Below are 72089 nucleotides of genomic sequence, written 5' to 3'. Positions count from 1 at the left end.
AAGCTTCCTGTGCGGTATATTACATCTCTAATACTTTTTTTGCATTCAATTTGCATACAATCATGCAATAAATCGCATGCCCCTTGCGACCTGAAATCCGGTGATGTAGTGAGGGCTGGGCTATCTGGAGGTATATAAAGTGACAGATAGCACATACAGTACAATGCGATAAATATTATGTGAAGCACATAATATCTTGTGATGCAAGATTAGACCATGCATAGGCTTACCTGAATTGGCTGCTCTGTCTAATAGGCGTAGAAAATTGTAAAAATTAGACAAGATCCCCCACCCGACATAATAATTTTCTGACCACTGATGGAGTTGAGGCCATTCTATAAAAGGGAAATTTATTTAGAAATCAATGTTTTAGATGAGAAATGTAAAATATTGAGGTTAATATATACGGCAATGAAAAGTTACAGTAGTGTCAATTATTCACATTACACCTCATAGTAGAGCCAATTTTAAACATTGGACCAGGTAGATACTGCATACCCCAAAACATTGTGCCACACACTGTGGTACCAATTACACATGCCACACACCATAATGCCCATTACACATTGTCACACACTGTAATACCCATTCCACATTGCCACATGCCATAGTGCCCATAACATAAATAGCTGCATAGCATGATGCCCATTACACATTATGCCACACATGTAATGCACATTACACATTATGCCACACAGGTAATGCCCGTTTCACATTCATTATGCCACACACTGTAATGCCTATTACAAGCCACTGGTAATGTCTCTTTCACATTACCCACATTAATGCCACTGACAGAATTCACATATTAGTGCAGGAGAGAAAATGTGTAGGAGAGGCTCAGTACCACGGCCCTGTGTGGTATGCACTCAGATCCTAGGCTAATGAGCAGCTCATACCAGCGCTGAGGGACATTTGAAATACAGTATGATGCAGACTCATGAGCCAATTGGAGCTCACAGTCCGACAGCCAGTCGCTAACTGGCTGCTGAGTATTCATAGCCTGGCAGGCAGGTACAATATAGCAAAAGTACATTGGTGCTGGTGTGAGCTGCTCAGCAGCCTGCGGACTAAGCAGGCACCACCCACAGTCATGTTGGTGGTGAGTGGCCATGTTCTGCGCCACCCCAGGATCCAGCTCTCTAGGTTACAGCTTGATCAGCTTATTAGTCTATCAGTCCCTGGCCCCCTCCCTGTAGCTTTATTATTATCCCCAGCCCCCTACCTGTTGTTTTATTATTTGGAAGCCTTGGCAGCTACCCCCAAGTAGATATTTCAGTTATTCAACCATTTATTAAAATTTTTGCAGGCCCCAATCCCAGCCACTTATGTTAACATAGCAATTCAAAGGGAAAAAGGCAAAGTTTGGTGCTGGATCAGATGTAGAAAACAATAATTCTTAAATTAGAAAGTTCAAAATGTATTGTTCTAAAAAAAAAATACAAAGTCTAAAACCACAAACAAATGTAAAATGCACACTTCATAAAACACACAAATAGGTAGACCTGATGGTGATCATTTATGTTGTATGGCCAATGTGCTCAATGTGCTAATTGTGCTTTGTAATCCACATGCGGTGTAAAAGAAAGGCAAGGTCACCTTTTTCTATAAATATTAACAGTAACAGATCTCTAATGTGCAAGGAGGAAAGATTGTACCTCTGCATCTGAATTCCAATAGACGGAAATCCTCTCCTGCCGAGCACCACATGCTGGCGCCTGCACACTGGCACGCTGTGCACTGGGAAGGAAGCCAGAGGTGTCCACCGCTAACGGAGTGCAAACTTTCTCCATCTCTTGGCTTCAATGTCTCATCCACTGCAAGTATAGTGCCACTCAATGAGAAAACCGCCGTCAACATCTGTTGGTGTAAAATTGATGACAAAAGAACACTATACCTCTCCTATTCACGTTGGTAAAGGGAATAGGGGGAAATTAAATTGAAGTCCCAATAGGGGGACCAAAATTGAAGCCGATTAAAGGCTCAGTCACTGCAGCAAAGACACATGAAATGACCACATCCACCTAGGAAGCCTGCCAACGCATTTCAGTCCACTAGGGATCTTTGTCTTGGCGCAGGTGGAGGTGGTCAAGTGGTCATTACTTATAGCACAGGTTCCCACTCTGACATGATTGCTACACATTGCATGGTATCATTAAAGGACCCCTGTATAATTGTCTAAGAGGCATCAAATACAATTGTAATAAAATCATCCAATAAAATGCAGTACTAAAACAAGTACAGAAAGTACGCTTTTATTTATATAGCACACTTTCTCCAACGGGACTCAAGGCGCAACTATCATCATCATTTGAACCATTTTAGCTCGAAGTCAACATTTAAACCTAAGGGAGTCAGAGCTTTCAGCTCATAAATCCAGAGCATCTCAGCTTGCGCAAAAGCAACCTAGCTGTTTCTCTTGCGCCAGTTCCCCTTCACTACTTCAATAATTTTGAAGCTGACCAGATCTTGGCTAGATCAATTGTCTATTAGCTTAAAAATGGAGGATATACAATGGTTTATTACACCATTTTTAACAGTTTTTAAATGCTCTCCCATTCTTACTTTGAAGGCTCTGGAAGTTTTTCCCAAATAGTGTTTGTTGCATTTGCACTGAAACATGTATAAATACAATTTTTAGTATTACAAGTTGCAAATTGTTTCATTTTATACTCCTTTTTGGTAACACATGATGAACGATTCTATTTTGTTCCCTTCAGTACTTATACAATTACTAAGGCAATGCATGGCTTACATATAAAAAAGCCAGTTAATTTTACTTTAGTATAAACTTGAGCCTTAGGAGGTATTGCACTCCTCACCAAGTACTGACTAAAGTTAGGAGCTTTCTTGTAAATCACTACTGTTTTTTCTGGTAGTATTTGTTTCAAAACAGGGTCAGATAACAATACATTCCCGTGCTTTCTCAGAATGGATTCTATGCCCTTATATTTACTGTTGTACTTAGTCACAAATGAGCATGCATAGTGTTTTTTTTATTATTATTCTAGTTAGTCCTATGTGAGTGTGTCTTTCCCTTTTATTTAGGGAAGATTGTAAATCTTTATCACTATACCCTTTGCTCAGAAATGTATTTTTACTTCCTATTTTTACTTCCTCATCTTTGCAGTTTTTCTTGATTCTCTGAAACTGGCTAGATGGTACTGAACCAAGCCAGCTGGATGATGACAACTGTCTACTCAATTTTAGTGTGAATGTTGTTTCCTTCTATATACTGTACACTCTTAATTCTAGGAAATTAACTGAAGATCCAATGATGTACACTGAGTACACTGTGAGTACAATACCAAAATCATTATGGTCTTTACAAAAGTTCCATAGGCTTTCCTCACCACCCCTTCAGACCAAGATCACGTCTTCAATGTAGCAATGATAGGACATGAGACCTGCACTGAGCTGACCCCATACATTGGATTCTACCCAGTAGGCCATAAATATGTTTGCAAAGCTCGGTGTGAATCTTATGCCCATCGTGGTCCTGAAGCGCTGGAGGAACCATGCCACACTTAAAGACTAAAAAAAAACCATAAACCATAGCTTGTGGTGCAGATGGCAACAAGCCCCATTTATACCTTTGGACCTGGTGCATGGCATTAGCTGCACAGGCAATAGTTCCACCCCTGGAAACACGTCATGCAACTACAGTATGTACTTACACAAGCACAATATGAGAAGCTGACACAAAATAAAATAAATAATAATACATCCTCCTCCGAATGTGCCCTTCTATGTACAGTATTTGATGATAACATTTTCCACAATTTATGACATTTATACACAATTTGGGAATTTTCTTCCATCAGATGATCATGATGATTTGTCCAGAATGTAAAATTCAACCCAATATACAGGTATCTGATATTTAAATAATCCATGAACTGTTTATTTAAATGAACCATTGGTACTTCTTTACTTTCACGGCGCCACTAGAAATCGCGGGCATCGCGGCCATTGAATGCACTAAAAATCGGGTGCGACGCGACCGACGCGATGCCCGCGATTTCCCATAGGGAACAATGTTAAATTTCTCAATTGACCCGATTTTACTGTTCAATGCCTCAATTGACACGATTTTTCCATAGGAAACAATGTTAAATGGCCCACAGAGGCCAAATAGGCACCCTGAAGTGTGAAATGGCCCCCACAATTGTTAACGCCACCCCACGATCAACGTGAACCCGAAGCGTGGTGAGCGCAGCGAGCCCGCGAGGGGCGGCGGTACGCGTCCTACGACCATTTCATACCCCCACTATCCACGTCGGCGTGGAGTTGAGAATAGAATAGTGTGGCGAGCGCAGCGAGCCACCGAGCCCGAAGCGTGGCGAGCGGACGCGGATACCTTCACAGGTAAACGCGTCCCTTCGCGGGCTTCACAGGTATCCTCGTCCCCTCGCGGGGCTCGCTGCGCTCGCCACGCTTCGGGCTCGGTGGCTCGCTGCGCTCGCCACACTATTCTATTCTCAACTCCACGCCGACGTGGATAGTGGGGGTATGAAAAGGTCGTAGGACGCGTACCGCTGCCCCTCGCGGGCTTGCTGCGCTCGCCAAGCTTCGGGTTCACGTTGATCGTGGGGTGGCGTTAACAATTGTGGGGGCCATTTCACACTTCAGGGTGGCTATTTGGCCTCTGTGGGCCATTTAACATTGATTCCTATGGAAAAATCGTGTCAATTGAGGCATTGAACAGAAAAATCGTGTCAATTGAGGCATTGAACAGAAAAATCGGGTCAATTGAGAAATTTAACATTGGTCCCTATGGGAAATCGCGGGCATCGCGTTGGTCGCGTCGCACCCGATTTTTTTGTGCATTCAATGCCCGCGATGACCGCGATGTCCTATCTAGTGGCGCCGTGAAAGTAAAGAAGTACCGAACCATTTTGTGAGATCTATGCTTTTGTCAATTAACTTCTAGAACCATGAGCACACAACCATGTCATATTTTACAATATACCATTTACATTTTTTACCTTTACGAATAAGCATATTTTTTTGGGATGTATGTTTTACCATCTGAATTTCTGGAATTGTACTTATTCTGTAGCTTGAATATATATTATAATCGTTATAGAGGTACAATTCTATTACATTTTAAAGATTGATCTTTGGCAGTTTCCGCTCACGGTATATAGTGGGTAGCCTCAGAAAAGTAACTGAAACTTAATCAATGAAATGCCACAAGGGATAAGCTTCCTGATTGATCAATATTAAATAACATGGATACACTGTCAAATCCTGTAGGTCAGAGGTCAATGAATGCTATACAATAAACCACCAGAGGTCTGTGTTTTTTTATATAGAATATTATTTTATGATTCTCTTACTAAAATAAAAAGTTTTGGCAGCCTCGGTGAGAAGGAGCAGAATTACCTCGCAAAAAGAATAATTTAAACCTGAATGTTATTTATTATGTATTATTCAATGTATAAAATTAAAGCAAAATAGATTACCGTACATTAATTTTTACATGCAAAATATGCTTTAAGGTACCCATAGACGGTCCGTTCCCGGACCGTCCGTTTTGTACTATGCGATGCGCGCTCCCGCGCATCACATAGTACGGTACAAAAAGTATGTGCTGCACATACTTTTTGTACTAGCTAAACATCGTATCGGATCGAATTGCATGCACTAGGCATGCGATCCGATACGATGCATGCTAATTAAGACCCAAACGGATCCGTTTAACGGACCGTGTATGGGCACCATTACTTTCATTCCATCTCAAAGTCAGAAGCAGCAACAAATAAAAGGTGGTTTCAATGGATCAATGTAAAAAATATTTTAGGTAAAAAACAACAACAAATCAGTTTTAAATTTCTGCATGGATAAAATAATAAATGACTAAAGATAAATTATTGATTTTATTTTATCCTAAATAAAATTGTACTTTTGATTTTATTTAATATCTGTTACTTGGTACAATTTTTTTTATTGGCTTACCTGCCAGTTTGCTAGGGAGATAGATCTAGTTTAAAGAGGCAGTAGCACCGCTTTCTGTATCTAGTGCTGCATGCTAGGCTGTATCCATCTGACAAAATTAATCTGGCTTCAAAGTTAATTTATTGTATATATGTGTAGAGATTATACTTCATGCTGTTTTAACTATAAATAAACCATATTAAATAATGTTGAATTTTTGTTATCTACTATGTTACTGATGTTTTATCTTTCTTCTCTACTCTGCTAGTGATTTGCACATTGCAAACACTGTAACACTGCTAATAAATAAATAAATTAAATTATTTTAATGTACAGTAATGCGTTGACATGTTTTAAGTGTAGTTTGTAGGTATTTGGTGGACAATTTTAATGTTTATCGAGCATCAGGTGTACATGGCCAAAAAGATGAATAACACAATATTACGGCTTCCTTCTACCTCTCGTCGTGTCTCTAAGAATGTGTGATATATTTAGACACACAGGGCGAAATGTAATAGGGTGTGATTTTTGGACGAGTTCCAAACTCGCCAGAAATCGCACCTTTAAAAATCGCGTTTTTTGCCGCGAATTCGCATATGTAATGAGATGCGAATTAGCGGCAAAAAATGCGATTTGACGCGATTTCGGGCGATTTTTAGTCATGAAAATGTGCGCATTTTCAGTCATGAAAATGTGCGCATTTTCATAAATGTGATTTTGTGCAAAAAAAAAAAAGTTTAAAAAAAAACAGCGTGGGGTCCCCCCTCCTAAGCATAACCAGCCCCGGGCTCATTGAGCCGGACCTGGTTCCAAAAATACGGGGGGACAAAAAGCATAGGGGTCCCCCGTATTTCTGAAACCAGCCCCGGACTCTTGGACCGGTCCTGGTTCCAAAAATACGGGGGACAAAAAAACTGGGGGTCCCCTGTATTTTCAAACCAGCACCGGGCTCCAACAGCCCACGGTGTCATGCCACAGCCGGGGGACACTTTTTATACAAGGTCCCCCGGCCAAAACATGAGCACCGTGGCTGGTCAGCCTTGGACGGGGTACCTGGAGGAGTGGGGACCCCCCCAATAAAGGGGTCCCCCCCCAGGCTTCACCCGTCCAGGGCTGAAGCCCGGGGCTGTCACCAGCGTCCGTGGCCAGTGGACGCCGGCCTGATAGGGTTAAATCGATCATACATATCATTACATTGCTTTATACCGGAGAACTACAAGTGCCAGCAGACCTCCCCCGCATGCTGGGACTTGGAGAACCACAAGTCCCAGCATGCGGGGCATTAATGGGCCCGCTGGGACTTGTAGTCCACCTGTAAAAAGAATGTTTATAAAAAACACACACAGAGAGAAGTAAAAGTTTATTACACACACACACCTCACTTTTACACCAGCGTTACTTACCATTCCTGGATCCAGCGCTGGTCTGGCTGCTTTACAGCCGGCTCCCCCCGCACTGACAGGCAGCGGGGAGAACCGGCTTTCTCCGTTGCCTCTAACAGCTTCTGTAGCGCTGTTCCAGCGCTACAGAGGCTGAGAGCGCGATTGGCCGATACGTCTCCATGGAGACGCATAGCTCAGTCCTGATTGGCTGAGCTATGCGTCTCCATGGAGACGCATAGCTCAGCCAATCGCGCTCTCAGCCTCTGTAGCACTCGGACAGTGCTACAGAAGCTGTTAGAGGCAACGGAGAAAGCCGGTTTTCCCCGCTGCCTGTCAGTGCGGGGGGAGCCGGCTGTGAAGCAGCCAGACCAGCGCTGGATCCAGGAATGGTAAGTAACGCTGGTGTAAAAGTGAGGTGTGTGTGTGTAATAAACTTTTACTTCTCTCTGTGTGTGTTTTTTATAAACATTCTTTTAACAGGTGGACTACAAGTCCCAGCGGGCCCATTAATGCCCTGCATGCTGGGACTTGTGGTTCTCCAAGTCCCAGCATGCGGGGGAGGTCTGCTGGCACTTGTAGTTCTCTGGTATAAAGCAATGTAATGATATGTATGATCGATTTAACCCTATCAGGCCGGCGTCCACTGGCCACGGACGCCGGTGACAGCCCCGGGCTTCAGCCCTGGACGGGTGAAGCCTGGGGGGGGGGGACCCCTTTATTGGGGGGGTCCCCACTCCTCCAGGTACCCCGTCCAAGGCTGACCAGCAACGGTGCTCATGTTTTGGCCGGGGGACCTTGTATAAAAAGTGTCCCCCGGCTGTGGCATGACACCGTGGGCTGTTGGAGCCCTGTGCTGGTTTCAAAATACGGGGGACCCCCAGTTTTTTTGTCCCTCGTATTTTTGGAACCAGGACCGGTCCAAGAGTCCGGGGCTGGTTTCAGAAATACGGGGGACCCCTATGCTTTTTGTCCCCCCGTATTTTTGGAACCAGGTCCGGCTCAATGAGCCCGGGGCTGGTTATGCTTAGGAGGGGGGACCCTACGCCGTTTTTTTTTATAAAAACACTTTTACACATTTTTATTAACAGGACCATGCACAGATCTCAATGATCTGTGCATGGTTCTGTCAAATTCGCCTGTCAGAACCTGGTCTATTTTTTTTGCGATTTTTGGTAACATTTACCAAAAATCACACCCTATTACATTTGCGAGTTGTATACTTTATAATGGGAAAACATCTGGATGCGAATTGAAATGTGACTAAAAATCGCACTTCTAAAAGTGCGATTTCGCGGTAAAAAGTGCGATTTTTTTACCGCGATTTTCAACCTATTAAATGTGCGATTTTCGGAAAATGTGCGATTTCGGCCGTTTTTGACCCAAAATCGCACATGTCCAAAAATCACACCCTATTACATTTCGCCCACAACTTTTCTTCAAGTAGAAAAAGGAGAAAGAAGGCGAAAATCGGGCGCACAAGAAAAAACCTATATCTCCATACACATATTATATAGCTTCCCTTCTGGACTTGTAACTTGGTGGGACTGCTATGCTATTACTGGTGCCTGTCCTTGTGTTTCCCTCCTATATCCCTATAGATTGTAACTAACCTCCAAGTCTGTCTGTTGTTACCCAGTTTGTTTTAACACTGTCTACTATTGTAAAGCGCAACGGAATCTGCTGCGCTATATAAGAAGCTGTAAATAATAAATAAATAAAAAACTGTTTAAATAAATTAATAATAATTTAATACATATGAAAGTGTCACTTGCTGCTCTCAATGAGGAACTCTGCGTCACTCAAGAGATTACCAGAAATATATATAGGGTTAACAAAAGTGTTAAAAAAGTGCACATATGACACTTGAGAATTATTCACAATTACATACAATTAATTTTTATTAATACAATTAATTAATTGATAAGCAGCAGTCATAAAAAGAAAAAAATTAAAACAATAATTATAACATATAAAAAAATAAAGGGCAGTAGACCTTTAAAAGTTTATAAGAACCTCTTTAACCAGTCCTTATATTAAATAAGTACTGTATATACTTGGGAGGTAAATTGGTATGACTTTGATGTAAATTGCGCAACTATGCTCAGTCCAGATGAAATATATGGTCCGGCTACCAGCAAAATTAGTTTTGCGCTAATTCCAACTAGAGGATAGTCTGTTGAAAGGATCTTTATAAATTACCTTTTAGAGTATGTCTCCACCAAAGTTCTTAGGTCGTAAAAGATCATGCATGGGTAAGGGCGCTTGTTTTCACCGCAGATAACAAGATGATAGCGGCTGTATGGATTACGGCTGCTTTGTCCTAAACCAGACCACAGTGCGAGACCTGCTCACTGACCACTGTGTCTGGGAGCTGTCCGCTCACTCTCAGATGGGGGCAGACACTCACAATAGGACCATTAATGCCGCTGCTTTCCAGTTGTCCATGTCTCTGTATAGAGTACTGCACAGGAGTCTGGCCGGATTTACTGATTTGCTCTTGGAAGTCGCACCAATATTGAGGTCTGTAACTGTTCCTTAACAGGCTATTTACGCCTGTTAAGGATCAGTAAAATTCCGGCTTCCTCAGGAGGAAGCCGGAATTTTACTGATCCGGGGAGACGCGCTGAGCATCACACTGGACCCTTTCGCTCACTGGTGGCTATCCTTGATCCCTGAAAATAATAGAGCACCACCGCCAAATTCTAGATTTAAAGTTTCAAACAGAGCTGCTGGGACACCAAGACAGGTCCCTAAGAGACTTTCCAGTTCAAAGAGTGGTTGCCATCAGGATTCTACCAAGCTCTTTGCATACAAGAGCCCATCATTGCTACAATCATCTACTCATCTACAACTAGAGGGTACACACCTACAATCCCTCATCCAATTTCATCAGTGGAGCAATTTCCCGATCGGTAATATAAGTTCCTATCATGGCCAGACTCCTGTGCAGTACTCTATACACCAGATCGCATTCCTTGCAATGCGATTGGTGCGATCAAAATGATTTTTTAATTGTTCAGGCACCCTGATGGGTGATTACTATGTTATATGCACCACCATTGTTAATGCCACCCCCACTATGAATGCCAACCTGAAGCGTGGTGAGCGCAGCGAGCCCGCGAGGGGTGGCGGTACGCGTCCTTCGACCTTTTCATACCCCCACTATCCACGTCGGCGTGGAGTTGATTTTATATGGTGTGGCGAGCGCAGCAAGCCCCCGAGCCCGAAGCATGGCGAGCACAGAGAGCTCCGCGAGGGGAAGCGGATTACTTCACATGTATTCCGCGTCCCCCCGCTGCGCTCGCCACACTATATAAAATCAACTCCACACCGACGTGGATAGTGGGGGTATGAAAAGGTCGGACGACGCGTACTGCCGCCGCTCGCCACACTTCAGGTTGGCTTTGCTAGTGGGGGTGGCGTTAACAATGGGGGTGCATTTAACATAGTAATCACCCATCAGGGTGCCTGTACAATTACAAATCGCATCGCATGCCATTGTAACGGCATGCGATGCGACGTGATATTAAAATTGTACAGTGCGGCTCTTCGGTTTTCAAAATCAGGTCCCATCGCACACCTTAATTAGTGGTATGCGATGGCATAAGATGGGCGCCGTGCTAGGAAACAAGTACCAATTATATTGTCAGCACAAATGCGGGTCAAATTGCAGCAGGTGCAAAATATGTTTTAATTATGTTACAACTTCTTGATTGGCGGTCAGTCTTTTAAAAGTAGCCTCTTACCACTAGCAAGGTATCTTCTGAGGAAACCGCTAGATTTAAACATCAGAGAAACGGGTAAAGAGCCTTGTTAAGGAGCAGTTACAGACTTCAATATTGGTGCAAATTCCAAGCGCAAATCAGTAAAACTGTCCGGACTCTTGTGCAGTACTCTATACATGGACAACTGGAAAGCAGCAGCATTAATGGTCCTATTGTGAGTGTCCGCCCCCAGCTGAGAGTGTGCGGACAGCTCCCAGACAGGTCAGTGAGCGGGTCTCACACTGTGTTCTGGTTTAGGTCAATGCATGAGGACTCCATACAGCAGCTGTCATCTTGTTATCTGCGGTAAAAACAAGTGTCCTTACCCATGCATGATCTTTTATTACCTAAGAACTTTGGAGGAGACATACTCTTAAAGGTAATTAATAAAGATCCTTTCAACAGACTATCATCTAGTTGGAATTAGCACATCACTAATTTTGCCGGTAGCCGGACCATATATTTAATCTGGACTGAGCATAGTTGCGCAATTAACGTCATATCAATTTACCTCCCAAGTATATATTTATTTAATATAAGGACTGGTTTAAGAGGTTCCTATAAACTGCTAAAGGTCTACTGCCGTTATCTTTTTTATATGTTGTTGTTGTTATTATTATTGTTTAAATTTTAGATTTTTATGACTGCTGCTTATTAATTAATTAATTGTATTAATAAAAATTAATTGTATGTAATTGTGAATTCTCAAGTGTCATATGTGCGCTCTCTTAACACTTGTGTTAACTCTATATTTATGGATATTTCAATATAATTGCAGGGTAGGCTATTAGCCAATCATGTCATGCTTACATTTTATCCTAGGAGACCTTCCAACTAGGTACGCTGTGCTGCTACCAAGACAATCACAATATGATCATATTTTAATATCTGCAGATTTGAGTTGTGGATGATTGATTCCTTTATATTTAAATTAAGTTAATGAATAGTGTTTATCTAGCGCCTGCATTTTCCAAAAACATGTGCAGTTCCTCTTCCCTGCTTGGGTTGTCGCTCTTTGCTGAGGTATTTCTAGCAAAGTGTGGTTTGTATTTCTGCACTGATATGTAGATCAGACAATATGCTAGAATTACCACAAACAGAGAGGAGTGACACCCCAGGCATGGAAAGATACAGGGTGCTAGAATGAATTCAACATTAGATATGTAGCTCAGGTTATAGCAAATAGGTAAGAATATCAGAAACAATATAAGAATAGATTGAAACCGAGCTAGTCTGAAATTTAAATGTGCTTAAACTATTCTAAATCTCTGGCATTGGTCTGCCAATGTCTGACCTTTTAGATAAACTGTAAAATAAATTAAGCAATTCTAATTTATACTATACTAATTTTGCAGATAAATGGAACTTAAAAGGTATAGCTGTATAACTTTAGATTGTTAAATTGACAGATCCCATCAAACATAACTAGTTATCACAGGTCACACACATCAAAACATATTTTTATAAACACTCACAGCTGTGCATCATTTCAGGGATTATCCAGAGAGTATGTTTTCTCTTTGCCGCTTTAATCCTCTCACATATGTCTCCATGGTTTCCAATTTGTCTAACCCTGGGATATTTTGGAGATAACACTTTCTTTGGAGATCTGAAATCTAATATGTGCATGCAGAGCATTCCTAATATGCTTTCAAAGCATTCAAACATCATAATATAGTCCTCTCTACTTAGATATTATACTTCTCATTATAACTTAGTTCTGATAAAAAAATAAAACTATTGCAGAAAATTGTCTTAGAGTGTCTTAAAGTCAGGAAACTTGTAAAAACAATAGTAACTAGAGATGGGCAAGTTCTGATTTACTCTGATTTCAAAGCAGGATCTTATTGGCTATCCCAAATCACATGACGGTTGTTGACAGGTGATAACCAATAAGATCCTGCTTTGAAATCAGAGTAAATCAAAGGCTGCACATCTCTAATAGTAACAATATTTTTTGTTGTTGGAGAAATTGTTTTCTTTGCACAATACTTGTATGTTGAAAGAGAACAGGAATATTCTGTAATGCAAATATGGACAAGGAGAAAATTTCTAATGGAGGCTCAAGATTTTATCATATAGCAGCACTTTAGTTTTCTGTCTTTCTCCAAGAGATCTGTGGATATTTCTGTCTGGGGATTTGTTAGTGTAGGACATGAGCATAGACCTAGTACAGTATATAAATCTCCTTTACAGTGGCATAACTAGATACATGTGGGCCCCATAGCAAAAGTTTGTAAGGGCCCCTATTCATCAACAAATGCTGGAAAATATATATAGCACATGATACTTTGACAGGCAAAGTGGGCCCCTCTCAGCTCTGGGCCCCATAGCAGCTGCACCCTTGCTCCTTTACTTTTTCAAGCTTTAGTACTGTGTGCAGTTTTTCTAATTGTGTCATAATGTGACCTGACAAAATTACTGTATCAAAGATACATTTAAATGTATTTATTATTTATTACCGGTTATCTATATAATGCACACATACTATGCAGCACATTACAGAGAATAGTTGAACATTCCCTTCAGTCCATGCCTCAGTGGAGCTTACACTCTATATTCCTTAACACATATACATGCACATACATTAATTCTAGGGTTAATTATTGCCAAATAATCTACCAACATATTTTTGGATTGTGGGAGGAAACCGGAGTACCCGGATGAAATCAACGCAAGCACGGGGACAATATACAAAATATATACAGTTAGAGCCATTGTGGGATTTTAACCCATGACCTCAGTGCTGTGAGGCAGTAATGCTAACCATAACACCGTCTGTGGTGCCTAGATACATGACTAACCACATACTGTAAATTGGAAACCTTAGTTTTCAAAGTAGTATCAACTCCCAAGACACCTAAATGTATCACATATAATTCTGCAATGTGTTCTAGCTATAACTGCACCTATTTTCTTTCAAAGCAAAATGCTAGCACTAAAGGATAAATAACTCTTAATTTATTTGAGAATATGATCTCAGGTTGAAGGAAGCAGAGTCAAAAACAAGAAAGAAGGCATTCCATGCATAACAAATAATTAAAATCACCCAGCCAATAGAAATAATATGAACTACTTTATAATCTAGAGCTCATAAATTCCTAATAATGAGGTATGTTTTTAAGTAACACATTTCACAGAGTTCTTAAGAAAAAAATCACTTGGTCACACATATAAACTGTATATTATGCAAAAAGCACTCAACGTTGGGCTGATCAAAGCTTCTACACATCCAACATACTGCCAGGGATTTCATAATACTAAGATATTCATTATAAAAGGCAAAATAAGCTTTTATCTTGCAATACTGTACATCAGTTCCCTAACATGCTTCTCTTCTACTCAAGTATATTCTTTAGAAATTTACTATATGGGGTCAATAGGGATAGTGAGCTTAAATACTGGCATCATCAAATCAAAGGGATGACTCTAAAATAACATAAAATACAAAACAACAGAACAATTCAGGTGCTACATGGTAACATATTCCTTTAGGTTGAAAGAAGACTTACATCTATCAAGTTCAACCATTTACAGGATCTGTTAGAGGGTGTTGTCTAGATGTTAAGTCCCCGTTTAAATTTTTTGAATTCAAATTTGCTAAATGATGTTTTTCAGTTGGACTATGGATGTTTTTATACAATCAATGCTTGTACAACTTTAATTTAAATGTATTTATTGTGTCTGCCAACACCACTTATTCTTAAAGACAGTACAATACTTTCATAAAAAAATACTTATACAGCCCGAGTACATGCTCATATGTCCTGGTCTCTGAACTCAAAGTAAACAGGGTGTCTAACTGTTTGCTATATTGTCCCCTGATACATTTGTACATGTTAAGGGTGTCCCCCCTTAAACAATCGCTTTTACAGCGTAAACATTTTTTAATTTGGCTAATCTGTCCTCATAGCTTTATTCAACCCTTTTATTAGCTTGGTTGTCCATCTCTAGACTTTTTCCAGTTCTGTAGTGCCCTTTTTGTAGTGAAGAGCCCATAATTGTATTCCAAATTCTAGATGAGGTCTAACCATTTCCTTGTACTGTGGCATCATTATTTTGGTGTCCCTAGCTTCCATGCCCCTTTTTTTTTTTTTTTTACTTTTTATTGAAAGTTTTCATATACACAGACATACATATAAAGCGAAAAAAGAACGGATAAGCAATTGCTTTGCACATTGTATAAGGAAGTTGAACATTGCTTTTTCTTTTGCAATAGGTCAGTTTTACAATGTCAGAAGTTAACAGCCAGATGTTGCTTAAGCAATAACATGATATAATGCAATATAGACGAAAAACAGACACATCAGGGGTGGGGGGGGGGGGGGGTGGGGGGGGGGGTTGAGATTAGCATATAAGTGGATAATTTGATAACTTAAAATGGGTATTGCCGACTTCGAATCGGATCAGGTACCAAGCAAGGAACAAATCTAGGAGCTCTCTTTGACAATCATCCCAACAATAGAGTATCTATGTCTTTTAGGAAGGCATTAGCTAATTTGCTGTTTGAGTAGTTCCTTTGGGAGGTACAATATGTACGGAGTCAAACAGAAAGAGTAGTAATTGAGAAGAGTTCACTAGTTCGAAGCCAGGTCTGGTGACAAGCCTTTCAAATGGGGACCTGCTCTTTCCCACTCTCCCTTATTAAAGAATCCCTGTATGATGATACGTGATTCTTCGTCCATAGAATTTATGAAAGCGTCCCATTTGTCATGGAAGGATTTTGCGGACACCCCTGCATTTATCATGAGGGTTTTCACATCAAAATATAGTAACTGCAATAGTTTGCCTATCAGTTCTCGTAATGTGGGCGCTGATTTTTTAGTCCAATGTATTAGTATGTTTTTTTTTGCTAAAGTTAGCGTGATCACTAGAAAGGGGACCCGAAGTGGTGTGTGAGGAGCGAGGCTCCAAGAGCTAAAATCAAGGAGCAGGCATGCCTCTGGTGTTGGCAGGGCTGATATTCCCAGAACCCTGTTGACATAGGCTGTCACCTTTGCCCAATACCGACGGATTTTAGAGCACTCCCAGAAACAGTGAAAGTATTTTGCATTTGCCATTTTGCATTTAGTGCAGTCACCGGATTCCGCATTCCCCGGAATTATGTATCTACGCTGGGCGGGGGTAATAAATGATCTATGCAATGTCTTTAGGTGTGTTTCTTGTAAGTAGGCAGAGGATAAGTAACGATTACATTTACCATAGTGAATTATTGTGGAAGCGGACAATCTACCCTGGTCTGTAATATCTGAGCTCCATTTTGCTATTAAGTCCTGTGTGAGGGGTCTGGATTTATTTTTTGCCTCTACTAGACAGGGATATAAGTGTTTTATTCTATATTCTACGGTATCCCACGTCCGAAGTATGGCAGAGATAAGGTGTGTCTCCTTTCCCAGCAGTGGGCCCCTGTCCAAGGACCACACATAGTGTCTCACCTGAAGATAGAGATAAAAGGTGTTATTTGGTAGTTTCAATTTCTCCTGAAGGTCAGCAAAAGAGGCAACGTGTCCTCCTGGATCGAACACCCTGCTTGCAAGGTCCACGCCAGCCTTAAGCCAGATCTTGAAAACAGGATTGGTCAGGGATGGGCTGAAACCGGGGTTTCCCCACAGAGGTAGGTAGGGCGAAGTGTGATATTCACGGTTAAGAAGTTTGTTAGTCCCCACCCAATTCTTGTATGTGTCTTTAAATAAGACATTTGCGAGTATCCCTGAGGGAATATCAGTAGGTTTCATATGCAGTAGTGCCGCAGGTGAGAAAGGATGTAGGACTGCCCGGTCTAGTGCTGCGTCAGTATATGTAGACCTCCCCAGCAACCAGTCCCCTGCGTATCTGAAGAAAATAGACTTGGAGTATAGCTCAAAGTCGGGTATTCCTAATCCACCTTGGGGCCGAGGGTTTGTTAATTTTGCAATCGAGATCCTGGCCCGACGCCCTTTCCACAAAAATTTAGAAATTGCCGATGTTATCTTTTTAATGTCGGTTTTCTATGCCCCTTAAACTAGTATCTTGTTGGCCTTATTAGCTGCTAAATGACACTGAGCACTGCACCCCGGTTTGTTGTCAATTTGGACTTCTTTCTTTTTTAAATCAAATTTCCCCAATGCTACCCCATTAAGATTGTATGTAGTACATTGGTTATGTCTCCCAAGATGCATTACCTTGAATTTTATCAACATTGTACCTCATTTTCCCATCCACTCCTCTAGCCTATTTAAATCCCTCTGTAGCATGGAGACCATCCATTCCTGTTCTAATCACCCTGCACAGTTTGTGTCATCAGCAAAAGATTGATACTGTTATTCCCTCCTCTACAGTATATTATTAATAAATATGTCAAATACAAGCTGCCCTAGCACCAATCCCTGTGGTACACCACTTGGGACAGGTATCCATCCTGAAAATGCACCATATTAGGTTATTCTGGTTCAGTCTAGTCCAGTGATTTTCATCCATTGCCATAAACTCTTACTGTTTGCATCCAACCACTACTCACCTTCCTAGTACTCAAGTTCCTATAGCCACACCTTTGGGTCCTTGATTCCACCTCACTACCTGAGGTTCTCCCATTGATGTGATTTAAACATATTATGAATCCTAATTTCGCTTACAAGAAAGCTCCTGATTCACAAATAACCCAAGTTCAACTGGTAAACGTGACATATCCTTGGTAATGCTATTTCTGTTAATGTTGGTTAAGGGGACTAGGGGCCTTATTCTAGTTCACTCTTTCTTACAAAATCCTTCTTAGATGGACAAAACCATGTGCACTGCAGGTGGGGCAGATGTTACTTCTGCAGAGAGAATTAGATTTGGGTGGGGTTTTACTTCAAAATTAGATCTATATTGCAGTGTAAAAACACAGAAACATAATAACTCACCCAAATCTAATTCTCTATGCACATTTTACATCTGCCCCCCTGCAGTGCACATGGTTTTGTCCATCTAAGAAGGATTTTGTCAGAAAGAGTGAACTAGAATAAGACCCTATGTTCTCTTTTATTAATCTTTGTATTTATGTATTTATAAAACTTTTGACTTGTTTTGCTTTCAGTGGTATTAACTTTTTATTTTCCCTTTTAGCTGCTTTAATTTTCCATTTACCAACTTTATTTCATTCTTTGTACTTAGTGAACGCTTCGTCATCCCCATTAGCATTGTATATTTTTAATTGCTCTCCTCTTATTGCTTCTTGGTTCCCTAACTTTTTATTCAACCATGATGGGTTTGTTCTGTTGATGTTACCCTTATTTCCATTTGGGATACATTTATTTGATAATGTATACAGCAACTTTTTGAAAGTTTCCCACATTTCTCCCAGTAAATAGAGCATCCCACTTCATTAATTTAAAAGAGTCCCTAAAGAATTCAAATTTAGCCTTAATGAAATTAAGTATTTTAGATTGTCCTTTATATTGTTTACAGAAGCTAGTTTTCAGTGAAACCATGTTGTATTCCCGCAGCCAGCATAGTCAGCGTCCCTGTCGGAATCAGTGTTGTCAGCCTAGTCAGTATGTTTGCGGCTAGCCGGAGCTTACGTAGTTAGCGTAGTCAGTCAGCATTACGCAGTTAGCGTGTAGTCAGCGTAGTAAGTACATTTGCAGCTAGCTAGAACTTACATAGTTAGCTTGGTCAGTCAGTGTTATGCAGTTAGTGTAGTCAGTCAGCATTGTGTCACCACTTATTACATTGTGTCAGTTATGGCTGCCGAACCATTAACCATTTTCAACCTGCTGCAAATGGAGGAGGAGTTGTTGGCGTTTTTCCAACGGCACCACTTGCTGCCAGAGACACAGACCTGTGGCAACGGGCATCCTATTAGGCTCAATGCGGTGCTGCCACATAAGAAGCTGTGGTAAGGTCAGTCTCTGGGCTGCACAATGGTTTCACGGATGTCACCTGACCTTTCTGACCCTTCTGCTGTACTTATTTTCATGGGAGGAGGAGCTGACAAGCATTTAGTTTTGTCAGCGCCACCTCAAGATTTCGAACAAAACTGCCGTTATATATAGCTATCTGATGCGGGAGGCGTTTGCCCTCGATCTGATGTCCCAGTCCCAATGCTGGATTGGCGGACCTGGCAAAATTGTTGAGGTGGACGAAAGTCTGTTTGTCCAGCGTAAGAGCCACGTTCAATGCGTTCTACCACAGCAGTGGCTCTTCGGTGGGATAGCGCGTGACACCGGTGAATGCTTCATCACACCAGTGGCCAGTCGTGACACCAGGGCACTAATTTTTGCCATCGAAGCACACATAGAGCCAGGTACCACCATCTACTCAGACTGTTGGCATGCATACAAAATGCAACGATGCGATTCAATATTCCATATTTTCATATATTTCAGTAAAAGTTACAGTTCTTAGTTAACACATGTCGTCTTTACTGTCTCAGATGTATGATATGGCTGGTGTGAATGTCTTCCTAAAACACCCCCACTATCATGGTGATCGGCGGCGGAACGCGTCCTCCGACCTTTTCATACCCCCACTATCCACATAGGGGTGGAGTTGATTTTATATAGTGTGGCGAGCGCAGCGAGCCACCGAGTCCGAAGCGTGGTGAGCGGACGCGCATTACTTAACATGTACTCCGTGTCCCCTCACGGGGCTCCCTGTGCTCGCCACGCTTCGGGCTTGGTGGCTTGCTGCGCTCGACACACTATTTAAAGTCAACTCCACTCTGACGTGGATAGTGGGGGTATGAAAAGGTTGTAGGACACGTTCCGCTGCGCTCACCGCATTCAGGGGTGGCGTGGATACTGGGGGTGACGCAATGGCATAGTAAGCACCCATCACATGGCATGGGTGCTTATACAATGAAATATTGCATTGCATCGCATTTGGTGCCATGCGATCCTATGCGATATTTATTGTATAATCTCTCCTGTGCACTTAATATGGCCATCGCATTGCACGCATCGTACAGTACTATACATGGTACGCGATACGATTTTCCTACGCAGAATAGTCCGGTAAGCTATTTGTTTAGTGGTTGCCATGCTAGGAAACATGTACCCAATTATCTCTACCTGTGGATATTTCATAATTTGTCAGTGAGTAAAGAGTGCACCTGAGCACCTGCTAGGTGGTCTGGAAAATATGAACTGTTGGTTGTTCTTGAGGACTGGAGTTGGCTTCCCCTGATGTAGACAAACAAAAAATTACCTATAAGTGCATCAATCAAAATGGTACTGTAACTCATTTGCAATGTAGAAGCAGGGAGTTCAGTAAAGAGTATCCAAGAATGTTTAAAGAGGAGGTAAACATAACTCACAACAGTTTGTTACATACATTGAACCATAGATTGCTGGTAGAATTACTGTATGATATAAAAAATGTTACAATACTTGAGACAGAATGTTTTATAACACTTCCATTGTTTTGATATTTTTTATTGAGATTACAATAAGCAAAATATGCCTCATTTAAATAGAATTTATATAATATACAGTATGCAATGCAGTAATCATGACTAATTAAACATGCAACAACTGGTAACTTGTCACCACTATTGAAAAGAACATAGTAATTGCTAACAATTTAATCCTTGGGGTCGTGGTTCCGGCGGCCATCTAGAAGCAGCTATTTGCACCAGCTCCTCGCTTATACTATCCTGATTTAACATCCTGAGGGCGCGCACTTGGCTTAAACTCCCTGCAGGAGTGGGGGAAGTTGTCTGGAATGGGAGTTCCGGCATTGGGGGACTTGGAGGAGAGGCTCTGCTGGTTACGGACGGAGGCCCTGGACTGCATATGCGCCATCTTGTGGCCTAGGGAATCCGTTTGACGATAGGTGCCGGGCTGCTATGCTCCGGCCCTGATATTCTCCATGCAGCGAGTTGGTACTCGCTGGTGTCCTCTCCGGAGTGAGTAGCGGGGAAGGCGGGAAGCGGTCCCTGCTGGGATGCACTGCCGCTGTCCGCACCGGGGGGGGCTGCACCATCCTGCCCCGCTTGCCCATTCATTTGCGGCTGCTGGACGCTGTTCGGATCGGACACTTCCTCCTGCTGGCTTCCGGCTTATCCTCCGCAGCACCTACTGATACCTGTTTTGTCCTCCGGTGCTCTGGTCCTCTCAGGCTATTACTCCATTGCTGTTGCTGACAAGGGAGCTTCTGTGCACGGGGCGCGGTTGGCGCCATTCTACAACTCCGAGGCTTGGAAATTCTGTGCAGAGTGTGCAGCGTGTCTGGAGTCCTGCTGCTGTCTTCTTGCACCGCTTATTTTGACTGGGCATATAGGCGTTCGGTGGTGTGCTAGCCACCATCGGTTCCCTTTTGTGGTCTATAGCAACGACTGGCCTGGACTTTTTACCATCTTGCATGTCTCCTTCCATTATGGAAGTAGCAAAGCTTCTTCAGGCCATCTATGCTTCTGAGCAGAGGCTCCTCAACATGTTCACTTCTATATCAGTAGATGCCATGCCTCTCTTTGATCACTCTGCTAATACCTCTACAGATAAGTCTGCAACTAACACTGCTGATCTCAGGAGGAATATCCTATCTCTCCCGAATACACCTGTGCAGCAGAGCAGTGAAGCTGGGGGGCTAAGCTCATGATTGATGTTTACGAGGTACCTGTGGCTCCTCTATCTGCTAATGCTCTGGACTTTTCTATGGTCCTGTCCAGACCGGAGGATCCTTACCCTCTTGCACCTGATGCTGTGGTTCATCCGTACACCCTTGATTTGCTTTTAATGCAATTTATGTGTTTTGTACACTGTTGGATGCTCTGTCTATCTCCAAATGATATGGGCTATGACCGTCTGTCCCTTTTCTATCATTTTTGGACCCTGAGGCCTGGCCGGACTAGTATTTCAGGATTTATCTCAAAATCTCTGTTGGAAATGCCTCTCATACCCTGTTCTATATTTTACTGCACCCTAATTCTGTTTCCTGTATGCTATACATTTGTCTGATATTATAGCCAGAAGGTTATCTATATGTGCTTGATGTGGGAGAGGTGGGGTTCACCAGTTTAGGTCATTACTTCTTTGCCCCTTCCATTCTAAATAGCCCTCGGCATATCCTGCCTTAACCATCCTTATTGAATATCCTCTACATGTCGGGATGTGGGGGGGGGGGGGGGGGATTTTCTAGGCTACTTAGTGTAGTTTAGTGGGTTTTAGAGGGTAGGTTGCTAGGTTTAGGGCTCCAGGTATTCCCAGGTTGGGGGTGGGACATACAGGGTGGGGGGTTATAGGGAGGTTTAATTTGGGTCCTGTTTGGGGTTTTATTTTGATGCATTAATATGGTTTATTTAGTGGATATATCTATATATATTTACACTTGGAGAGTGGTAATTAACCATTCTGTGTTGTAGGTTAGTGGGGTGCAGTGAACCTTATACAATATATATCTATATTTGTGTACCTTTTTATTCATCCGTTTTCAAGGACCCGGATGGCGCCTCCGGGTATTCGATTGGTATATATTTCTCTCTCAAGAAAATAGGAAATGACCTGTGATGGCGCTATGCTGCCTATGGACTGTACTGACCCCCAGTTATCACCCAATAACCAAAATACAGCAAAATATACAAAAATGAGGATTTCCAACCACGGACGCAAGATGGATTGTAGTCTCTGGGTCTTCCTAGGTTCTCCTCAACGGTTTCTCGACCATATGGGGAAAATTCAAAAGGAAAGATGGTGGTTACTACTGACCATCCCAGGAACCACTACACCGAACACAATGAATATTTTTTGTAAAGGAAAGATAAGTGTACCCTACTTACAGTAGGCAGGGCAGCGTAAAGGCACGTAGCGGTTTCTTTTCTTCTTTCTTTTTATTCTCTTTCCTTCCAGGGACTCACTTTCGTGGCATATTCCTCGAATATTGTCAGCAGCACGTGTAGCGGGAAGAAAGTGCAATATATAGATTTATACTAGGTTGACCATATATCAGAAAAATCAAAACACCCTGTGATTTGATGGATGAAGGAGTGGTGCTTGGATCGTACCTAACTCACCAATAGTATAAGCAAGGTACAAATATAAAGGTTTCTTTCACTCAGAGAGATTATTCTTCCATCTATAGACCATAAATATAATGGCGTACCCCAACTCACGTCAAAAGATGTTTCTTTACACACGTAGTGTGTTCTTTGTTTGGTGGGGCTCGATTTTGATCAGATGACCATATTTCTCTCCAAATGGTGTGTAGTGATAAAGTAAAACAATATAATAAAAATTGTGTTAAATCAGATTCAAATACCTCAGTGAATTTAGAGGTATAGGAATATTAGTAAGGGGTGTTTAAATTAATGTGACCAGAAGGTACTCATATCGTACTCACACGTGATGGTGGTCTTTTTATTTAATTCAAGACAGCTGAGCGCTACATCTTTACTCAGTAAAATCAAATCTCACAGGTTTTAAAAAAAAAAACGAATAATTACCTTAACAATAATATATAATAATGTACAAGTAATATACAGGAATAATCCAGTAATATCATATCTAACATACATTAAGACTATATATATACATGAAAAGTTCAATTGAAATACAGGGATGGAAAGGAGACATTCACAAGGTAATAAAAGGTCTTTAATAATGGGGAAATAGACTTTTAGTTTTATCACTAGCATTTCATCGCTTTTAGTTCCACTTATTCTGAAAGCACATTTCTAGGAGCACCTTGACCTACTGTATGTAATGAAAAACACACAAATGAATGAATGCAATAAAGAAACATACACTTGTTCTCTATATAAATCCACAAATGATACATGTTTAAACAGTATTTTAGGACAAAACAAAGCAATTAATGTAGTTATAAGTTATTAATACAGTAAATTGCATTTTCATGTGCTTGTTTTACTGTTTTCATTGTATACATTCTCCAGATTATCCATTCTTTGCATTTCATCCTGAAGTCTAATATGGGGCTGCAGGAACTAAATTATTCAACATTTACCTCTAAGTTTTTTTTTAGCCTAAAGCTACTCTGAAACCCCTCCCCCAATACGTTCCCAAAAATTTACATAATAATCACATTTTCTACCACCAACCATTCCTCAACTTTAATCTATATACATCTACTGTACTTCATTCCTAATCTGCTTTTCACGATACCTAAAATAGCTCTAATTTGTTTCTCTTAGCTCAGCTTCCTAAAGTTTCAGGAAAATTCTAAAGTCATTGGAGTTTATGATATTTAATTAATTAAAAATAAGGGACTGTAGGTGATGAATATTAGGTAAAAAAAAAATGTATGTTGCTGTACTTCCATAGAAAGAGATAATGTGTTGGCAGGAAAAAAAAAACATTTGGGCCACCTAGTCTACCTTTTTTTAACCATATTGTTATCTCAAAACCTATTTGATCCTTATTTCTTTGTAAAAATAGTCTTATGTCTATCCCATGCATTTTTGAATTGTTCTATTGTCTTAGCTTCTACCACTCTTGATGGAAGGCTATTCCACTTGTTCACTACCCTTTCTGTGAAAAAATATTCTTAAATATCCCCTGAATATACCTCCCTCCAGTTTCTGTGCATCTACAGTGTTCTAAAACTACTGTACTCTTCATTTGAAGAATGTTCCCCTCCTGAACTATTTTAAAACTCTTGATACTGTATATTTGAATTCCTAGCTCAAAACTATACATATTGAGATTTTTAGCCTTTCTGGGTAAGTAGTCCATGTACCATTTAGTTGCCCTTCATTGTACCATCACACACACATGTGTGCGTCGGCCGCTGAGGACGTGGAGGGATCACCCGATCTGCCCCTCTTTCCCTAAAAGCGTGAAATACATATACAAATCAATTGATAATACAAAATACATATACATTGTGTAAGGTTGTATACAAACAATACATAGTGACAATCTGTTAGGAAGTGATACAAAAATTAAAAACATTAAAAGCATGAAGTGCATGTCGCTCTATCATTATTGGATACTGTAGCGCAATCACTTGCTACACTGTGACCTGCTTAAATTCCATCAATGTACACTAGTCCAAATTAAACTACGCATGGGGCTAACATGTACCTATACGTGACAACATCGTATGTAGACATCAAAATGTAATAAAACATATTGTTAATCTATAAAAAATACGAGAGCCCGGCATGTTCATTAAGCCCTCTGGGGGCCAACGTATCCAGCCGGTAAATCCAGCGGCTCTCCGCTTTACATAGGGATAACCCCCTATCCCCTTCTCTCTTTGGATGGGGAATTTGTTCAATGATACGGTACCTCAGAGAGGATAGAGAGTGTCGCGCCGTGGCGAAGTGTCTCGCCACCGGCTGCTCGCTTATGCCAGCCAGCAGGGCATGTTTGATGGCTGATCTATGGGCTGCTGCCCTCTCTCTGAATGTTCTAATAGTTTTACCTACATAGTGTTTGCCGCAAGGGCAACTGATCACATACACTACGTAGTTAGAGGTACATGTTACCCTTTGTCTGATCTTAAAAGGTTTTCCTGAGAAAGGGTGCCAAAACTTGTCCCCTGTAATCATGTAGGAACAAGTTGTGCACCCACTGCATTTAAAGCATCCAGGTTTTGGGATACCTAGAAATGACTGTGTCGACAGCCCAGTCGACGGAGTGTCGACAATATCGTTTTTAACAAGGTAATCCTTTAGATTTTTACCCCGAGTGTAGGCACACATGAGTTTAGATTCCTGTAGGGATCTCAGTGAAGGATCTGTGCTGATAATAGGCCAATGAGTTTTGGCCATCTTGTTGATGGCCCGACTTTTAGGGTGATATGCATTTACCCAAATTAACTTATCTTGCTTCTTGGTTTTAAGGCCACTTAGTGCTTGTTCCCTGGATAACATCAGGGCCCTGTCCCTAGCCCTAAGAAGGTCATATATCTATATATATATCCTTCTGGAGAAATGGCCCCCAGATCTAGACAAAGCATTCTAGATGAGAAAGAAAACACCACTGAAGGGGTTAATATTGATATTTAGTCATTGGAATTTTGAAAACCTAGTGCATGATTTTGCATTTTGGGGCATTAAACTGTAATTGCTATGCTCTTAACCAGTCCTCAAGTTGTTGTTTTAACATTTCTGGTGTGTCTACCCTGATGCATACCTTTGTGTCATCTGCAAAAAGGCATATCTTCCATTCAATTCCATTTTGCAATGTCAACAATAAAGATGTTAAAAATCACTGGTCCAATTGCTATTTATGGAGTACTCAACAGTAATATTTCCCTCTTGTGAATGCACTCAATTTATTAAAACTGTTTGCTATCCTGCAACCAAGATTTTATCCATACAACAATCTGAAGCTGTGTACACACGGGGGCGATAGGGGCTGAAATAGCTGGAAATATGGTCGCAAGCGACCATATTGCCAGTGATGGGATAAATCGCCGGGTGTGCGCTCCCGTTTTCAGCCCCTTTCTAATCGCTGGTCGCAAGAGCTTGCTCCTGCAACCAGCTGATTACCGCTGCGGCACCGCCGGCAGAGGTTCCCTTTCATCAGCGACCATCTCTGGTCGCTGATGAAAAGGAGAAACTGAGCAATATATTGCTCAGCCATATATTGCTAGCAATATATGGCTGAGCAATATATCGCCCCCGTGTGTACGGGGCTTTAGTATCCAATTCTATGCTGTGGAGTTAATTAGTAGTCTGTAAAGTGGGACAGTGTCAATAGCCTTAGTAAAGTCTAGACAAGCTATAGCTACAGCCCCATATTTATTCAACCAGTAAAAAAAAAGTTTATTAATTTTGTTTTACATGAGTCATCCCTGAGACAATCCATACTGTTTGGGATCCTGTAAATTGCTGGATGTAAGAGAATCTGCAAATTTAAAAAAAAAAAAAAAAAGATTTTTTGAAAAGGTCTCATGCTGCTTTCCCATTGCCTAAACGGGTAAAGACCAGGTATTTGTAAACAGGTCTTTAAACAGATAAGAGCTATAAAGACCCTTTCCCACTGCAGCAACTAAATAGTAATTTGCCATTTAAATGCCATTTTTGTCACATTCACATATACCCGTTTAAGCAACCTGTTTAAACCCATAGTAAACATGGGCTGTCATATAGAATGAACTTTTCTGCTCCCACAGGCCCACACTGATGACATTTTGAGAGAACAAAAGGAGGGGGTGGGGAGTGGTCTGATCAGTGTTGCAATAATGGCAGACAGAGCACATGTCTCTGCTGATTTCATGCTTGTTTCTGCTGTTGTGCTGCTGGATTCAGCATGTGATCATTTCAATGCCTTCAGCTTATTTATAATTTGCGTAGTGGTTCTTATAAATCCTGATGCTCCAATCATATTGCTGATATTACGGTATATTGCAGCATCCTATACTGTACCGGTCATCTGACACATGATTTCTTCTTCCCCACGAATTCGAAGGAGTTCCCTGATCTCCTCCTCTGTCCAACTGGGCATGGTAGCAGAATGTAAACAGCAGTACAGCACAAAAACGTTTTAGCTCTTCTCTGTCTACTGTCTGCTGTGATTACTTCCTGGATGTGGTGACTGTACAGTCATCACAAGCAGGAAGCCAATCATGTTCTTAACCTTTATTATTATTACTAAATACCATTTACGACCCTTTCCCACTGGCAAAAAAAGGCTCTTAAACGGGTAAAACTCTGCTTTTTACCCATTTTTAAAAAAAGGGTATTTTTAAACGGGTACAGCAACCTGGAGCATTCCCACTGCAGCTCTACCCATTTAAAAAGGCTAAAAAAAAATGGCAAATTACCGTTTAAGGGCTGCAGTGGGAAAGGGGTATCATTTTATCTGCCAATTTGTAGGGGTATTCAACCAGTGTTATATTTTTTACTCAATGGTATTACATTTGGTTAAACAAAGATAGATAAGTAATTCCTTTATATGACTTTTACATCCTTTAAATTAGTTATTAACCATTTAACATAAGTATATTGGTTGTACTTGCATAGTTCAGCAGTATGCTAAAAACAAACAACATTTTTAGAATTATAAAAATAATTTAAGAAAACTTTTATTGAGGAATGTGCAGGTCAATGTCATATTACTGTAAGTTCAATTATAGATTTATATATACCACAACAATGGTATATACAATGAGCAAACATGAAAATATTGTGTCAAGGGATATTTTTGTCAACATTGTTACAAAAAAACACTTTGTCCACATCTGTTATTTGTGTTAGTTTTCCTTGACCCTTATGGCAGCTTTCGTTCCAAACAATATTTGTATTGTCTTTTAAAAAGACAATTAAAGAGCAAATGTTTTGGCAGAACTGCAAATGAATACTAGGACATATGTATCTGTTCAACTTCTAAAATGAGAATTAAACATGAAATCAATAGTTTAAGTACAAGAAAATATTTAATTTTACAGGTCAAAATCCATTTGATGTTAACAATTTAAAATTAATTACACAAGAACTGTAATAATAATTATTTGCTAAATTGGCTGGGTATTTTTTATCATCGAAGACCTTAGCATTTGTTTATATACAGTAGGATTTGTTCTCAGTTATTTTCAGGTCAGTTTAGCTCTGCAAAGCTCAGGATTTTTTTGTCTATTGTAAAGAACATCTTATGAGACTCATCATTTCACAGTTAGGTAACATATGAATAAAATATTTGTTTATTCTGAGTACAATTATTTAGATTCTAGTTACCATTCATTGAATACACTTTATGAAATGAAAATGAACAACTGGTTTGCTGCTATGGTTGTCATCAAAGTTTCTTCAAACTAAATCATGGAACAGATATAACAGATATAAATTGTGGTTCATTATATACATACATACATACAGTATAATATAGTACATACATTAATAAAAAAATATATTACACAGCTTGCCCTAAACACATTAACAATGCTGTACTAATGTCTAAAATACTATACTAATATGCTTGTAGCTGTCATGATCTGGGAGTTTGAGGACCCAGTTGTGACCTTGAACGTCCGGTGGCAGATATTGGAGGAACACGTATAATGATAAAGTAACACTATTAATAACCAAGTTCAAGGATATACGGCAAATGCAAAAAATAGAATAATGACACTGCTACCAGGAATATGCAAGGACTGGACTGGAATGAGGATTCAAAATAAGTATTAATGGCAATAATCTAAAGTTTATCAGAAATAAGCATGAAACAGATAATCTCACCAGGGTTACTGGACCGGATCTGGCAGAGGATAGTAGCACAGGAGAATGCAGGCTGCGGTAACTGGAGAGGCAGGCTAATGACACAAATAATGCAGGCTGTGACAATAGCAGATGCAGGCTTGGACCACAGAAGAATGCAGGCTGTGGTAACAGGAGAGGCAGGCTAATGACACAGAAGAATGCAGGCTGTGACAATAGCAGACTCGGGGGGAGATTCTCTAAAGGAATAATGCGGTAAAAACCCAGTTATTGGGGATTTTACAGCATTGTGGGATTCTCTAGACCTCCACCCCCCCCCCCTCCTGCTGGGTTTCTGCGATGGGGGGGCATTGCCAGAAAAAGCTGGTGATGCCCCATAGAAGTAGGGCTTCTACCGTGACCCACCGGACCTGTGACCTCCTCTTCCCTGCACTGTAATCCTCTTCCGGGTGCAGGAAGGAGGAGAGGCCGCCAGGCAGCAGCAGCATCCAGGCCGGGTAAGAGAGGGAGGGAGGGGGGAGATGCCAGGACCCACTGCACATTGCTGGCCAGATCGCAAAGGACAGCTCTTAACACAAGAACTGTCCTTTGCCATAATTATCGCATATGTTACAGCATATGCGATAATTATCTCTGTGGTAGCCGGCGATCTGCGGTGGACCGGGGACGCAGATGTTACAGCATCCCGCCCTCAGGCTTTAGCACAGAGGACTTTACCAGACACACTGGACAAGGTGGAATGGCTGAAGCAATGCTGGTTTGTAGGGAGAACGGAACAGCAGGCTGTAGCATGGAATATCTCTTCAGGCTGTAGCTCATAAGACTTTGAGCCAGATGTACTAAGCTTGAAAAGTGAAAAAATGGAGAGTGATAAACCACCAGTCAATCAGATCCTACCTGCCATGTCACAGGCTGTGTTTGAAAAATGACAGGTAGGGACTGATTGGTTGTTGGTTTCTCACTCTCCATTTTATCACTTTTCATTGCTTAGTACATCTCGCTGTCAATCAGACACACTGGATCAGATGGAATGGATGAATCAATGCTGGTTTGTACGGAGACTGGAACAGCAGGCTGTAGCATGGAATATCTCTTCAGTCTGTAGCATGGAATCAGGGCCGGCAAAAGAAATCTTGGAGCCCGGTACAGTGATATCTCCGGGGCCCCCCATACTAGTCAGTTTCCACGCACTCTCATGCAGTGTACATAGAACAATGCCCACATTATTGCCCACATTATTGCCGCTTACTTACAATCCCCACAGTATTACCCATAATGAGCATAAAAACAGTAAACTAACTCCAATTGGAACCCACTTACCCCCCTACCCCGGGTCACAGTTACTCTCCCCATTGTACACAGTCAATCTCCCCCATGGAACATTTAAACCTCCTTCCACATATTACACAAACCCCCCCCCCCCCCCAATAGCACAGTTTTGTTTCACCAAGACTCACACTTTTAGTGTAACTTCTCATTCTTGAGCTGCTGCTGTCCATGCCAGGAACTGCTTAGGGTGGGGGGGGGGGTACAGAACAGAAGTAGAGGAAAAAGTGCATCTGCAGCTCCTCCAAGCCTGGGACTTACAGGTCGTGAAGGAGGCGCTTTAGAATAGTATCTGAATCGGCACTGCACTGTGCTTGGAGCTTGCCTGTCATATAGTATGACAGGAGCAGCAAGCGGCAGAGCCAGACATGGAATATCTCTGCAGGCTGTAGCTCAGAAGACTTCAGCAGACACACTGGACCGGATGGAACATATGAATCAATGCTGGTTTGCAGTGAGCCAGGAATAGCAGACTGTAGCATAGAATATTTATATAGGCTATAGCATGGAATATCTCTGCAGGCTGTAGCGTGGAATATTTCTGCAGGCTGTAGACCTCAGCAGGATAACTTGCAGGTACAAAAGGAATGAGTACACATAGCAACAGAGCAGAAAAGCGGCATTGCTCAAAGCACCTGCTGTATGTCTGAGCATGATACTTTAACCCCTTGCCTTGAGCAGATTAGCTGCAGGGTAATTGGAACACAGATCAGACCTGGGTCAGAGACATTTATAATGACCTGGGTATTTGAAGGGTTAATGCATTTTTACTCAACCCGGGTCACCCATGTGAAAACCAGTGTGATGTCATTTTTAAAGTATTTCATTGGTCTCTGAGGTCTGAACAAAGGAGAGGCTGATATCTATAAAAAGGAAGGGGATGGGGAATGCTTGCAGTACAGCAAATCTCAGCACTGATCCGCAGCAACTCCATGATTTCTTCATCACTCCAGTTTGACATGGCTGTACAGTGCAGTATAGTAGGTAGAAAGTACAGTGCAGTACAGTACACTTATTATTTATTATTATTATTATTTATTAACAGTTTCTTATATACATATTCCGCAGCGCTTTACAGAGTATAGTTGAACATTCACATCAGTCCCTGCCCAAGTGCCGCTTACAATCTATATTCCCTACCACATGTACACACACACAGACATTCTAGGGTTAATTTTGTTTGGAGCCAAGTAGCCTACCTGTATATTTTTGGATTGTGGGAGGAAACTGGAATACCCGGAGGAAACCCATGTAAGTAAGGTGAGAATATACAAACTCCGCACAGTGAGAGTGTTCAGTCTCTCACTAAGCAGCTTGGCAAATTCGAAACCTACAGCATAACCCTCCTTTACTTTTCAATAATCGATCTTGATATACGATGTCTGAAGAACGGTATTTATTATCCAGTAAAGGGATCATGTATATATATGCGATGATTGATTAGATGGTGCATATACAATGAATTGGAGAAGTTGCATATACAATGAATTGGGTAAAACTGTAAATAAAACATAAACATGCAATTACAATCTGCACATAGAAAAATGCAAGGTAAACATGCAGTACACATAACATTGTGCATACATCCTGACATTATGGGAAAAGGTATATGCTAGAGTGTAACTGGTATTGCTAACATACATAACTGCCTAAATGAGTTAGGGGTGACACAGTTTTGAGTGATAAACTCACCATCGAATGCTGTATCAGGCTGGACCATGTGAGCTGTGTCTGTCTGCATACATGTGAAACTTAATATGGCCCCTGATGATCCTCTTTGTCCCAGAATGCATTGCTAGCTAGCTAGCTACAGAAAGCTAAGGGAGACAAACTACCTAGCATACAGTAGCTCTGTACTGACCACAGGAAGGAGTGGATTATGCAAAACAGAGAAACAATAGAACACAACAGAAACTTATGCTGAAGGCATGACACTCCCCGTCTGGTATCACTGATACCATATATTAAACTCTAAGATGATAACAGTAAGAACAGTTCGGATACTGGTCTGAGATAGAACTTAGTCTCTCCTTGTTTACAGAGCTTGACCTCCACCTTACGGACTTTCCCATCCTTACTTGGGAATGTTTGGTGACGAGACTTAAAGGCCACTCGTTACGTTGTGCCTGACAGTCTCTGATGAGCACAATGTCACCTGGTTTTAAGTTGGGTTTGGCAACTTGCCATTTGCTTCTTGGTTGTAAGGTAGATAAGTACTGACTTTTCCACCCGTCCCAAAAGGTGTTTGCAAGGCTTTGAACTTGTCTCCATTGACGTTTAAATAAGTCTTTGGTGTTGAAATCTCCTGAAGGAGCATAAGCAGTCCCAGTCTTCTGAGTAAGAAGAGTGGCAGGGGTAAGTAGAAATGGGTCCTCTGGATCATTAGAAACTGAAGTCAAGGGTCTAGCATTGATGATAGCTGAGACTTCAGCCATGAAGGTAGTTAAACTCTCGTGGGTGAGTCTTGCAGTTCCTACTTGCAGAAAGATGGAATCAAGGATTCTGCGTATTATTCCTATCATCCTTTCCCATGCACCTCCCATATGAGAAGAATGAGGAGGGTTGAAAGTCCACATACAACCTTTCTCACTAAGGTATTTCTCCACTCCCTTTCTGTCGATGTTTGAGGGAATTTGTAATTCCTTGGCTGCTCCAACAAAGTTGGTGCCTCTGTCCGAACGGATGTGTTTTACAGGACCACGGATGGCCATGAAGCGTCTTAGTGCATTAATGAAGCTTGAAGTGTCCATTGATTCTATAACTTCAATGTGAACAGCTCTGATGCTCATACAGGTGAATACAACTGCCCAACGCTTGCTGTTTGCATTGGCTCCTCGAGTGTGTCGGGTAATGATGGTCCAAGGCCCAAATACATCAAGACCAACATTTGAAAAAGGAGGATCTGTACTAAGCCTGTCTGCTGGAAGATTAGCCATCTTCTGAGTTTGAGAAGTACCACGAAGTTTGCGACAAGTAATACATTTAAAGATTATGTTGCTTACACACCTTTTTGCCCCAGTAATCCAGAACCCTGCTGACCGTAGAGCTCCTTCTGTAAACAGTCGTCCCTGGTGTTTGACTTCATTGTGATAGTGTTGCACAATTAAAGAAGTAATGTGATGACTTCCAGGAATGATTAAAGGGTTTTTCTCATTTGATCCTAAGTTCGCTTCTTGAAGGCGACCTCCTACTCTCAATAAATCACTCTCGTCGAGAAACGGGTCTAGTTTCTTCAAGGTGCTGTCTCTTGGAATAGGATTTCCATTGGTAAGGTTGTGAATTTCTGTGGCATAGGTTTGATGCTGAACAATACGGATAATCAGGTTCTGAGATTGTTGTATTTCTTCTGGTGTGTAAGTACTTTGACAGTGATGCCAACCTTTACACTTAATCACATTTGTAGCTGTACTGTATTTAAATGAACGGGCTATGTGGGTTAGGCAGGTGATAGCCCTAACAAGTGATTTCCACGTTGAGAATCTTTGGAATCTTTGGGATCCAAGTTGACGATCTGAAACCATGGTATGGATTGTAGTTACTTGTGGACGTATTTCAACATCTGAGTCTGCGTCTACTAGTTCGAATTGGTCTCTTTGAGGATTGATCAAATCTGTCTGGTACAAGAATTCAGGTCCCGTGAGCCATGTGGTGTCTTTGAGGAGACTGGCTGGAACGGCTCTTGTGGCGTGATCTGCGGGGTTATGAGCAGTAGATACATAGTTCCACTGTTTTGGATTGGTAGATCTCCTGATCCTTAGCACACGGTTGCTGACATAAATATGGAAACGTCTGGTCTCGTTGTAAATGTACCCTAATACTACTTTGCTGTCAGTGTAGAATTCTGTTTCTGAGAGTTCGATAGGCAACTCTGATGAGATTAATTCAGCTACTTCTACGGCTAGTACTGCAGCACAAAGTTCTAGCCTGGGCACTGTGTGTTCTGGAAGAGGTGCTAGCTTTGCTTTGCCCATGACGAATCCAATGTTACATTGACTTTTATTGTCCATGGTTTTGAGATATGCAACAGCAGCAATTGCTTGAACTGAAGCATCTGAGAATACACACAGTCTCTGCTTTTGCACTTCTGTGGAAGGTACAGGTGCATATGGGCGTCTAATGTAAAAGTTGGTTAAGGCGGACAGAGAACTTTTCCACTCTTCCCACAATTCCCTTTTTCCTAGAGGCAGAGGGGCATCCCAGTCGGATGATTCACAGGTTAGGTCTCTGAGCAAGGCTTTACCTTGAATGGTGACAGGAGCTGCAAATCCTAAGGGGTCGTACAAGCTATTGACAGTAGATAAGACACCTCTGCGAGTGAAGGGCCTTTCTTCACTACTTACTTGGAAGGTAAAGGAGTCAGATTTCAAGTCCCATAAGAGTCCAAGGCTACGTTGGGCTGGTGGCGAATCAGTTCCTAAATCCAAATCCCTTAAGTCAGTAGTATGATCTTGTGTAGGGAAGGCTTCCATGACTTTTTTGCTGTTGGAGGCTATTTTGTGAAGTCTGAGATTGGAACAAGCAAGCATTTCCTGAGCTCTCTTGAGAATGCTGATTGCGGTCTCTTCTGTTGGCATAGATTTCAAACAGTCATCCACATAGAAATATTTTTCTACGAGCTGTCTAACATCAGAACCATACTCTAGTTCACCCTCTTGAGCTGAACGTCTGAGTCCGTAGATGGCAACTGCGGGTGAAGGGCTGTTACCAAAGATGTGTACCCTCATGCGGTATTCTACAATGTCCTTAGAGGGGTCGTTGTCTCTGAACCAAAAGAATCTTAGGAAATTCCTATCCTGTTCTCTCACAAGGAAACAATGAAACATTTGCTGAATGTCAGCTGTGAAGGCAATAGAGTCTTTTCGGAATCGTATGAGTACTGCAAGGAGTTTGTTGCTAAGGTCTGGTCCTGTCAGGAGCACATCATTTAAAGAGATACTTTCAAATTTAGCACTGGAGTCAAATACAACTCTGATCTGACCTGGTTTCTTTGGATGGTATACTCCAAACATTGGCAGGTACCAGCATTCATCTTTCTCTTTAAGAATAGGAGCTATCTCAGCGTGACAGTTTTCAAATATTTTGCTCATGAAAGAAAAGAAGTGATCTTTCATCTCTGGTTTTCTGTGAAGATTGCGTTTAAGTGAGGAGAAACGTTTGAGAGCTTGTTCTCTGTTGTTAGGTAGACGTTGTCTGGGTGTTCTAAACGGTAGAGGGGCAACCCAGCTGTTGGTATTGTCTTTAACTAGTCCTTCCTCCATTATTTCCAAGAATAGTTTGTCTTCTATGGACATTGCTACTTGGTCATCCCTTTTTGTTCTTTGGAAGACTGTGAATCCCAGATGATCTTGGTAGTTGTCACAGATTTGGTCGTCACTAAGAGAATCTATGGGAGTACAGTGTGGTAGTTCCTTAATGAGGAAGTGGTTGTGACATGGTTGAAACAGAGAAGGGCGTCCATTTTCTAAAGTGCAAGTAAGCATGGTATTGATAGAGGTTGGTTTATGCACACTCCCAAGGCATACCTCTCCTATTATGACCCATCCTAGGTCTAAACGTTGAGCATAAGGTGCATTGTGTGGACCATTAATCTGACTTCTGACTTTGTGGGCTCGTAGGAGATCTCTCCCGATGAGTAGAGATACCTGGGCTTGTGAGTCTAGTTCTGGTATCAGATGTGCTATACGTTTTAAATGTGAATGATGAAAGGCTGCATCTGGTGTAGGAATTTCAGACCTTTTCTCTGGGATATCATCGCACTCGGTGATTGGTGGTAAGGGAAGACGTATCTTACCATCTATGGATTCCACTATATAGCCAGTGGCTTTCCTTCCTGCTGCCTCAAAACTCCCTGCACAGGTTTTTAAGGAGTAAGGGGTGCTGGGGCCTCTGATGTTAAATGTCTCAAAGAAGTTTGATCTGGCTAGAGAACCATTACTTTGGTCATCTAGGATTGCATAAAGTTTGACAGCTTTATCTGGTTGGCCTTTGGGGTAGACTCTGACTAAACAGATTTTGGAGCAAGATCTGTTGCTAATGGCATCTTTGCAGACTTCGGTACATTGCGCAGTCATCTCTGGTGTTGCTGCATTAGTGTCTTTTTGCTCTGCATTGTGCTCCCCGCCATGCTCTGTGTCACTGTGGCTGTTTTGTAAAGCCCATGGGGGAGGCCCAGGGTGTAAAGCTGTGTTGTGACTTGTGCTGTGACATTCTGTGCAGTTAGGACTAACCTTGCAATCTTTGGCGAGGTGAGGTGAAGAAGAGCAGCATTTGTAGCAGATACCATTTTCTCTTAAGAAGGCCTTACGGTTCTCCAGGGACTTTTCTCTGAAGGCTCTGCATTTCAGGAGAGGGTGTGGTTTGTGATGCAGAGGGCACTGCTTGGCGGGATCTTTCTCCCTGGTCTCTTGGTGAGCAGAGCTGATAAACCTGTGGGAAGAATCTGAGTTATGAACGTTAGTCTTGTGAACTGTGACTGCAGTTTTGCGAGGGTTAGGTAGCGCAGGGGTAGTGCCTGTTAGGGTAAAGGCAAAACTAGGGTCATTCCTGGTCTTGGCTTGCTGACTTACAAAGTCCACAAAAACAGAGAATGGTGGAAATGGTACCTTGTTACGCTGTTTGAACTTTGAACCGTGGGTAATCCATTGTTCCTGTAGATTATAAGGTAGTTTTTGCACTATAGGGTTAATGCCTCTGGCGGTGTCTAGGAAGGCAAGTCCTGGCAAGTCTCCCTCACATTTGGCTACTTGGAGCTCCATTAGTAAGTCGCTTAACTCTCTAAGTCTCTGATAGCCTCTGTTAGGTAGCCTAGGAAAATCATCAATCCTTTTGAATAGTGCGTTTTCTATTACCTCTGGTGAACCATAGCACTCATTAAGTCTGTCCCAGATCATTTTAAGGCCATACTCAGGATGGTTAATATTAATCACTCTTATCCTTCTAGCATGTTCAACTGATTCATTCCCAAGCCATTTAATTAAGAGGTCTATCTCTTCACTATATGAAAGGCCTAAATCTTTGATTGCGTTTTGGAAAGAGGATCGCCATGCTCTGAAACTCTCAGGGTGATCATTGAACTTTGAGAGTCCTTTTGTGACCAGGTCACGGCGTGCAAGAAATCTGGCAAAGTCTAATGTATCTTGATTGGCTCTAGGTGCATTAGCATGGTGGGTAAGTGGTGTGTTATCATACCTGGTAGGAATGACTGGTTCCTGCTGGCTTGTATTTCCCCACCTTTGTGTGTAGGAGGTAGTGCCATGGTTGTAGTTTGCGGCTACAGGCTCTTGGCGTGAGGGTGAGTTGTCTCTCATGGATCCACTGTGATTGGAGTCCTCTTGCTTGCAGGTTTGCAGTCTGCTACTGACTTGTGGTGGCACTGCATAGTGTACTTGGCTTGTTTCATTTATGAAATCTGATTGCATATCTTGTACTGGTGGAGCGTTGCTGCTATTTGCGGACACTTGGCGCACGTATTCTGCTGCACGTTGCATTGAATTCTGTGATCCAAGTTCTGCATCAAGTATATTAATGGTTTCTCTTATGTTGACGCGTTCTGCAGACTCTAAGAACTCTGCTTCGGCCATAGCGGCGGCAGCTTCCCTCTCAGCAGCAAGCTTCTCACTAATTGCTTCTAAGCGTTTTTTCTCTACTTTCAACTGCATTTCTTGCTCAGCAAAGTTGGCCCGTACCTTTGCAGCTTCTGCTTTTGCACGTGCAAGGATGGCTGCATTGCTAACTGATGTTGATTTGGAGGAACCAGAGATGTAGGACCTTGTTTTGCATGAAGATTTTGTTTTATGAGACATAATGATGAGGTGTAAATGCTTGACTGCGTAGAGACTGCTGTATTGCCGTGTGCAGGTATCTGTTCCGACAGTGTAGCAGGGCTCTGTGAAGTCAGGTTCTTGGAACTGTTAAGCTGTTTGACTGTGCAGGGACTGCTGTATTGCCATGTGCAGATAGCTGTGCTGACAGTGTGAGGTTTCTGTGTAGTCGAATGGCGGTACTCCTATTGCTGAGTTGCCACTGTTAGTAGACTGTATAGAAAACTTGTGCTGTCATATGCAGATAGCTGTTGCTGGCAGTGTAACAGATCTGTAAGTCAGTACATGTGATCCACTTGCTGACAGACAATGCTGCTGACAAATTCAGGATGTATGTTTTAAGTTGCAGACAGCCTGATATTTTGCTGACAAATCAGTGTTCATGTGTCCAACTCGATGGTAGCATCGATGGCATCGATGGTTTGCTGATGAAGTCAGTGTGCATGTGTCCAAATGCTGATAGCATCGATGTTTTACTGTTCAGTCTCTCACTAAGCAGCTTGGCAAATTCGAAACCTACAGCATAACCCTCCTTTACTTTTCAATAATCGATCTTGATATACGATGTCTGAAGAACGGTATTTATTATCCAGTAAAGGGATCATGTATATATATGCGATGATTGATTAGATGGTGCATATACAATGAATTGGAGAAGTTGCATATACAATGAATTGGGTAAAACTGTAAATAAAACATAAACATGCAATTACAATCTGCACATAGAAAAATGCAAGGTAAACATGCAGTACACATAACATTGTGCATACATCCTGACATTATGGGAAAAGGTATATGCTAGAGTGTAACTGGTATTGCTAACATACATAACTGCCTAAATGAGTTAGGGGTGACACAGTTTTGAGTGATAAACTCACCATCGAATGCTGTATCAGGCTGGACCATGTGAGCTGTGTCTGTCTGCATACATGTGAAACTTAATATGGCCCCTGATGATCCTCTTTGTCCCAGAATGCATTGCTAGCTAGCTAGCTACAGAAAGCTAAGGGAGACAAACTACCTAGCATACAGTAGCTCTGTACTGACCACAGGAAGGAGTGGATTATGCAAAACAGAGAAACAATAGAACACAACAGAAACTTATGCTGAAGGCATGACAGAGAGTCATGGTGGGAAGTGAACCCATGCCCTCAGCACTGTGAGGCAGTAATGCTAACCATTACATCATCGGTATTTTAACTGTTATGCTTATACCTCCCAACATCCTCTCCAGGAGGGACACAATGTTCTGGTCCTGGACTTCCCTCTTTATTTATGATTACCATCATCTGGTGTGAAACACCTTTTTTTCATAAATTAACCTCTTCAACACAGATGCTGGTAATCATAAATTTAGGGGGAAGTCCAGGAACAGAGCATTGTGTCCTCACTGTCCTCACTGTGCAGTGCAGAAAAGTATTGCATTAATCAAGATTCTGCACCTGTGCAGTAGTTTGCCAGAGACTGGAGGATTACAGGTGTACAAATCAGCAGCGGTAAGCTCAGTCTGTCTACACTGGCAGGTATTCAATGCGGCCGGCGAGGAGGTTAAACAGCGAGGATTGCAGAAAACCTGCGATCCTCGCTGTTTAACCCCCGCGCCGGCCACTCGCTCTATTCAATGTTCTGGGGAAATCCTCACTGTCACAGGATGGCGAGGATTCCCCCAAACAGCGAGACCCACAACTAATGCAGCGATCCCGTTGTATTTAGCCGCTAGTCTCGCTGCTTCTGGAGCTGCATACGCCAATTTCCCCCTCGCTCAAAAAATGGAGCGAGGGGAAATTGGTGTACGAGGGGGTTACTATGAATACTGACAGGGTGAGTGGTGACAGCGAGCAGGAAGCTCTGCTCGCTGTCGCCGCTCGCCCACAGCATTGAATACCTGCCATTGAAGGAATGTCTGAATAATTGCAGTCTGGATGAAGCTGAACTGGGAATACTCAGAGACCAGCAACCGAAGGTCACATGCTGAGCAGTTTCCAGAGCACATATAACAAGACAGGTATACCAGATAACAAGTATCGTGACAATGGCAACAAGAGAAAAAAAAATCTTATAACAGGGGTGGCAAACCAATGAGCCCAAAAAAATGTTATGGTAAGACAAAGAGCCAATATAATGCAGAAATGTGCAAAGCTCCCAAAACGCCATGCCCCCTTTTTAAATGGTCTGTGGCCTAGCTGGCACATGGCCATGCCCCATATTTGCATCCTTGAAATGAAATTTGAAGAAACACGTCAAACCTCAGTTTTTTGTTAGGCTTGGGGTGAAATAAGCAAATGTAAAATGCACAATTTACGTAATCTTCCTAATACAAAAAAAACTTTATTTCCTTTTCACTTTGCTGTAAATTTGTATTAGTGGGACTTTTGACAATCCTGTTTAAAAAAAATGGTACTTGTGTATTATCATGGCGCCCATCGCATCACATACCACTAATTAAGGTATGCGTTGGGACCGGATTTGAGCCTTTCCCCGGGCTTGAGTATACAATTTTAATATCGCGTTGCATCGCATGCCATTATAATGGCATGCGATGCGATTATGCCCGATTTGGGCTTATTCCCATGTTAAATGCCCCCCCCCAGACCTGATTTTTAATTGTATACCCACCCTGATGGGTAATGACTATGTTAAATGCCCCCCCATTGTTAACGCCTCCCCACTATCAACGCCAACCCGAAGCGTGGTGAGCGCAGCGAGCCCGCGAGGGGCGGCGGTACGTATCCTCCGACCTTTTCATACCCTCACTATCCACGTCGGCGTGGAGTTGATTTTATATAGTGTGGCGAGCGCAGCGAGCCACCAAGCCCGGAGCGTGGCGAGCGGACGCGGAATATATGTGATGTCATCCGCGTCCCCTCGCGGGGTTTGCTGCGCTCGCATGCTCCTCCCGCGTCATGATGTCACATCAAGCATACAGTAAAATAACTTGCATACAGAGGAGGAAAGAGGCTTTTCCATGGGTGCGGGAACAGGAACACAGCTAAATAGCGTACTGTCAGAAGAGACATGCGGCAGTGCCACTTGTGCGAGAGCCACATTTTAAGAAAAGAACCACATGCGGCTCAAGAGCCACAAGTTGGCCACCCCTGTCTTAGAATAATGACAATACTGTATGAAAGCTGTTTGCATTTTCTTACACATGTTGTATACAAGAGAGGAGCAGTGTGATTCTTATAGGGTATATTGTTGAAGCACATTATTCACAACATACATGCGTGAGTGCCCTGTAGCCACATACCTTAGCTTGAACATGGAAAATTCAAACAACTATCAGCCTCTTTTGATTTGGTTACATTGTTACATACTGATAATATGTTGAATCTTAATACAATGAGGACCATATTCAGGTCCATTCGCAGTGGCCTGTTCATTCACATGGCACCAATGCTTTCTCTGTATGCATGCACTAGGTGTGTGTGGCAACAGAAAACAGATTGCCCGCCCCCAGTGCCCATGTCACCGGACAACTACAATAAGAACACCCAGCATTTTCATGGGAATGCCCATAAAACACTGGGTGTTCCCATGGGTGAGTACCCCACACTCCACCTCACACTCCCCCGCCCACTGGCCATACCCCCCCTTGCAGCCGGTGGGTAGGAGGCATGGGTCGGCTTAAAAGGGTATTGGGCGATGACGTGGGCACTGGGGGCAGGCAGCTGACATAACCGGATGGCAGCTGCCTGCCCACTTCCCTCAGAATGTGCACGCACATCTAAGGTTGCTCTATACAACATTAGATATGCGTGCATGCTCTGCATCATTCATTTTTTATGTAACACTTTCATTCACAGCCAGTGCGTGTGATCATGCTGCGAATGGGTGGCTGCCATGCCACCATTCGCAAGGCGGGGTTTGGTGGACTCAAATTCATATTAAAGGTACACTGACAACCCAACACTTACTGTATTTCACTCTTCACTACCCTTTCACTCTTCTTCATCTTAAATGTTTAGCAGTTTTTAATGGTACATGTTAAATTTATGAATAAAAGTTCATTTGTATTTTCTTTAGTGCACCGCACCCAAAAAAGTATTTCTATTTGTGCTATATGTTTATTTATTTGTCATGTGGTAGCAAAATATGTAAAATAATCCGTAGGGAATGTACCATAGCTGCACTATTCAAGACATGTAAACTGGGAGCTGCCTGTTGCAAGTTCCACCAGAAGTAGGGACATGCTGAATTCCTTGCAAGGAGCATCCCTCCAGCAATTGGTGAGGGAGCCCACTCGTAAGGACGCAATATTAGACTTAATACTTACAAATGGTGACAGAATATCTGACATAAATGTGGGTGAAAATCTGGGATCCAGTGACCATCAAGCAGTATGGTTCAAAATAAAGACAGAGACTGACTCATCGCACACAAAAACAAAGGTGTTAGATTTTAGGAAGGCTGATTTTGTAGAGATGGGAAACTCTGTAAGGGATTCTTTGGCAGAGTGGAGGAACTTGGAAGGAGTGCAGGATAAGTGGGAAAAATTAAAAAGTGCAATTCTAAAAGCAACAGAACTTTGGGCCTTATTTTGGTTCATTCTTTCTGACAAAATCCTTCTTAGATGGACAAAACCATGTGCACTGCAGGGGGGCAGATGTAACATGTGCAGAGAGAATTAGATTTGGGTGAGTAATTTTGTTTCTGTGCAGGGAAAATATTGACTGCTTTAGTTTTACACTGCAATATAGATCTCACTTTGAAGTAAAACCCCACCCAAATCTAATTCTCTCTGCACAAGTAACACCTGCCCCACCTGCAGTGCACATGGTTTTGCCCATCTAAGAAGGATTTTGTCAGAAAGAATGAATGAATAAGAGTTAGGAAAAACACAAGAAAAAGAAAGCCATTGTGGTTTGCAAAAGAAGTAGCAAGTATTGTGAAAGCAAAAAAGTTGGCCTTTAAGAAATTTAAGCAGACGCAGAAGAATGAGGACAAAGAGGTGTATCTGGTTAGACAGAAGGAGGCTAAGAAGGTAATCAGATGTGCAAAAGCACAGGCTGAAGAGAAAATGGCCCTGTCAGTGGGTAAAGGGGGGAAAACTTTTTTTAGGTATATAAGTGAAAGGAGAAAAAAAAAAGGTGGAATAATTAGACTGAAGACAGAGAGTGGAAGTTTTCTTGAGGGGGACAATGTAATAGCAGATAATATTAATATTTATTTCTGCTCAGTATTCACTGCTGAAAGAGAGGGGAAGGGGCCACAGTTAAGTTGCAAGTATAGTCAGAAAACTGAGGGAGAGACATGTACATTTACAGAGGAGAAAGTCCTCACAGAACTCTCAAAACTGAAAGTGGATAAATCAATGGGGCCAGATGGGATACATCCAAGGATACTAAAAGAGCTTAAAGGGGAGCTGGTAAAACCAATAACAGAATTATTCAACCAGTCCCTAGCTACTGGAGTAATCCCAGAGGACTGGAAAACAGCGAATGTAGTCCCACTGCACAAAAGTGGAAGCAAGGAAGAGGTAAGCAACTATCGACCAGTGAGCCTTACATCAGTAGTAGGGAAATTGATGGAAACACTCTTAAAACAGATTTGTAGAATATCTCAAAACCAGCAATTTACAGGATCCAAACCAGCATGGGTTTACTGGGGGAAGATCATGTCAAACAAATCTTATTGACTTTTTTGACTGGGTGACTAAAGTAATAGATCAAGGTGGGGCTGTAGATGTAGCTTATCTAGACTTTAGTAAAGCTTTTGACACTGTCCCACATCGCAGACTGTTAAATAAACTTGAAAGCTTGGGATTGGATTCTAAGATAGTTGAATGGATAAGAGCGTGATTGCAGGACAGAAAACAGAGAGTTGTAGTAAACGGAGTACAGTCAAAGGAGGGAAAGGTTACAAGTGGAGTACCCCAGGGATCTGTACTTGGACCGGTGCTTTTTAATATCTTTATTGGTGATATTGCAAATGGAATTGAGGGTAAAATGTGCCTTTTTGCAGATGACACAAAGGTATGCAACAGGGTAGACACACCAAGAGGGGTAAAACAAATGATTGAGGATCTAGGCAGATTAGAGAAATGGTCAAGAGAATGGCAACTACATTTTAATGCCAAAAAATGCAAAATCATGCACTTGGGTCTCAGAAATCAAAAGACTCAATATAGTATAAATGGCACTATAATGGAAACTACTGAGGAAGAGAGGGATATAGGTGTCACTATTTCAGGGGACTTAAAAGCAGTTAGGCAATGTAACAAAGCAATGAAGAAGGCAAGTCAGATGCTTGGTTGCATAGGGAGAGGTATCAGCAGTAGAAAGAAAGAAGTAATAATGCCACTGTATAGGTCATTGGTACAACCTCACCTAGAGTATTGTGTTCAGTTCTGGAGGCCATATCTCCAGAAGGATATAAATACATTAGAGACTGTACAAAGAAGAGCAACTAAAATGGTGCATGGCCTACATCACAAAACGTACCAGGAAAGACTAAAAGATCTTAATATGTATACTTTAGAGCAGAGAAGGGAAAGGGGGACATGATAGAAACTTTCAAATATATCAAGGGCTTTAACAAGGTACAGGTGGGAGACATTCTTCACAGGAAGAGGAGCAACAGAACACGAGGACATGCACTGAAACTAGAGGGAGGAAGATTCAGGGGAAATGTGAGGAAGAATTTGTTCACAGAAAGAGTAGTAGATAAGTGGAATAGCCTCCCAACAGAGGTGGTAGACGCAAATACAGTAGTACAATTTAAACATGCTTGGGATAAGCATATTGATATCCTTACAAAAAAATAAGGATCAAATATGGTTTGAGGTAACATGTTTAAAAAAAGGGGCAGACTAGATGGGCCAAGTGGTTCTTATCTGCCGTCAAATTCTATGTTTCTATAGTATAAATAAGATATTACTATTTTTTTTTATTTACTAGGCACACAAGCAAAATCAATGTAAGGAATCACTGGAGTTTATTTAAAAAAATGGGAGTATTGAAGATTGGATGTTGCTATGTGCAGCCAATCAACATCTACTCATTTATTAAGCAAATTCTAGAAGATGATAGAATCTGATTGGTTGCCCAAAGCAACATCCCATCTTCAATAGAACTCCCATCTTAGTAAAAAAATACCTCCATGTTTACTTAAATTATTAGTTATTGGAGTTCCAAAAATAATTTTCTAAATTATTTATTGTTGTTAATTGAATGGAGAAATCACTCAAAGTATAAATGCCGTCATGTGTTTATATATGAAGAAAATAATATGATTGTTACATTGGACTTTCTCAACCATCTACTGCTAAAATTCTTTTACCAGGTTGCTGTGACTTCTCAAAGCTTAGCCCACACATATGCACAATAACAGTAATAAAAAATACATAGAAAATAACAATGGATTTCAAGCATTTTGCAATGTAATTTTAATATTTTCCAGGTGTAATTATCTCCTCGATTCAATTTGTTACAATGGTAATGCTAGTACTGTACTTCAATTTTATAAACTTTTGTAGCATTTTAGTGTTAATAGCAATTAATAAAGTCACAGTAAGGGAATGTTGGGCTAGTTGTTGCAAAAATAAAAAAAGTTCATACAGATGGAGCGTGTCCCATCTTTGGCCGGCGCTCGCCAGATCTCTTGCGCTGGCGATAGAGACTGGGACGCGCGTGAGTTTCACACGCACGTGCGTCCCAGTTTCCTGTCGGCAGGGGGACATGAACCCTGTCCGTCTCCGCTTAAGGGAGACGGACAGGGTTAGGGGGGGTGGTGCGGCAAGGCGGTGGGGACCCGAGATGCGCGCGCATCCCCTCCGGCGGCTGGCGGGGGATGGTGGCTCGCAAATCTTCCGCCATTCCCTGCAAAGATGGGCCACGCTCCACCTGTATATCTCAAAAATCTTTCATCGCAATCAAACAGAAAAATGTGCAAACAAAACATTATTTCCTCTATATATTGAGTATAAGTCACATCCAATAATAATTAAACAACAACAAAAAACATGTTTTTCAAAACAGAAATAATTGTAACAATCTATCCCCAATGGGGGAACGTTATTATGGATGGGGTTGGGGCAAAATGATACAGCTCAAATAATTTATTCAAAATCTTAAGAAGTATTCATTAGAAAACTTAGAAAGCTCATCACAAAATAAAATTTTTGATTTATATAATATTTGGTATATAGGCCCTTATTCTGATCGGTGCGTACTTTCCTGATCTCTTACGGTGCGGTCCACACGCCACGCTGTGCGGTGGCGTACGGGCATCGTCCGTAGAAACGCCTACGTGTCCTCCGCATTCGGACGGACTCACTCTTTAAGAACAGGGCGTGTGTACGGACAACATACAAACCGTGCGTGTGCGGTGGACACGTACAGATTCTGCACGGTCTTCCCGCGTAAGCACGGTCTTACCGCGTTAAAACGGACGGGAAGCTGTCCGTACGCACCGATGCGGAGTCTTTACGCTAAATACCACACTTTTTTACTGAGTACACACAGCGATCACATGACCCACTTAGGCAATTAGGCTACCTCATTAAAAAGGGTTTGTTATCTATTTCAATCAATTAAATCCTAATCGATACTGAACCACATTCCTACTACATTCATTACACACATTAACCCTTACAGCATGTGACCCTAACATACATCTATATACACTATTTACATTTTGCTTATTTAAAAGATTGTAAACAAGTTACACATATACTTTTGCATGTTATAAAAAAACACGGACAACTTTGAACTGTAATTAACTATTTATTAAGATAACCAAAAACTTTTAAAAAAATTATTAAAAAAATAAATTAATTAGCCCCATCCAGGAGCCGGTCCAATTCGGCCATCATCTGGCGCATGTGGCCTCTCATTCGGAGGAGGGCCCCACGGAGACCCTCTTCTGCTTGGGCTGGCTCATCTGTGGACCAAATACAAATAGAAAAATTAATAATAATATTCATGCATACATTTAACATAGTCATACCTAAATTTTAAACATGCACCGTGACAGGTGTGTGTGTATATGTATGTATATATATATATATATATGGGTAAGTAAAACAAGACATTTTTTCCCTCAACACACTGAGCAATGCTAGTAACCAATCTAGAACACTACATGATAATAGAATTCAGAGATATTGGTTACATATACCTGCGCAGGTGTATGCTAAGCCCCCAAGCCGCATCAAGGCTTCTCTGTATATTGGGGGTCCCTAGCGCTATATCTAGGTGCAGGGTGCGGCACCCCAAAAAACCATCATAAGCTGGGAAGCCCAGCGCGGCATGCCAGTGATATACTAAGTGTTAATAATTAGTGATAGGAAGCCGAAGCTATATAAAAAGAGAGATAAATGAATGTAATTAAAATAGGATAGAAATAGTGTTAGTGAGGGAAAAGTGTTAATAGAATGTAAGGGCATGCCGCACTAAAGCCACCCCAGCCCATCCAGTCCAGGAGCACCGCACCCCACACCACCGTTACCCTAAATTGGGTCTACGATTAACCAGCAAGGAGCCACATGATAATGGCTCCTTACTTGATATATCCAAACTAAGAGCTACCTACCTTGGAGCAACCCCGGACTACTCCATGTGGCATATCAGGACCCACATCTCCTCCTAATATGGGCTCCCTTCTGCCTCTAACAACATACATACAGGTAGTGGTAGATGCTGGGCTTCCCAGCTTATGATGGTTTTTTGGGGTGCCGCACCCTGCACCTAGATATAGCGCTAGGGACCCCCAATATACAGAGAAGCCTTGATGCGGCTTGGGGGCTTAGCATACACCTGCGCAGGTATATGTAACCAATATCTCTGAATTCTATTATCATGTAGTGTTCTAGATTGGTTACTAGCATTGCTCAGTGTGTTGAGGGAAAAAATGTCTTGTTTTACTTACCCAGTATTTAACCCCTCCCTCATGCACCTGGGAAATGCTACTGAACTAATTGAGCATCTACCACTACCTGTATGTATATATATATATATATATATATATATATATATATATATATATATATATATATATATATATATATAGAGAGACACATATATAACTATATATATGACACATACACCTATACATACATGCATACATACTACATGGAAAGCCTGATTTTTGCCCTATACCCTTTACTCTGTAGAACACCTCACAGTCATACTGCTCCTTCTCAATCCAAACCCACCCATGACTAAGCTCTGAGAAGCAGGTCACGCGCTGCACCAATCACAATTCTGCTAACAAAGTTCAGTGTCTGTTATATGATGGAGCCTGGCAGGGGAGTTACACAACTCTCAGGAATGCTCAGTACATTTGTGCAATCAAGCATGGCTTGCCTGCTGATGGTCTGCTCCAGAAATCATTGTCATAATGCCAGTTAGGGGAAGCTGCAGCACTAACCCACTCCCATGCTCAAAATCATTACTAAGACCAAATCAACACACAATTATGGTGCAAAACATACATGCAGACCGCAGGGGGTGGTTAGCTAGAGGAGGGCCCAGGGCCACTGACCACTTGTTACTCCATTCTAAGCCACGCCTGTCCATACTCCATTTATGCCATACTTAATCTAGTTTGGAAAGATCAATCACCAGTAAACTCTACTCACCTATATGAGGCTACAGATTGTATGCTTGCAGCATGGACATGTAACCCTTAAATGAGCAAGTCATCCCTTTCTTCCAGGATACAGATTAACTACACAGGTTCAGTGGCACTTAAAATCGACATGAAAGCCATCCTCACAACCTGTGTCATTAATATGTGTCCAGGATGAAAGGGATGGTTTGGCCACCCTATCTAACCCCAAAGTGTGTCTGTTGCTATCCCGTTTGTTTTATCACTTTATAGTATAGTAAAAATCTATTGAATCACCAGTGCTACATAGCAAATAGTATATGCCAAAAGGATAAATTAATCCTTATGTATACATACCAATTCCGGCCGCCTGGACGACCTCACAGGCCTCCACCTCCTCCTCAGGGGCCTCCAATTGTCCCACCTCGTCCTCTGCTTGGGCGACCTCCTCCTCGGGTGGCAGCGCCTCCACAGCCCACCCCTCCTCATCCTCCACTTCTTGGGGCACCTCCTCCGGCCTCCCTTCCTGCAGAAGCTCCTCCAGGGCCACCTCTGCCTCCTCCTCCGCTTCTTCGGCCCCCTCCTCCGGCCTCCCTTCCTGAGGAAGGTCCTCCTGGCCCACCTCTGCCTCCTCCCAGGCCTGTCTTGCTCGATCACGTGCTGTGTATGGGGAAATTCAAAAAAGTGCCAATTAGTGGTAATTACTATTAAGCCTTATCAAGCTATAAATGCAAAGGTTATAAGTACAGATAATTGTACAGGCAAACAGCTCCTTAGTGGCCTTTACAGAACACAGCCTGTAACATGGCAGGTATGCTGTGACATTTGGGCCATTGTAAGCATCACAAGCATTAATCCTCCCCAATAACATATTGTATGACCATTACAGGGTGTCAAACAGGAAGTAGCACCCATATAGTGTATGCCATGTTTAACTCATGATCAGGCTGGTGACCTTAGTGGCTTAAATAATGTCAGTTAAGCAATCATGTACAAATGGACATTTCATGTGGAAACACTCACATCTAGCAATACTGCCCCTGATTTGCTGGAGCAAATCCGGCTGCCGACGCCTCAGGTCAGACTACCGCCGCTCCAGCTGAGCGATGGTCCGCCGCACCTGTGTGCGGGCGAATATGCGGCGGCGGGCCACCGCATACGCATTGCGCTTTTGGCGGTTGGTTATGAATGGGCCCGCCCGCCCCAGCTTGGTCTCCATAACGGAGACCAGTGTCCTGAGCTCCGCAGCTGAGAAGGGTGCTGCTCTTCCATAAGCCTCCATCTTAGCAATGGCACAAATCAAGCAATCATGTGCTGTCATTGGTTGATCAGAGTGATATTTAGTATTAACTTTATTGTTCATTTTTACACTAACAGCGTGTATGCGCCCGAACAGACGGCTAACCCATTGCATCGCACACCATCCTAAACAGACAGTGTCAAATAAGATGGGAACCCATTATATAAAATCTATAACAATCACCAAACATGGGTATAAGCAACAGGTGAAATAGTCTGCATCACTAGACACTTACACCGAACTCAACAAGGTACTAAACAGCTATTTTATAATGAAAGCTATGCAGCAGAAACATAGCAAATAGTGGCAGACCTTTTCCAAAAATTAGGCCATGCTGCCATGTGTACACTTACCTTCTACTGGCCCATACTAGAGAGGTGGAATGAAAAGTAGCTAGCATCAAGGCTGAATTTGGAGTGCTTTCACATGTGATTTGAAAGCTAGCACTGATTACTTGTGCCTAAGTGGTGGACTGGATTTACATATGGAATGGGTAGTGTCAGTTGTACTACATACCAAACAAGTGCATAGTACAGATGTACATTCAAATATACATTTCATGTGTGACCTCATTTTGATTTGGTCATTGGTGTTCTAATCTGCATTGACCTACTAAATCAGACTTACTCAGTTTGCCAGGTTTTGTTGAAATATTTTTCCACAGCAAGGGGCGTGGCCTATGCGCCGCACAGTTGACGCTGCCGTACGGAACGCGGCCGTACGGAACGCAGGTTGTAGCTGATTAACGCCAATTACAGAAATAGTATTTAAAGTTGTGCTAGAAAGGCAAACAGTTGTTGCAAACATGGCTGGCTCAGAGTCAGAGGAAGAACAGGTGGTGCAGAACCTCTTGGCCCGCATGGAGTCCAACACCACCTATGTCCCCCTCAACCCAGACCAGCCATTGGGGGAGGAGCAGCCAGATGGGCCATCAACATCAGGCCAATCGGCAGCTGGCCCATCCTCAGCATCAGCAGAATCATTGGGAACACAGCAGGTGGCTTCCCAACAGAGTAGCCTGGCCAGCACTTCAAGTACAGCAACCGGTGGCCGTGGCGGTGGCCGTGGCGGTGCCAGTGGCCGTGGCCGAAGAGCTGCTGCACGTGGCAAGGAGCCTGCCAGGGGCAAACGTGGCCGCAAATGAACTTGTGTCCCCATTAATCTCCACCCTTATGTCTTCCCAAATCTTCCATTGAGCTGTGTGTGTCAGCTTCCTGTGTCCAATTCCGTGCCGAGGGTACCCACATTTGCCCTCGCTTCGAATGTCATGTTTGGTTCCCCTGTTGCCCTGTTTCGGCTTGCATTACTGTGTGCTGTACTTGAAGTGTTGGTGCTATACTTTTGTTGTGAAGCCACCTGATGTGTTCCTAATGATTCTGCTGTGGCTATGTATGTCTATAATACATTTATTATATATTATTTACTTTTATTGCTGGTATGCTACCTTTTATTTTTTGATGATTTCAAATTTATTTTATAAGTTCCTTTAATAAATGTTTTGTTGTTTCCCCCAAATGTGTGATTTAATTGTTACATGTAGAAGTGACATGTGTATTTGTATTATTTATATTAAGTTGGGTTCATTATATGCAGTGTAAAAGTGTGTGACAAGTGCAGCATGTAATGTTCCCTTTAAGCTGCAATGGTTCCAATTAGCAAACATAATTGCACAAAATTAGCACAGAGTTACCCATCATTCTCAGAGTTATCCGCGTGCGTTCGGCCCGCCGATGTTTTGTGTCTGCGCATGTGCAGAGGCGTCTCTGCGCATGTGCGAGCGGGGCGTACGGCCAAATCCCGCATGATATGTGAACACTCCGAACAGGGGGTGGAGAGGGGCGTGAAGGGCTATTTGGGCTCATTACCATATGCATACGCCCCGCGTTTCATGGGCGTTCCCATGCAAACGCTGGGCGTATGTATGGTAATGCAGCCGTGACGCACGTGTAGGGGGCGGACATATGACATCGCCGGATGTCAGCTGCCCGCCCAGATCCCTGCTTTTGCACGGAAAAATGTCCGTGTGGTCTGAGGTTGCGGGAGCTGGTGGAGTACTCGGTCCTGCATTCGATGGTCTGCGACCATCGAATGATGGGGGAGGTTCCCTTAGATGGAGGAGGCGTATTTCGTGAAAAATACACGTGCGGTCCGTTCGGCCAGCTTCTTACCGCGTACGGACGGAGTTGGCGATCCGTATGGAAGGCGGGGTTTCGCACGCACGGTCCTGGCCACATAATCGGATCCGGCCGCACCGATCAGAATGAGGGCCCCTATGCCTCAGGAAAAAAATGCTTTCCGCTGAAGGGATGACAAAAAGAATCGCCCACAATGAGTGACCGACAGGTGGTGCAGTTAAGATATGTGTGCTGAGAAATTGTTCACTGCCTTGTTGTCACAATTTAGAAACTTCTGTCTTCATAACTATGGGCCTTATTCTGATCGGTGCGGATATTCCCGCATGCGGACGGACCGCCGATGTTGATCGTCTGCGCATGTGCAGAGGTCACTCTGCGCATGTGCAGGCGATTTCGCCGCACGGATTCTTTATACGCCGCACAGGGGGCGTAGAGGGGCGTGAGGGGCTACTTAGCCTCATTACCCTATGCATACGCCCCGCGTTTCATGGGCGTTCCCATGCAAACGCGGGGCGTATGCATGGTAATGAGGCCGTGACGCGTGGGTACGGGGCGGGCATCTGACATCGCCGGATGTCAGCTGCCCGCCCCCATACATGATTTCACACGGACAAGTGTCCGTGTGGTCTTGTGTTGCGGGACCTGGTGGAGCGTGCGGCCCTGCATTCGATGTTCGGCGACCATCGAATGCAGGGGCTGCTCCCAAGACGGAGGAGGCGTATCCCCGTCCAATTTCATGCGGATCGCCACATATCCGCGTACGGACGGCAGGTGGCGATCCGTATGGAAGGCGGGGATTCGCCTGCACGGTTGCGGCCGCATATTCTGATCGGGCCGCACCGATCAGAATAAGGCCCTATGTCACATACACTCCTGCCATGCGTGTAACATGACATAATTATAGTATCAGTGAGTATTAAACCAGAATTGGTCTTGACTAAAGGCCATCATTTCTTTACAGTTTTATTAATTGCGGGGCTGGCGACATTAAATCTATTAACCAATGGCAACGTAATGCCACTGGGTTTCTGTTGTTTGTAGCACAATAGTGTTGCCCTAGATTTGGACAGTGCTTTACATTTAGCCAAAAAGAAATAAAAATATATAAGCATGCACTAGAAACAATGTATAAATAAAAAAAATAGGAATTTATTAAACATATATTTCACTAGCCAGTGATACTAATCATTATATAAAAAAATATACATATATTAATATCTATTAATTAATTGGTTAAAAAGTTGCCAATGGTTTGTTAATATACGGCCTCTGTGAGTTAATTGGGTACTTGTTTCCTAGAACAACCACAGCGATTTTGATCGGGTCGGAAAAATCGCGTCAATCGCATCGCATGCGACCAAATCGCATGCGATGCGATGGACCTGATTTTTACATTGAATCAAATGTGAATAGGGTCCCTGGGACCCTATTTTACATTGGTTTCAATGTAAAATTGTCCCCAGACCCCAATTTTAACCCCCCTGATGGCTCAAATGGCCCCATTGTGAACGGCACCCAACGATTGACGCCAACCCGAAGCGTGGCGAGCGTAGCAAGCCCGTGAGGGGCGGCGGTACGCGTCCTCCGACCTTTTCCTACCCCTACTATCCATGTCGGCGTGGAGTTGAGAATATAAAGTGTGGCGAGCGCAGCGAGCCACCGCGCCCGAAGCGTGGCAAGCGCAGCGAAGCGCCACGAGGGGACGCGCATTACTTCACAGGTATACGCGTCCGTTCACCACGCTTTGGGCTCGGTGGCTCGCTGCACTCGCCACACTTTATATTCTCAACTCCACGCCGACGTGGATAGTAGGGGTATGAAAAGGTCGGAGGACGCGTACCGCAGCCCCTCAGGGCTCGCTACGCTCGCCACGCTTCGGGTTGGCGTCAATCGTGGGGTGCCGCTCACAATGGGGGGGAAGCATTAATTTATAGGCATGATGGGGGCATATACAATGAGAAATGTGCCATATTGTCCCATTTCCCATTGTTAGCTATGTAAAATGTGCTTAATCGCGTCCATCGCATCTTGTGCCATTATAATGGCACAGGACCAACGCGATGAACGCGATTACAATGTTAAAAATATTTTAACATTGAACCCTATGGCAAAATCGGGTCCATCGCGTCGGTCGCGTTGCGTGCCATGTTAATGCACGCGACCGACGCGGTCAACGCGATTTTGCCTTTGCTGGCAAAATGGACCTGATTTCAAAGGAAAAAGAAAAAAGTGTGGGCAGCGCTGATAGAATATTATTGTGTGTAAAGCTATGCATAAAAAAAATGAGATTGATTAGATCTATCACAAAGATTTAATAATGCTTCTAAAAGACATAAAGCCAGAAAGTATATAGGGTATAAAAACAATGACAACAATATTTTTAAAAGGTGAAATCAATATCTCACCAAACCAAACCATTCGAATGGGTTTGACCCAGAAAGTCCCAAACGTCCAAATTGATAGACACTGATATCTCCCACTTGACGGTGGGGAAATTCCCAACGTCCAATTGGAGCTGTGGTTATTTCCCCAAGCGTGCAATATGGAGGGAGGACAAGATGTTAGTCTCAGGAGTGGCCCAAGATGGCACGAATCACCAACTTCTACCGCTTGATGGATTGAGCGGGATGCTGTCCTCGACCTCTACTATAGTTGCAAGATTTGTAATCCAATTGGGAAATGAGAAAAAGGGGGGGGGGGGGGGAGGGAGGTGATGGTGGTTTTCCGGGTGGTGTTTGGGTGGGTCTGTAGTCCCAAGATTTTCAGTCGGCTACAACTTTATGCTACCTTCACCACCTTTCTGGAGTTCCAGAACGTGATCCCCCACCTGCCTGCATAAAAGCAAGTACTGATATACCCTTATCCAGCACTGCATTCAACAGTAGCTGGACAGTCAGCAGTCAGCAGCTATTGGGATCTCTACTTTTATCACACCATTTTGAATTGCATACCAACTATTGGTTTTTGTGTTGTCTGGCCAGACAGTGAACAATCAAAACTTTTTTAATACTAATTAGTGTTTTAAAAAACTGTCGACACACTGTCCACTGAGGATCTATGCGTCAATGTAGGTAAGTATCTGTGTGAATGGGCTTTGTATGTAATAAGGTTTTACTTTATTGTGTGTTTGTGTTTTATTTCACTATTTGTATTCTTGTGGAACTACAAGTCTCAGTGGGCCCTTTAATGCCCCACATGCTGGGACTTCTGGTTCTCCAAGTCCCTGCATGTGGTGCATGCTTGCTGGGACTTGTGGTTTCACAAGAATACACAATAGTTTCATCCAATTTTACACATTTAATCAGCCCGATTCAGCATGGGCCGGTAAATTCTGGAGGGAGAGACCCCTTCATTGGGGGGGTCCCCACTTCCTCAGGATCCCTGCCCATGCTGACCAGTCAGGGGGCGAATGCTTTGGCAGGGGGGACTTGTATAAAAAGTCTCCCCCTGGCTGTGGCATTACCCTGCTGGCTGGTTGGGCCCGGTGCAGGATCTTGAAATATGAGGAACCCCTACTCGTTTTGTCCCCCGTATTTTGGGAATCTGGTCTGGCCCTTGAGCCTGGTGCTGGTTTTATAAACTGCTGGGGACCCCTACTCTGTTTGACCCGTGATTTTATAAAAACAGGACCTACAGTAATTTTCGAGCCTGGGGCTGGTTATGATCAGGAGAGGGGACCCTACTCTTCTTTCCACAAGATCGCACATGTGCGAAAATGCGCACATGTTCATTACTAAAAATCGCAGTTTATGCGAATTCACATCTCATTAAATAGCCGAATTCAGGCAAAAAAATGCGATTGTAAAAAATGTTATAAGGTGCGATTTCGGAAAATGAGTGACTGTTATTAAATCTCACCCACTGTATCTGCATTATTTTGAACAAACAATTGTGGATATTTATTCATGTTTCTACACTTGGCCAAGTTTATTTTTAAGCTTCAGTCATTTTTAATTGGAAATACATGCACGAAGAAGCATTATTATTAATCAATCTGACCAGCAACCTGGCATTACTACAACACAATACTTTTAGACATAAAGCTGTAAGACTTCTGCAGAAATTCAAAGTATAGGGCTTCTCTTGTTATTCTAACAATATACACTAAGCTTCTTTTATAATTTTGTACGTTTGTATTCTAAGCCCTATAAGTTGAAATTACTATGCATTTGAAAAGAGGTGGCTTGCTATAATGTATATTATTGGTGCTTTCAGGATATTTAGTCAGGGGTTTTAATTGACATCTCGTAACACTTAACCATATTGCAAATTGAAAGGTTGTTACTTAATCACAGTGTGAAGCCTCATCAGGTCTCGCTAAATTCAAAAGTCATAGCATGCTTTGGCACTATGATTTTTGATTGTTGAAGAATTTCTAACTAGCTTCATTCTGTATTTGATAAACTACAATCAACACTGCTTCTGGTATATCAGCTAAAGGTTGATTTTGTGTTTCCACAGATATGTGGTGGATTTTGCATACTGGAGTCTTGCTAAAGGTAAATAATAATACAAAAGTAATCCATAACCAAGAAAAGAAAGAACATTAGGAATATGCCAATAGTTTAAAAGGGTCCTTTTGAGATTCGCTAATAACCAGGTTTTTTTTATTGTAAAATTGCTAAAAAATGTACCAAACACTAGATTAGTAAATGATAGGGGTTTCTCTGGGCTAAAACACATTTTAATGTGTGTAACAGACACTGGGGAAACTTACTAGGATGTGAGTTATATTTCACATGGGATATTGCTATGGGTAACCAATCAGAAACTACTTCTCTCTTTTTTAGCAACTTCTAGAACATAATAGATAGTATCCGCAGCAACAGGTAATCGGCGGCGGCTGTGGGCCCATTAACACAAACTTCTGTAGATTCCACGGCGCTCAAACTTACCTAGCACCTCCAAGCCACAGCGGGGTCGGCGGAGCTATTGTTATGCCACTGCCTAACATGAGGCAGGATTGTCTTATAAAGGCTAATTATCCAAAAAATAGGTGTGAGTCAACAAATTACACTAATACTGGGAAACACCTCAAGATTTATCTGTCCAATCTATTGTATCTGGTGCGAACGAAAATCTGTCAATCTATGGAAGCAAATGACAATCATTTGCTCCCAATCACTGAGAAATGGCATAAATGATTGTTTGGTTAAATTTGTTAAATAAAATGTATGTAACCAATTTGTCTGAATGACCATTGTCTGTTTTCCAGTGTTTGGACGCAAGTTTTTGATTCTAATTTGCTCTCATAAATAACCAGAAGTTTGTTCCCACCAGACAGATTGGACAGATAAAACTGTAGGTGTGTACCCAGCTTTAGGCATTTTTCCAAACAAACAGTTTAAGTACTCTCAGAAAATGGAGAATATAGTAATCATGAATCCGATTAAATATGAAAATTATTATTCTTTATTTTAATAAATATTACATGAACTGTAGAGTAATTATTTTTGTTGTAGTTAATTTAATCATTAATATTGACACTGGAAATGTGTGTCTGTTAGACAGTATGGGGGAAATTTACTAAAGGAAATTTGTAAAAAAATAGGTGTATTTGTATCCAGAAATACACTTATTTTTTACATTTACTATCCCGAAAATACGACAATTCGTATTCGTATTGATGTGCTATCAATACGAATACGAATTGCCGTATTTTCGGGATAGTAAATGTAAAAAATAAGTGTATTTCTGGATACAAATACACCTATTTTTTACAAATTTCCTTCAGTAAATTTCCCCCTTTATCTGACATTTCTATTCAAGGTTTAACTTATCATAAATCAACTATGTGACTAGCAGTGGCAACAGCTCAGCAGTGGCAATTTATTTGAATCTAACTAGGGTAAAACAATATTAAAACAAGAATCGGGCGCAAATCATAAAAAATATGTCATGAAATAATATAGGGATAATAATCCCAATGATGTTTTTAATAAAGATGTTTGTACCATTCATGCCAAATTTTCTATTTATATAGATATGCTGAGTCCAAAAGATTCTCAATTCTAATGGTTAATGTTCATCTAGCAGCTCCCAACTGTCACGCCTGGAGGATTTTGTGGACCTGGTACTGACATGGGAACTTCAGGAGTGTCTGGAGCTCTGTATAACAAACGTGCTGGACGAATGATCGGCTTTTGCATGAATAGGTTTATTACCGATAAGACTGTGACAGCAACAGAAAGTTCACCCGCAGGTTTGTCAGCGTCGCCGACGCGAGGGTAGGCACTTTGGCGGAGGTAATACCGGAATGCAAGGTGCTTGGAAGACCACCGGGAGTGCGGAGCAAGGCAAGCTGGAATATATCGGCAATACAGGACTTCGGCAGAAGCGGATAGCTGAACTGGTAGTTGCACTGGAAACAGCAATATGCACGATTGTAATGGAGCACAGAGAACTAGTGGCCACAGTACTGGACTGTGGAGACGTTGCATTGGCAACTTCCTGTACCAGGCCTTCCTCCTTAATACCCCTCAGGGCAGGTCCCATTCGTTTGGGACGTCCTGGACCGATGTAAGGGCAAAAACGGCTGTTTGCCCACAACCAAGATGGCGCCGCGAGAGTCCGGTGTTAAGAGGAGATGACTAGTCCCAGCTCCAGGCAGCTCAGATCTTGCCTGCAAGCCTGAGGAACACCCAGCCACACGGGACCAGCGCCAGTAGCCTGCACCTCCACCAGTGGGACCCCTCCAGAGCGCCCTCACAGGTATTCTACGCTGTGCCAGCGTCCCCCTGCGGCAGGCCTTGTCACCAACTTATTTACTGGAACACTATTAAAGAACAATATATCAGGCAAAGAGAGCGCTTATAGTATAAAATATACAGATCATTTTATTACATATAAAAAGCAAAACATTCTAAAAAGCAGCTACTAAAGCTGTCTATGAAATGAAATATATTATTGTCAGTGATGTGCGATATGGAGACACCTAAGTGAGTACATTCTCTACCAAAATTGGATGAGGACTTATTGAGCAGTGTGGAGCATGGATGAGAGCTCAATATGAGGCACTATTTTATTGTGAAGTGCGCAGAGACTTTTGGTGCGATCTTTTTGGTCCTAACAATCTTTTTGGAGAGAATTGACAAAGTCATTGGATTGTACAAATATATTCAAATTCATTAGATGGATTTAGTAGCTGCTTTTTAGAACGTTTTGCTTTTTATATGTAATAAAATGATCTGTATATTTTATACTACAGTATAAGCGCTCTCTTTTCCTGATATATTATCGAGCAAGGTAAAACAATAGAGAAAATCTAAACATTGTTGTTTGTATAATAAATTTTTATAGGGAACACTAAAGAAAATAGATGTATTAGCTGGTGCCACATGCATATTAATTTTGAAGAGATTAGAGATGGAGTTACACTATGTTATCATAGGCAAGAATATAAAGATTGATGAAATAAATCAATTATATATAGGAATACAGTACTGGGCCAGATTCTCTAAGCTTCAAAAGTGATAAAATGGAGAGTGATAAACAGCCAGCCAATCAGCTCCTACCTGCCATGTCACAGGCTGTGTTTGAAAAATGTCAGACAGGAGCTGATTGGCTGGCTGTTTATCACTCTCCATTTTCTCACTTTTGAAGCTTAGAGAATCTGGCCCAGTATGTCAATTAGATGAGATGGTATTGCTAGGTAAACTAAATATTATAGACCCACAGGTGTACATGTACTAAGCCTTGTAGGGAGATAATGTGGTACTTGTCTAGTTTCACGGCGGCAGATAAATCGCATGCGATTTGCATATGATTTCCATGCGATTTGCATACGATTTGATGTGCGATGCAATTAAGTACCTGTTCATATCCCCACTATCCACTACGGCATGGAGTTGATTTTATATAGTGTGGCGTGCGCAGCGAGCCACCGAGCCCGAAGCGTGGCGAGCCCCGTGAGCGGACACTGATTACTTTACATGTATTCCTTGGCGAATGCAGAATAACCCCCTCTGTCCTGACTGTTGTCAAGCAACAGTTACAACAACCTCTGGCAGGTCTGTTTAACTTCAGCTTTGCTCCTGTGTATTTGCTCTGTGCACAAACCTGTTACATAATTAGTTAATTACCATGCATTGGCTACACAGCTGCAAATTCTGTGTTTCAGAAGGCTTGTATTTTTTCAGCCATCCTGATTGGTCCATGCTCCTTATATCTTCCTGGTCTGCATGTCTCCCAGTGCTGGTTATAGCTCATAGTTGTGGTGTGAGCCCTTAATACTCAGCTCCCTGATTTTGTGCCAATTAGTTTCTAAAAACCAAAGAAATGGTGACACCCAATGGCAAAAAGTTATATAACATGAAATAAACTTACACAATGGTAATGTTGAACAGTTTTTGGTCTTTAAATACCACCTTACCATGTTGGGTAAGGACACACTGGAGCTGGCAGGTACCGTCACAACAGATGTAAGGCAATCCCCGATTCCCAGTGTCAAGGGTCCCGTCGGTGGTGGCAGTCAGCTTAAGCGCGCTTTCGGGCATAAAGCAGCCCTTCATCAGAAGTTTATCTGACACAATCGAGCGGGGCCTTCATATACCCCATTCAATTAAGTTTGTCAGCTGTTCTGGCTGATTTCTCCCCCGCCGGAAGTGACGTTATATTATCTTATTCTGCGTTCCAGAGCCTTCTCATTCGGATTTCCTTTATTTGGAATGCATAGGATGTCCGCATTTGGAACGCAACTCCATGTTGTGGAAGTTCTTATTATAATGTCCTTTTCCTCCCGAGGTTATCAAAAAGAATTATAAAATACATTTCTCCGGAATAAGTGTCCTTTGTTTGGATACCCAAAAAGGAAAATAATTATAAATTTCTGTTGGTAAGACCACTAGGTATTTGAAAACGCATTTATCTGAACACATATATAATAATATATTATAATAATAATATTAAAAAAAGGGTTGGACAGTCATACTGTCTCTGCCCATTTTAAAAAAGTACATAATTCAAATCTGCATTATATCAGATCCTTTTGGGGCATTCACCAGATTAATCCTTATTGGAGATGCAATAAAGTGGATATACGGCTAGCAAAGTCTGAAATGATGTGGATCCACAAATTAAAAACACTAGTCCCCACAGGATTGAATAGTGAGTTTGAAATAAAGTGGTTTCTCTAAAATAAATTTCATCCGGTACTGTTCACATATTTCTTTCTCTCCTATTTTATTTTACTCTTCGCTTATAATAATAAAAAAATATTTTAGTGATTATATGTATATTTTATTTGTTGGTATTTTTTATGGATATATCGCTAATAGTATTCTATATTTATTTTACAGTATTTTACAAATTACAGTACAAGACAATTTAGGACGAGTACATGGTAAATATGGATAGTTGCATCAGGGGACAGGACAATGCAGCAATCATCAGGGTGGCAGAGGTTTATATATTCTAAGAAAGGCACACGAGGAGCGAGGGCCCTGCTCATGAGAGCTTACATTCTAAAGGGGAAGGTTAGACAGACAGGGGTGACACAGAAGGGGATGATGTAAGTATAAACAGAAAGATAAGATGAGAGATGGTCAGGTTTTATGCAGGAGGGTCAGAAGAGGTCAGCTTAGTCTTTGATATTTTAAGTATAAAAAAGCCCATCGTCATCCAAGAGTAGAAATCACAGAGACAGTTGGAGATATGAGTGTTGATAGAGGGAGAGAGATCAGGAGAGGAGCGATAGATTTCAGTATTATCAGCATAGATGTGATAGTGGAAGTTGAATAAGCAAATGAGCTCACCCAGAGAAGACATGTAGAGATAGAGAAGAAGAGGACCAAGATGAAAGTGTTGGGGGACACCTACTATCAATGGAAGAGCAGGACAGGTAGGGCATTAGAGCAGTGGCGTAGCTACGTTTTGGGCGCCCCCCCGCCGTTAGGGGGGGGCGCCCATACCCACCCCCCGCCGCCGCCCCGTCGAGCACCCCCTCCCCGTCGCCCCGTCGAGCACCCCCCCCCCGTCGCCCCGCCGCCTATGCTAACCCCCTCCCCCGCAGTCTTACCTATCGCGCTGGTCCCGACGGCTCCGTCCGTTCATCTGCTGAGGACCACCACAAAATGGCCGCCCCCGTACAGCAGACAGTTTCAGAGAACTGTTTGCTATATGGGGGTGGCCATTTTGTTGTGGTCCTTATCAGAAGAACGGAGCCGCCGGGACCAGCAGAATACGTAAGTCTGCGGGGGATTGGGGGGGTAACTATAGCACCGCAGCCCCCGGCACCCCCACATGCACAGCGCCCCCCCGCGGTGGCGGGGGCTGCGGTGCTATAGTTACGCCCCTGCATTAGAGGTACAGCTGTGCATTTTCAAAACTGACAGTGCAATTCAAGAGTTAACAGTGATATTCAAAGTTTTAGCAGATCTGGAAATTGTGATATCACAGCTGAATAGCCAGATTAAGCAGCCAGGTGTAGTATGTTGTGAGTATGAAGTGAGCACACTCAAAGCAGTCCTTTGGTTTTCTGAGTTTCTGTTGTTTTCTGCCCTTCTGTTTCACTTTGGTACCAAGTTGGTTGTCAGTTTCTGTGCAGTATAAGTCCAGGCTGACTGTGTTAGGTAACTATTTTCTCCCTACTTAAAAATTTTCCTACTTTAAAATATGACAAAATATCTATCGTCAGCTTTCAATTGTCAGCCTTGGCTGTAGTCAGCCTGCTATCCTCAAATTTAGCACAGTACAGTAGTTCATATAGTGTCTGACATTTTAAGTTTTGATACTAAGCAGTTCTTTAATCAATGTAATCTACATATATAAAAAGCTAACTACTCCTCACCTCTATGAGGTGAAGTAGCACCACTGACAACTAGAGGCCCCTCAATGGATCAAATTACTCCTTTGATTGATAAAAGATGCCATAACAGAAAGTGAAAGTTATTGTTGCAGGGACACTGTTTGTTTCAAACATGCTGGATATGGAGAGAGGGAGCTGTGAAGACAGAGGTTGGAGGTAGGAGCAGATTTGTGTGGGGTGGAAAATTTGTAGGCTAAAAATTGTCACAGATCAAAGTGAAAGTATATTGCAGAAGCTGACAGGCTTTTAACTAGTACATGCAAATCAATCATTTATAACGACACATGAATAAATGCAACAAATACTATTTTGTGTACCTTTGTCAATACAAAAGGAAAAATTCAGAATTGACATATGACAACTTGAGAATTTGTATCGAAGTTACTATTATTTTAAATATTGTGAAGATGGAATTAGGAACATCATTTAACATTTTTTTGTATTTTATTGTAGGTGCGAATTGGAGGAGGAGTTGGTGTATAATAATTGGACAAAATATATATTTAAACAATAGTAAACATACAGTACAAGAGAGTTCAACTGAATACACTAATAACAGGAGAAATTCTTTTAAACCTTCTTTGTTGGACTGTAACAGGAACTTGAAAGCCTATAATTTTTCTGAAAGTATTCTATTATTGGAGTTAATGGCTGCAATCCCTGCTGCAACTAAAAGCTAATTTGCTTAAAATGTAGCTTAATCATACATTCTATATTTGTAATAACTGTAACCTATTTAATAAAATTACAGCTTTGTGATCTGAAATAAGATGAATTTGAAGTTCAGTATATAACAAGACTGCTTGAGTTGCTGCTGTTAATTTTGAAGTTGGAAAATGTACAGTATGTGTGTGTCTGTTTTGTGTGCGTGTGTGTGTGTGTGTGCAACACATTCCTATCTTCATACTTCATTATATAATTTCATTATTTCATTTTGCACATCAAAATGTTATTGAAAGACTGAATGAAAATATGCTGTAAATAATTTTTTGAAGACTAAATGATTAATGACATGATTTTCTATGCATAGTCTTTGTTATACCGGCCTCCAGCTGTTTTAAACTGTGAGCTGTAAAAGCAGATTTTATCTCTGCATGATCTTTGTGGGACTTGTAGTTAGAGACCAGAAAAGTGATTACTCAAAAAACCAAATTCAAGGTGGAGCATTGATCATTTTGTAAATCTGTAGTAGTGTTCTTAGCATAAAAAATGATGTGTCTAGATGATTTTACAACATTTATTCACAGAGCCGGAAGAGCCTAGAGGCAGCCTAGCAACTTGGAAAGTGCTTGACACCAAAATTATGGAAATAAGGGATGCCACTAGGCCAAGCTCCTTCTGGGTGAGTTTCCACACCTCACTTGATCCTCCACCTATTTTTTGGGACATGCGCACCATTTCAGGCAAGGGGTCACTTTTATGGAATTCTGAATGTTGGGAGGCTTGCTTGAGTATGGTTATGCTTTGCTATGTAAAAAAAAATAATTGTACATATTACATATTAAACTGAACACAATGTACTTTATGTATTGAAAGGTGCACTATATTTTGGGGCATATTCAAACTGTGCTGATATTTCCTGACAGGTGGAATATCGGCACTCACCTATTCAATGCTGCCACTAACGATAGCACTGAAGGTTGTCAGATCCGGCTTTTTATAAAGTCGGATCAGTTTGTCGGAAATGGTTGTCAATTTCATGGTCATTTTTTCGACAATCCGCATCTGTTTTTGCCAATTCACGGACGTTCTGACACTCGACAGGCGAAACATAAAATTCAGGCTGTCAATGTGCTGTCGGACCAGATGAAAACCGTGAGGGATTCTGACTCTCGGGATGTTCTGACAGTCAGAATCATAGATTGAATACCCCCCTTTATCTGTGTTGGACTTGTGGTATTTTTCTTTTGGTTTGAAGAGGGATGAGTACATTTCACTGTATGCAAATTAAAATTTAACTATCAGCATTAATTGATGATTTTGCATGCAAACGTATATAATGAGAAGGTGTTTGGTTGATGGAGTCTTCTAATCCTACTCCTCTTTCTTATTCTAACTGGTACAAAAAGGGACAAAGGGTAAATATTCAGTGCACACATTTTCTTGGATGCATCTAACAAGATAGAGCCACTTCCCTTCCCATTTTACCTAACCCTTCCATCCATCTGTATTCTTGTTTTCTTATGATTAGATATTTTGGTGAAAATTTAATAGGATGAGGTATTCAGAAAAGGAGAGATTTGGTAAGAAATCTCCATTTTTTTTTTAAATTAGCAATCATTTACACTGCAGTCAGTTTGAATTTGAAGTGTAAATGATTGCCGCATTAAAAAAACAGAGATTTCGTACCAAATTTCTCATTTTATGAATCTCTGAGCCGATTAATTTCACCCTTTGTATTAATACTTTCTGTTTGGTATATTAAATGATCTGTCATAATTTGTAAATTTTGCTTGTTGCTCCTACATGGAGATGTCTTTTGACGTATTACATAACATCTGAAGGCAAAATTTCCTTAGTTTATGTACAATTTTTGGATTGTATTGTTCATGATTTTGTCCACACAGATTGGGTTTTTATTTTCTATATTGTATGAATAGTTTACATAAATGTACTATGTGAGTTGCAGTGTAAAGTTGTCATTTGATAAAAAATATATAACGTTTTTAAGAATTATAAAAAAAGAAAAACAATTTGTTCCTGACATTCTTTACAACAAATATCAGTAGGTGTTGTGTCACCCATCATTTTTAAAATATAAACACTGTGAGTCAATATGCATCATGATCAGTAGATAGTAAAGCAGGAGCAGCAACCAAGTACTAGTGCTGTGGCTGCTGCCAGTCACCCGAAATCAAAACAATACTTTACAATGTTAAAAAAGTAAACTCTAATAAATGATGATGCAAAACCTTGTCTTTAGAGTTTAGTGTTGGTAAAGATACCATAAAAATGGGTCATCAGGGATTTTTTTCTCCTGCCAAAGTCAGTCACTTTGCACTAGGACAAGCTCGTACTCTCTTTTACTAAGCTAAAGTATATTAATAAACCACTCTAAGACATCATGTCATAATTTTAACTAGATCGGAGCATCTTCACAGTTTTCGTCATTTTCACCAAAAAAGTGAAACTTCAGGCCTCTTGTCAGAACAGAAGATGTTGATTCAGATCAAAAAGCTTTTGCACGTTTCTTATTCAGGTCAAGTCGCAACTTTCCTACACTAGCCGATTTTGAATTTCGCAATTTCAGTTTTTTTCACTCCGCCCTAATGTATAATGCTAGTCATTGTATATCTACATTTTTCTTCAGAATCCTATTATACTGTATCATGCAGAAAAAAAATTAACTAGCTTTCTCTAGCTGACTATAACCAAGCCCAGATGTTCTGTTACTGCAAAACAATGTGTAATTTAGCATAATATCTATGCACAAGGTTCAAAACTGATCATGCGATAAATCAATTCTTGCCAAATGGTATACGCACTTCTAAATGTTTCCTGACAAAAGTAAAACGCAGTTAGAAGGACCATATATGGTCTAGAGTTACATACAATGTGTTGGGGAGGTGGTAATAGAGTAATAGTAGGAGTGTCTATAGAAACTATCATAATATATAAGTGATTGTAACAACCACATCCAGTGTTGTTGTTATCCTACACTGAGGACATGTATGAACGGAAGATGTTGTGTAATTGAACGATGTGTTAAAGTATTACAGTACGTTAATAAATACGTTAACAAATAATAATGATCGTAATAATTGAAGTCTAGCTAAATTATTGCATCAGCATCACACTAGCAGCATGGAAATGATTATAATTCCACAATTTGGGGGCTCATAAAATCAAGTGTTTGCAAGCTGAAATTCTCAACAATCAATCTTCAGAGGGGAGAAATAGTCAATAAGTAAAATACAAATTCTGTATTCTGAGTAAGCTGTTAAACAGCATAATGTAGTAATAATAATTTGACATTTGATTAATGAGAAATCAGATAATGACAAAAGTAATCCAGGGACAGTTGCAGTTGCCATTGGTGATTGTTGATGCAAAGAAAAAAATGGAAAATGTAAGCTATGCAAATTTTAAAAAGTTTTAATTAATAACCTGTTGTTCACCTTATGGCCTTTTTTCTGTTGACTTCCATGGCTGTGAATTCACAGCCTTGCGAGTCCCCCAGATGCTGCCCGCAGAATGCCGGTCTGCTCGCCCGCCCTCGTAAGCTACATTTGTTTGCATGGGCGCCGAATGGATGTTTATCACATACATCTATTCTCAGGCTATGTTGAAACACCCACACAATTCGATGGTAGCCGACCATCGATTGATGTGGTGAGTGCACTAATTCGATGGTAGCTGACCATCAAATGATGTGGTGAGTGCACGCTCACCACATGACTCTCAGGTCATCTTAGATATCCGGTGATGTCAGCTGCCTGCCCCTGGCACCCACGTCACCTGCCAATTGCCATGGGAATGCCAAGTATATTCATGGGAACTCCAATGAAATGCTGGGCATTCCCATGGACACAACTATCCGCCCCTACCCCACACCCACCACCTGCAGTCTTAGGTCCGTGCACCCTGCAAACAATCTGTTTGACTGTTCGATGTGGCCACATACACCTATGTATGTATATATATATATATATATATATATATATATATATACACACATTATTTTTTTTTAAAGTGAGCCATAAAAGGCTGGGGTCACTATTGCTGCAGCCACATCATGCAGGGAAGAGGCGAGAGTGCTCACAGCACTGATGTGCTGCTGCCTGTCGGTGAGTGCTGCTGCCTGTCGGTGAGTGAAGCCCTCCACTTGATAGAGCAGGGGTGCCAACAGTGCATCCTCTTACCCCAGGGCATAGGCATGCACAGCCCATTTTCTTAGGGGGTGCACCATTGGAGGGTCATGTCCATCACCGTCTACTGGGCGTGCCCATCACATCCTACTTGCCATCAATGCAAATTAAATAAAAGGTGATTTATTTGTGTATATGCACTTCAGAATTAATCATCCCCCCACATATAGTAGAAACAGGGACATTGTGCGTCTTATTCCACACACTGTAATGCCCATTACACGTTATGCCACACATCATAATGGTCATTACGCCACACTCCATAATGCCCATTACATGCTGTGCCTCACACCGTGATGCCCATTTAACATTGTGTTTCACATTGTTATGCCCATTACACGTTGTGCCTCACACTGTGAAACTCATTGCACATTATTTGACAAACATGATGCGCTTTACATATTATGCCTCACACCGTGATGCCCATTACACCTCACACCATGATGCCCATAACACCTCACACCGCGATGCCCATTACACAATACGCCTCACAATGGGATGCCCATTAAACAGTATGCCTCACACCGTGATACCATTACACATTATGCCACACCGTAATGCCCATTACACATTATGCCACACACTGTGATGCCCATTACACATTATTTGACAAACGTGATGCTCATTACACATTATTTCACACGCCGTAATACACATTACATATTATACCCACACCGTTATGACAATTACATGATGCCACATAAGTATCGCTTACCTACATGGTAATCGCTATGGGTTTCATGATTGATGCCAGGGCTTTTATGCTCTCTGTATATATCGTGATATGCATATCTATATAAATGTATAAAATGCAGCTATTTCTTATACACATTCAGGCTCTCTATATACACTAAGGTTTACTCACTTTATACAGTAGATGTAATTGAGTAGGACCAGGTGCCTTCTTCTGTTGTTATAAATCAAGCTCCACCGATAACAGTGGCGCCTAAGCAGATGCCCATTGCCACTCCCCTGCCTGGCTACTGCTGCCATCGGCAGCCCAGCATTAACCGAGAGCTTCTGCGCATGCGCAGTTGGTCCGACAGAGGCCATATTCTCTTGGTCTTTATTGAGCTTCTGCCCTCGGTACAGTTAGTCCAGCAGGGGAATGATGGGCAGCTGCAGCACCGCTGCTACACAGCTTATCCGGTGCCCTGGCAAACTGTACCCATCCCCCCTGTCGATAACCCTTTAGGAGGTGCTACAATTGTGTGGCACCACCTGTGCGCATCCCCCGTGCGCACGCCTATGTCCCCGGGACTTCTGGAGCTCAGGGAATCCCTCCACTTCAGCGCTTCCTCCAACTGCAGGCTTTGCTGTGGGGAGCAGCTGCTCTGTCTGTGAGCAGAAGGAAGCTCTCGCATGAGCAAGCTGCAAATCATGATAACATCCGCCAGCGCTGGCTCCTTCATGCCGCTGCTGCAGTTTCTGCCAGTTGCAGCAGGTATTTTTTAGTGCGCCCCAAGCACCCCGCCAGCGCTGGCTCCTCCAAGCACTGGCTGGGGCTGCCGCACTATTGTTACGCCACTGAAAACTGTGTTTTCTTACAAATGCAGAAATATAAAATTTAACTGTGTGCTGACAGGGTAAACCCCATACCAGGCCAAAAACACTCAAAGGGTGGTCTTAATGGTTAAATATCCCTTACCTAAATAACAGAAAGAGGTGCAAACAATGGATACCAAGATATCATTACAACAATTTATTCCATAGGATAGATCAAATTGAATCAGGTGTAGTGCAACAACATATACACCTGAGTCCATTGCCAAATTAAAACAAGCTTGTTAGTATACTGTGCTGAACATAATGACACTGCATTAGGGGTTTAAAACATAAATTTATGATAACAGATATAGGCCCTTATTCAGATCTGATCGCAGTACATATTTGCTCTCAAAATGGACAAAACCATGTGCACTGCAGGTGGGGCAGATGTAACATGTACAGCGAGAGTTAAATTTGGGTGGGGTGTGTTGGAGCTGAAATCTAAATTGCATTGTAAAGATAATGCAGCCAGTATTTACCCTGCACAGAAACAAAATACAGTAACTCACCCAAATGTAACTCTTTCTGCACATGTTACATCTGCCCCACCTGCTGTGCACATGGTTTTGCCCATTTTGAGAACCAATTTGTACTGCGATCAGATAAGAATAAGGGCCTTAGTACAATGTGATATTTTGGTACTTGTTTCCTATCTGGGCGCCCGCTACGTTAATTGCGCACCATGCTATTCTCCGTATAAAAATCGGATCGCATCGCATCGGATACCACAAATGCACATACACGATATTGAACGATGCGATGCGATCCGATTTCGTTCCCGCTTTTATGGTTGGCCCATAGGATATATAGGAAACCCCCCCTGATGGTTTAAAATGCGCCTCCATTGTTAACGCCACCCCAGTATTGACGTCAACCCGAAGCGTGGCGAGCGCAGCGGTACGCGTCCTCCGACTTTTTCATACCCCCACTATCCACGTCGGCGTGGAGTTGAGAATAGAATAGTGTGGCGAGCGCAGCGAGCCACCGAGCCCGAAGCGTGGCGAGCGGACGCGGATACTTCACAGGTATCCGTGTCCCCTCGCGGGCTTCACAGGTATCCGTGTCCCCTCGCGGGGCTCGCTGCGCTCGCCACGCTTCGGGCTCGGTGGCTCGCTGCGCTCGCCACACTATTCTATTCTCAACTCCACGCCGACGTGGATAGTGGGGGTATGAAAAAGTCGGAGGACGCGTACCGCCGCCGCTCGCCACGCTTCGGGTTGACGTCAATACTGGGGTGGCGTTAACAATGGAGGCGCATTTTAAACCATCAGGGGGGGGTTTCCTATACAAATCGTGGGTTTGCGGGGTTATTACATTGAAATCAATGTAAAATCGGGTCTCAGGGACCATTTAACATTGATTCCAATGTAAAATTCAGGTTGATCGCGTCACCGCATGCGATACGATACGATTTAAAATGAAATCGGATCGGATCGGATAGCATCGTATGCCATCGTACATCATCGAGTACCGAATCCGATGCGATGCGATCCGATTTCATTACGGTGCCGTACGTAGAAAACCTGGGCGCCCAGATAGGAAACAAGTACCGATATTTTAGTACACAGCAAGACACAATAGGAAAAACATTATCTACTATGCATGTCTGCGAGCCATAGCCACAGCAATCTTATTGTCGATATCCGACTAGTATTGTTGGTGGAAAAAGACTCAAGATATTGTACTAAAGCATAAATCACATCTGTTTGTTCCACATGCAGTCACACATATGTTAAATGATGCGCAGACAGAACATGTGTCTATTGCTAGATTATGTTGGTAGGAGATAGCAGTTTTGTTGAGTATATAGCGGGCTTGGTGGTGTTATTAGCCGACACACTTGACAGCTTAACCAGGAATTCAGGTTTATTAGCAGTGAGCACAGAATTAACAGTTATCAAAGGGTTAACTTTGTAGTATGCAATATATAGCAGACATGTATCACAGGTAGGTGTACACAGGTGTATGGTGCATGTACTTATAGTATCCTTTAGCAGAGGATGATTGGGAGTGATGAGGTCTTTCTTGCAATGTAGAAGTCTGCACAGCCATGCAGACTGGAAGATTACAGTAGGTTTGTGATGAGCTGACAGCGGGGTATAGTGCTGTGGCTCTATATTCAGGGAACTCTCCCTCTGGGGCATACTGTAATCTGATTCTTTTTTCAGGGGTAATGATTGGTTGGTTGATATTATTGCCAGGGATGTATAGTACTGTAGTCACACTCCTCTGTCAGCCAGATACAACAATACAATTGATTTTTTTTTTATGATATTACATTTGATCTACTGAGACACTATCAAAAGGAGTACTTTTCTTAATGAAGTTAACACTTATTAGAAGTTATAGGATGGTATTTGGTAGATTCAGAATACAAACCAGTAACATCAAAATATATATCAGCCTTAGCAGATAGGGTTGGTACACTTGGGATAAGATAGTATAAATAGCATGATTGTTAGGACTCTGGGAATATTCCCGAACCAACGCCCAGACTCCATTGCCTCTGACTGCGATTGTTGGATGCATGCGATGCTAGGCTTCACCTATAATAGCCGCGTTCGAAGGAGCTGGT

At 42.1% G+C, this 72089-nt stretch overlaps 1 protein-coding gene and 1 long non-coding RNA gene across 2 annotated transcripts; both read right to left on the bottom strand.

Annotated features, from left to right (window-relative positions):
- Positions 1 to 31872: 31872 nt before the first annotated feature.
- On the bottom strand, positions 31873 to 32568 carry LOC146080619 (uncharacterized). The gene is made up of 2 exons (XR_014474924.1): positions 32184 to 32568; positions 31873 to 31989 (listed from the first exon to the last, which is right to left on the bottom strand). It is a non-coding gene; the product is annotated as an uncharacterized LOC146080619 (long non-coding RNA).
- A 4187-nt stretch (positions 32569 to 36755) lies between these two features.
- On the bottom strand, positions 36756 to 39308 carry LOC146080618 (uncharacterized). The gene is made up of 2 exons (XM_083188090.1): positions 37094 to 39308; positions 36756 to 36917 (listed from the first exon to the last, which is right to left on the bottom strand). Exons 1-2 carry the CDS (start codon positions 38291 to 38293, stop codon positions 36792 to 36794), a joined length of 1326 nt encoding a protein of 441 aa, XP_083044216.1. The 5' UTR covers positions 38294 to 39308; the 3' UTR covers positions 36756 to 36791.
- Between the last annotated feature and the right edge of the window lie 32781 nt (positions 39309 to 72089).

This window comes from Crinia signifera, chromosome 5 (assembly GCF_055691185.1).
Source record: "Crinia signifera chromosome 5, ASM5569118v1, whole genome shotgun sequence".
In the NCBI taxonomy this organism is placed as follows: domain Eukaryota; kingdom Metazoa; phylum Chordata; class Amphibia; order Anura; family Myobatrachidae; genus Crinia; species Crinia signifera.
This window is presented reverse-complemented; position numbering and strand designations above follow the sequence as displayed.

Excerpts from the sequence above, each read along its gene's own strand:
- LOC146080618 (XM_083188090.1), bottom strand. The coding sequence starts at position 38,293 with ATGTCTCATAAAACAAAATCTTCATGCAAAACAAGGTCCTACATCTCT. Across the intron at positions 36,918-37,093 it reads AGTTCAAACAGCGTAACAAG|GTTTATCAGCTCTGCTCACC; the intron begins GTACCATTTCCA and ends TTCTTCCCACAG.